The sequence below is a fragment of the Saccostrea cucullata genome, unplaced genomic scaffold (assembly GCF_032062105.1).
Source record: "Saccostrea cucullata isolate Sc308-1 unplaced genomic scaffold, CSIRO_AGI_Scuc_v1 ctg1783, whole genome shotgun sequence".
NCBI lineage: Eukaryota > Metazoa > Mollusca > Bivalvia > Ostreida > Ostreidae > Saccostrea > Saccostrea cuccullata.
Window position 1 is genome coordinate 286,276 of NW_026928505.1, and position 62,791 is coordinate 349,066.

The following is a 62,791-nucleotide window of genomic DNA, read 5'->3' on the forward strand; positions in this document are numbered from 1 at the left end:
AATTTTGTACTTACGTACATACATGTACATTTGTAATGTGAAATATCAGTACTATTGCTGAACATTTAAAGTAATTAATGATATTTAATTAATTCGCCATATAAAGTTAATCAAATTCAAGAGTACAAATCAAAAGCATCAAGAGTACACATAACTGTACTATCTGGGTGTTTATATATGTGAACTGTTGTCAATAATCAAATTGAAAATGTGAAACTGAAAATAATATGGTGTTGGTGTTTGGTTATGCTAGATAGGTCGTTCTTAATTTCCTTTGTTTATTTATCCTTTTGAAACATGTGTTTTTATTATTGAGGAAAATCATAAGTTCATTAAAAAAATTAAGAATCATGTTGAATATCGTTGATTATTTCTTTGCATAAATTAAGCATCTAAAGTTTTATATTTTGGGGGCGGTGCGGTGTGGTGTCGGGGCGCTCGTTCGCATATTTTAATTTTTAAAATTAGGAATCACCTTGTTTGCATTCCAGGTTAGTTGAGGTCCAACCAGCTGCACCATTATATAGAATAATGTTTTCTCCCATGTCTGCATAAAATCCTGTTCGACATGCATACTGAGCAATGTTACCACTCACCAGAATATCTGCATTAGCAATTGTCGGAGGGTCTGGTACTGCAGCTGGAAAAGATGATGTTGTTAAACCAGTGTGGTTGTAGATATTGGGATATTTTTTTTATCAAAACTGTAAAACAAAATCGGAATAATCATTTCTCCACTTCATAAACATTGCTTCAAATGTAGCTGCAGAACTGTATCATAATATTCATAAAAATACGAAACAGAAGAAAAAATATTGTTTAAAACATCAAAGAACCATATTTTTTTGAAAATTGAAACGGATTTACGGTAACTTTGAAAAAAATGATTGACATACTGTTAAAGGTTTTCAAATCTCTTCCTCTGAATGAAAATTGTATTTTCTAATTTATATTAGTGCTGAATAAATGTTTTTATTTTTTATTTCAGATGAAGTTTTATGGAATTAACTTACTGGAAATAGAACATGTCATATTAGTTTCCAGCCAGTGTGTTCCGTTACATGACGTGACGCTAAGTCCACCATTACTCACGAATCCCTCCAAACAAGAGTATGACGTCAGACTTCCTCTGCGTAACCCATTATACACCTTTACAGTGTTAGTAATGTCTGATGGCGGTGCACATTCTAGAATATTTCAAAAGTATGTTCATCTAGATCTGACACTGATCATTTCAATTATTGCAGCAATTAAAGTACTAGTGATAGTTAAAGAATTAGAATTAAGTGCATAATAGTTAAGTTGATAAATATCTAATTTCATGTTTCTTTGTTTTCAATTTGAAAGAGTCTAAATGTATCCGATTTGTGTTTTTATGTACTCAATACATGTACGTGTATGTGGTTTATCATGAAACAAAATTTATCACTTAAAATAGATTGAAAGACATCAGTTATGGACAACTAAGAACCAAACTGTACGACAAACCAAAAAACCTCAGCTCTTTCCTTGTCAACACCAGGGTTTCTTATATTGTGTTATTTCATTAGCATCATATGTCTTCCACCTGATTCGAAACGCGTAACTTTGTTCTGAATAAGATGAATTCTTAAACTCAGGCAAGCTTCTGACAAATAATATGATATTACAAGGCTTTCCAAAACCTTCTTTAAGGTCACATTTCTGCAAATTCTATGGTCTATTTGATGACCTTGTTCGCAATAAACATATAGCTTGCTCGTATTACGTCTGATAATCCATACCAAGTGGATCACAGAGAAGGGCACAATTTCAGAAGGGTGTTAATTGTGTGGGTGTGGACGCAGTACCCCTCCATTTGAGCGATACCTGAAATATCAGCATTGATGATCTTAATTGTTATTTGCACGCTGTCTTCCTGTAGATTATCACTTCCATCTCCCCAAACGCCATCAATGTAGATTAAGTGACTATTTGTACTAGTTGGTGTCCATAATAGTATTTCAGACTCTGTGTATCCGTATACAATTCCCCCGAGGCTTTCTGAAGAATTGCCAACACTTGCAGACCCAGCTCCGTAAAACATCCTACCATTAGTGACAGACAAACTTTTAACCTGTTATGGAAATTTCAATATCAATTAAAGTAACTTAGTTTTTTTGATTAAATAATATTTCAAGTATTTCGATTTACTTTGCATACATGTATTTATCTCTTAAATACCTTTTGAGGATATCGATGGTGGAAAGAAGTATCAAGTTTCAAACAAGGTTTGTAACAATTATCAACCCCTAATTTGTGGTCCAAAGCATACATAATAAATCGCATTTTAATAAATATGATATTTTCACTTCAGTCCATTTTTAAAAAAATTGTATGCCCTCACAGGACTTACAATGCAAATTTGGGTTGGTATGTCGGAGACATTTTTCTTAAGAAAAAGAGGTCGGGATGCTCATGGTGCACTTAATCTTTGACCAGGTGGATCTTGATTGGAAGTTTTCTCAAAAAAGTTTTTACACCAATATCCTACCACTCAGAAATATTTTCCTCCGCTTTCACTGAAGGTTACTGCTATTTTTGGGTCTGCATGTCCGTCCGCCCTCCAGTCTGTCTTTCTGTATGTTTGTAACACTTTCCCTTACACTTGATATCTCAAGAGGCCTTTGAGCTTTTACAATTAAATACATATCAACTTCCTATGGCCTATGGAAGGCACCTTTTTTTATTTTGAGGTCATTAAGTCAAAGCCCGTGGGCTTGCTCGATGAAATTTTATATTACAATTTTCTATGACCAAAAAAGGCTTCGGGTCAAAATGTCAAAGGTCAAAGTATAAGTTTTAAATAAAATAATTTTGTTTGCGAGTAAAAGTTTTTGTTTTCTAGCGAATCCTTCGAGCGAAGCTTTTAAGCCTTTGCAATGAACTTTTATACCATGACGTTCGATGACGTCAGTTCCCTTTCAAGTGTCACCCTCTTCCTTCATACGTGCGCATGCTCTTTTTTCATTAAGCTTGGGACACAGATTATCTTAGTTAGCTTGTTATTCTTATTGTGGCCATTATAATTCCAGAAGGTAATTATTTGAAATCTAAATTAAATTGGTAATCCACAATCAAAATGTTCCTCCCCTATCCCTAGCATATTCAAATTACAGTTTGAATTTTTAAAATACAATTGAACTAAGTCAGAATTGTTCAGTCACTCGATTTTCAAAATTTTTCATATATACCTCGACACTGACAAAATGATAATCCAAATCAATTGGATATGGTGCTGGGAAAATTCCAGAGAGATATTCTGCCCAATTATAAGGAAACGAATCTACTTCGTAAACTTCTGAAAAACTCCATGCGCGGACGATTATGGCGGCTGATGAATAACGTAAATTTTCACTGCCCCATCCATCATAGTAACAGGCTACCCAGTCATCTGAAAAGTAAGATGTAAATGTTTTACTTCAAACAGGAAATATACGAATATATTTGCATATCCACTGCTCTCTCCCACTATGAACATGTAGTCAGCAATTGCGTCCCTAGGACTACAGATGCAATTGCTTCTACTATGAATGCAATTGCTCTTTCACACTCGTGTAGTGTAAGCTCTCCTACATTTATGTAGTGTGTTGAAAAGTATATATATGAAATGTTTAATGAAAGGTATAAATATCAGTTTTTAATAATATTTTTGGGAAAAAAGAAATTCAGAACAATTTTAAATTCCTGATTTATATCTTTAAACATTTAATATTGGTCAATGTAATAAATTGTTTAATAAAACTTTTTAAAAATTGAAGAGAACTGTCATATTTTTATTTTTTCTTATCGTATTTTTGCATATTTGTACAAAGAACGATAACTCTTCACACTTGGGTGATTAAACATTCTTAAAAAGCAAAATTCAAGAACGATTTCAACTTTTAAATATAAATACTGTATACAGGGAAATTTTCGCCCCCGTTTTATTTTCGCCCCTTTCGCCCTCTTCTTGATTGGGCGAATTTAAAACTGTGCGAATTCAAATTACATAGCATAATTTCTTAAACAGAACTATGAATGGGCGAATTTAAAACGGGCAAAAATGTTTGCAAGTGCAAAAGGGCGAAAATAACACGGGGGCGAAAATAACCCTGCATACAGTAGAAAAAATTAAAAAATCATATAGAAAAGCATTCTGGGGTCATAATGATTAACAAAGCATTCTCTTTTTCATCATAAGGTTAAATTATTGATTTTTGTCAGAGGGTTTCAATAACGTCGATCGATGACGTCACATCTGCATCAAAACAAAAATTAAGAGAATGTGACGAAGGCCCAGCTTGTATCTGATAACTGTGTTTTAAAAGAGGCTAATACTTTATATTTACATTTGCAAATGTTTTCCCTTATATAACACTACTAAAAGGAATGCGTATCTACAACTGTATAAATACAGGTATGGGGTCAAGAGGTCATAGATGTGCGTATGGATAATCGTTTGACGTAATTTCTCAGTGACGTCATAAAGGGCTGACGCGCGTTCAGTGAATTACATACATGCCGTTGGGTTTGAAAACTAATGCATTTCACATGTTAAAAGTCACAATCAGGCAAATGTAAAGTATGAATTAGTCACAAATGTAAATATAAGTAATAAGGTATCATTTTAAAACATCTATCGGGCTATAAATACGGGTCGGTACGAGATTAAATTCAACATAAAGCCCTTCGGGCTTTATGGAATTTAATCTCGTGACCGACCCGTATTTATACCCCGATAGATGTTTAAAAATGATACCTTATTTCTTAAATAAATTGTTTGTGATTTATTAGGGAAAAGGTGCAATGATCAGGTATATTAATTTTAAAGCCGTGTGTTTTTCTTTACTGAAGACAACAAGCCACATCCTTATGTAAGCCAGGATTTCCTCTGATATTCTTGACACCATCAAGGAATGCAAATATAAGTAATAAACAACTATTATTTAATGAATATGGCATTATGAATAGCAATAGCTCTGCTGGCATATTTTCTATGATGCGCTAGCGCGCATCATGGAATATGCCAGCAGAGCAATTGCTATTCATAACGCCATGTTCACTAAATAACGTTGTTTATTTCTTAAATAAAGTTTCCGCGTGCAAAGTTTTATTGACATTCAAGCCTTTTGTTCAATAACGTACAACAAAATATCGAGGTAAAATCTCCGCAGAAGCCCTCTGGTAATACCTCATCTGGAGTGCCAGGAGCTCCGTGGATAGGTTTCATTTTTTACCATCATTTGATCACAGATATATCCAATACAAAAAGAAGGGGGGATATTTTGTATCATTATTGACGTTTCATTTTCAGACATATACATCAATATATCATTTAAAAACATTTTTGCACCATTTTTATACATATCAAAGTACTAGTTTTACACAAATATAAGCATGATCCCTGTTGCAGTGGGAATTATGTATAAAAAAAAAAGTCAATCCCACTATAACTAGAATTGAGAGCCAGGTCATCCTCCAATGCCCGTCTTTTTATGTTTTAGGGCTTTAAACAAGATCAATATTTAGAGTATTTTGATAATACAAGAAGAAATCAATATAATCACAGAACAGAATGAATGAATTTCCTAAATACATGAATAAGATCTTCTCACATAAATACTTTGTATCTAGTATTACATTTCCATTCGATAATCTTTTTACTTCAACATTCATCTTAAACTAGAGAAATACTAACCAGTGTTGTTAGTGTGTCTCTTAAAAATTATAAATATACAGTTTATCAAAACAGAATATATTGACAATAACAATAAAACGAGTATTCAAATCACAAGTGATTTTGAAACAGATTTATTTTCTCCATAAAATTTGTCAAATCATGTGACTGTAATAGTAAATTAGATTTCGTTTCATTTTTGAATACATTTTTAATAATAATTATTTTCCATTTTTAATACTGGAGTCAGTTATTTTTTAGAAATTCTCATATCTAATTTTATTTCTTGTTTTCCATATGACCCATTTATAAATATATATCATAGTGTAAACAAAAGTTATTTTGTTTGCAAGTTTTAAGCACAGGTATTCTTTGGCTACCATTACATATCTTTAATGCAACATTGTCAGTAAATAAATTTTGAGGACCAAAATTCCTTCTTACATATTTCAAGTGACTAACAATCGCTTCTTCTCTTACAAAAAAAAAAAATAAATAAAGTGCCTTTGCTAAAAAAAAAAAAAGGCATTTTTAATCAATGTTAAAAAATTAATATAATATGAAGTTTGAGAATTGTTTGATGATGTAGTCTAAACAGACTATGGCAGACATTTCCTTTGATGTCATTTAATATTATAAATTTTAAAGTGTATTTAAATGTATTTTGAAGAAGATCACTATAGTGTTGTCAGAGGTTAATATTGTATGCTGAAAAAAGTGCCATTGCTCTCCAATAAACAATCTTTCAAACATAATTATATAATGGATGTAGGAATAAAATTTCAATTTGATATCATTAAGTACATAAGAAATATCTCATTCATTAGCAACATTTTAAAGCAAGTATTTATCGTAGAAAAGCAAAGAGATATCGACAATAGTTTAAATTAGATTCATAAAATGTACACACACCATTTTTACTTGGAGCCCAGAGCGTGATGGAGTCTTGATTGACACCAAAGATGACTCCACAGATATGATTTGTGTGAGTATCATCGGCTGTCACAGGAGTCACACCTACAATGACAGTGAAAGAAATTAGTATTTATCTCCAAACTTTGAAACAAATTTTAAGACCTTTGTCCATTTTTAAAATTTCAAATATGTTTTTTTTTTAATGCAACACTGTTTAAATTCTTTGAACAGGTCAATTACAACATGTATGCAGAGTTATACTATTGTTCAAAAAGTGGAATCAACAAACTAAAATATTGACCAGATTTTTTTTTTCAATTTTTGGACTAAAAAAGAAGATTTGGAAATTTTGTTTGAAAAGAGAAGGGAATTTTCAAAGACGTTTACTATGGGTGTCTCATAGGGTTATCTAAAGCGACTTTATATCGATTAAAAATAGATATATATTTGTTCGATTATGTTAATAGCACCATGTACTATCTTATTTTAACGTACCTGTTCCCTCTGTAACGTATCCGTCATTAAACACTAACTGGACTATAACTAAATCAGGGTTAGCTCCAAAACAAGCTGTCACTTGTTGATAAGGAGAACCTGTGAGAGAGATAAAATTAATATATGTATACATATTTTTATTAAAGTAAATAATATTCCCGCCAAGGAAGCATCGTATTCAGTTAAATTTACTTATTTTTTTTTTTATAATTGACATACCTGTGGATATTGATAATCCTGATGTAATTGAAAAAATGGGAGTGGGCAATTCAGATAATTTCCAAACCCTGATTCTGACTTTACCAGTAACAAACGTGCCATGAAATGGACCACTGTATGACCCACCACCTATTAAAACGGTAAAAGCTGCTAAACATATTTTATATATCAAACTTATTGTCAGGTAATAATAGTATAATGATAAAGATTTTTTCTGGGGTTAAGGGGCCTTTAATTCCTGTGTATTTTGCCTATTATTTATTTTCTTTCGGGTTCTCTGTAATTTACTCAGTGATTAATCCTCAACAACCAATTTAAACTTTATACAAGGTACAAAAACAGAGGGAATACAAGGAGAGCAATGTGACCGTTTAATAAATAAAAACATGGGCTGTGAACTGGTCGAACTAGTCGGTTAAATCCAACTTTAAAAGCATAGAATCTCTTCATGATATTTTGCAATTGAGACAAAATGAGTCAACTCGAAAAAAAATCCTAAGAAACAGGAGGACAATCTTTAAAAACTTATTTCTTATTTCTGTATGAACAAAATATCTGAAAAGTCGAAATATTATCTGATCATGACAAATCGACATATTTATCTGAAAGATTGACATAATGTTCTGACAATTCGACTTGTCAGATAATAGTGTCAATTTGTCTGATCAATATCTTAAAGAGTCTGGGTGGTCGTGGCCATTTTTAGATATTATGATCTTCTTTAGAAGGAGAGCTCCATATAAAGATATAATAAAATGATCAAATTTTAAATCTAAAATTTATGAAATTTTTCTTTGCCAAATGATAGTTGACAGCTTAAGATATCATATCCCAAAATTTAAGTTATATCTGGTGGTTAATAAAAAAAATAAATTTGTTGACCCCCTAGCCTCCTTAACTTGTATATTTATTCGACTTCTCGATCAGATCCTATTCTCAACTTATCAGAAAAAATATAGGTCACAATAGTACTAACTTACTGAGAGTCCAAAAAAGAAAAGTAATATCCTAATCATTTAGGCTAAAAATGTAATCTTTCCTTGATTCATAGAAATCAATTGTCTATAAGTCTTAAACTCCCTCTAGAAATATTATTTAATTGATTCCAACTATAGTTATTTTTTCCAAATCTTTAAGCACTATAGAATCAATGTTAATATCCCCATTCAATAAATTTACTAATTTATTGATTTTTTTTAAATTAAAAGAGACATGAACTATAAACCAAAAGCCTTTCCTTACCTGTCGTAATGATTCGTCCAAAACCATTGGTGAACTTTTTTGCAACCGGAACAAACAGCTTGACATGCTGTGAATCATATAAGGAAGCCACGCCCCCATATTCCGATGCTATGTCATCATCCCGCTGTGTTGACCCAATACCAGGAAATATATATGATTGACCTCCATGTACAACCTTAACCTGTACGTCAACCTTTGCTGGCATTTCGTTTAAATAGTGATTTATCTGAAAAGGGCTTGTTCCATTTACAGTAACATCAAACCAGTCGCTTATATAAAGTGTTTCAATTCTCCACGCTACAACCATCAAATAAACATAAGAAAATAACAATGAAATTTCTCAAACAATTTTAAATTTTCGGAACTGGAATCCTTTTTTGAAATGCAAGTGATAAAAATTTCGATGCAATTCTTTTTTTTTATTAAACTCATAAAGAAATGTTCCTTTATATTTTAATATGATTATTTACCCTTCCGTACAGATATATAGCCAATCAAGTATTGATACATTTCCCAGTTCTCACCATGCAAAATTTATATCGTTGCTATCTGACATTAAATGCATGTCAGTAGCGGGGATTTTGAAATCAAATCAAAAGAACGTGAGTGAAAATCGGTATTAATTTTCTCCAAATGCTTCACGATATCTGTTTAACAATGTATAAGACAATGTTCCTATTACAGATAGCATAAGTATGTAAAATGTGAGATGAACAAACAGTGATTTTTTTCAAAAGTATAGTAAAGAAAACTAATTGAAAACAGAGCAAGATACGGACAACTGAGAACCCGAGAAATAAAAACACGTGTGTAGGAAAAGATTCAAAAGAAGCGTCCTTCGTCGACCAAAACACATCCGCCATGAACCTCTGTTTTGATAAGGTGCACAGAGGAGTTATCCGCAGTCAAAATGGTATAAAAACAATGTTTAATTAAATATTTCAAGTTTTACAATAATTTTAACAAGAATTACAATGTAGTGTATGGAGTTAGAGGACGTCACGGAGCAGCGCGTAGCGATAAAATTTTGCATTGCATTTGGGAAATGGCACATTTTAAAATTTGCAAGGGAACTTTGAAAAATGATCGTTATTTAATTGTTAATTGTTGGTCCATCCAAGATTTTATTTGAACTAAATTTTGATAAATGACTTTAAAAATGAAAAAAAACATGATTAACAAAGCATCAATAAAAAAATTATAAAAATGAAAAATTATCACATTAGGACCTATACCTATATTTTTGAAAAAGGGGAGGGGGTTATACCGACCGTACTCAGGTAAAAACTAGAGATATCAACAAGTTTTCTAATATTCATTCGAATTAATATTGAAATATTAGTTAATGATTTGGATATTGTTGTTGTTTTTTTTAGTTCAGTGTTTTAATGCATGCATTTTAGAAAGAAGAATATCTTGCAAGGTATATTAAAACTTTTATCAATTGTAATTATTTACATTTGATTAGAATTATATGTTTCAGAAGAAAAGTAATTTACTCAAAATCAAAGGTTTGGTAATATTTGAAATTAAATCGTAACACGAATTCAGTAACGTACAATTGGTATTAAGTTCACGGTCGTCTTGGGATCAGATGGGGGCAGTATACCTCTTATTGAACAAAACCATAATAAACTTGACCTATCTGCACTGAAATTGTATTTCTTGGGTATTCATTTTAATCTTAATTATATTTAGAGGATGAAATCAAAGCAATAGATACATGTATGTTTTATATTTCGTAATGTAGTGAATCCATGAACAAATCATACAAATTAATGCTCATAAATTATTTTGTGACCTTGCATAATCTTTGGTGTAAAAAATCCAAGCGATTATTTTTTTTTCAATGGGTATTAATTTTTTTTATGTTTCAAACCTTTTCTGACCTTTGCGCTGATTGGTTGGACGTATCATATAGATTGAAGTAATCAGAAAAGAATTTTGCAATATTCGTCAAAATGTGAGATTTTCAGGCATAAAACAATGTAACTTTTACCTCTGTACCTCTTTAGTAAATCTTCATTTCTTCTTAAAGTATTTTATTTTAATGTGTCGAAATTGTTTTGAAATATCATTGAAAACTTTTTCATATACTTGTAGCATATAAAGACAGAGGATACTCTAAAATATGAGAGGCTAGTTTTTTTTTCCACTGCATGTATATTAGTCTCCCTTAAAGCTTGTTTCTCTATTAATTTGTGATTTTAAATCGAGTGTTATATACGTCGGAATGTTAAATGAAGCATTCAAATAATTTTTCGGAAAATTAAGACTTTGTAAAGAAAATTAAGTCTGATAATTTATCAACGCCGCTGATGAAACGTTAACAATTCGTATTATTAAATATTGCATAAAGACAAAATAATGTATGAGGCAAAAAAAAACACACCATGCCATCACTTGACTTGTAATAATAGCGAATTGAAATTTAATTTTAAAACAGCTAACAAAAGGACAGTAACCTGGAGTTTAATGATTTTTTAGTAAATAATATTGTTAAGAAAACATCTATTATATCTTTTAAAATTACTGCTAGAATCCCAATGTCCTATCGGTAAAATAATTATTTGTCACATTACCTTAAAGCTTGAAATTGATTGTTATACAGATAATCCGAAATATTTCTTCAAACTGTGCTTACTTCGGGATTCTAGCACCACTTTCCAAGTGTTTAGAAGACAAGCTTTTGATCGGTACAAATTGTATGTTTTAAAGTTGTTCTTTTGTATTATTGTTGGCACGAATGACAGACAAAAGGCCTGTATCGGGAAACGTAAACAGTCGACTGTCTTCAATAGAGAATACAATCAATGAAAAAAAATATACCGGTTTAATTTACTTTCACTTCATTTGAAACATAAAATTCGCTATATTTGTACATGTTGTCTAAGCCTAATTCTCTTTACACATCATGATCAATTTCCAAGTTTCTTGTTATACATTTTTGACATCGTCGGTCGGAGATTTTACTTCCTGTGGCAGATGAAGCAACTAAAAGTATTTATTTTTTGTTAATACTTTCGTTTTTCTATTCATTTTCCGGAGTTAAATAACATCTATAAATACCAGTATTATGAAAACTTTTTTTTCGAAAATTGAAGTTATCTCTCCTACTGCAACGTCATAATGTATCACTGATTTAGTCAAGTTAGAATATTCTGAACGTTTCTTTAACACACCTGCGTAATTTGTAATGATTAATTTAAAATTGTTAAAAAAAGATGAACTGTAAAAATGGTGTTAAGTTTGCGGTTTTAACTGATCTTTATTAAAAGTTCAGACTGAGTAATAATATCCTAACAAATATGTATTACATGTATGTAAATTAAGTAAAGAGTGAATAGGCCATATACTGTTAATAACTTTTAATTTGCGCCAACTCTTTCTCGCGTAATTACCTGGGACAGTATTCTCGTGAAAATTTCATTTTCGTTTATAATAGTATTCTCTATGATTATATAGAACAATAATAACAATATTTTGTCTTGTTATTAAAGAGTCAATGACTATGTTGCGAAAACAAGGTGTTGCAAAAATTTAGTAATCTACAGTAATAGCATATTTGATGGTATTGATAATTTTTATATATGTCTGATGTCATATTTCAATTTTTCCCTGAAAGAGAAAAGACGATTTTGCCGTAGGTTATAAACTATATTTAACAGTATACTGCCTCTCTCCATAGAAACTGTTTCATGTTTGGATTTTGTACTAGGAAATACGTTAATCGTATCATAACAAATTGATATCAGACAAAAATGATTATTTAACCTTTAATTTCTATCAGCAACTTCTCCTCTTCATGTAGCAATATATATTTTAAACCTGAATCTGGGATTTTAGTCTCCTAGATGATTTGATAATTATACTTACATGTAAGACTATGTTTTCAATACAATTTTAAAAAAAAAACAATTTGATTTTGAGGTCAAACGGTCGGATGCCAATCTCTTCAATGATTCATTCTGTGCGTATGGTGTAAAACATACATTTCCGGTCGCTATCTCACGAAGCTTTTGATCAGAAGCTGATTAAGATGTTTGCTAATTTTTTAATTATAAAAAGCTTAACACTATTTCTAAAGTATTTTAAAAAAAAATTATTCATATCAAATTTTAGATGTGTCTTAGTATATTTCACAGGATTTTTCTGTTTCTTTCTTTATATAATGGTAATTTAATGTATGCTTTTTATTCGAGAATTGATCATGAGTTTTCCGATTTTATTCTGGAATTCCAAGCAAGATGAACGTATATACTAATAAATTCTTATGCTAATTATTTAAGTAAAATTAACTTACCTTTCCAAAAATACATCATGCAGAATAGCCAAATAAAACCATACTTATTGTTTCTCATTTTGACAGAAATTTAAAAGCACCACTTTGGACCAGACCACAAGATCACCAGTAGCGGATATATGAAATTATTGACAAAGTCATATTTTATATCTGTTTTAAAAATATCTTGACCCCCCCAAAATAAAGGATTGGCTTGATTGTTTGATTGGATTGTTTGGCAACAGGGAAATTATCAATATTTTTTTTCTCTTTCGAATGCTTAAATCGGCAAACTTTTTCTTCTGTTTCAATATGGAAGCAGCAGGTGCTCTCAGTTGATAAAGTTGTTTTGTATATTCTTTAAATTATTAACTAGTCCGTAACAAACTAATTATAGAAGTTACTTTATGAAGTCAGTTTTCCTGTCATTCATACATTGCGGGTAAAAACAATTAGGGTTATTTATTTATCATTATCAAATGCAAGTGTAAAAAATATATAGAAAGCATGTTTACTTTTAACTATAACCATAACGCAAATAAAAATAAAGGCTTATTTTCGGGTTATCCTAAAATCTCAGTAATGAAAAAAATAATTATTTTATCAATTAAAAGAAACAAGTTATTTTATCTAACCATTTAATGGCATTTATTAAATAAACACCGGCGATAACTCGAACTCAGAGCATTAACTAAAGAGTTCCAAATATCACCATGGCGTGTAAATTCTAGGTGAGAAAAAAACGTTGAGAAAATTTGTTGAATCTTCGATTTCATTTGGATTATATTTTTAGGCTATAAGGCATACACAACCTCGAAACGGTTTGTTATGATTAATTTGGAAGTTATTTTCAGTGCAAATCCTTTTAAATTTTCGAAATTGTTTTGGAGCAGATGTGCAATTTTTTCCAAGGTTGAGGGTAAATTGGTGGTATATTCTAACTGTGCCAATGGATGTAAAACACAAACTGATACAAAAATCTTACGTGCTTTTTATTTTTAAAGCCAATGACAGTTCGCAAAAGATTTATCAACAGGTTTTTGACCTAAATTCGCAAAAAAAAAAATCGACTTAAACATTTCCAGATTTACGGTAGAGAAACAGTCTTTCTGCTTTTTATTTTATTTATCTTCGTGGTTGGTATTTAACAAATGATTGGAAAAAATAATCAACTGGTAATTTTTCTGAAAATGCGTTAAATTATTGTGTTACTCAAACTTGGTGTTTCGAACATTCTTAAAATTAAAGCATTAAGAACAAATTTAGACGAGAAAAGGTACATGTAATATCAAAAAACCAAATAAACAACTTCATATGGACAGTATTGTACAAATATTAGTGTTTGCAAGAGTAATCTCGCTATGAATACCCACACTTTACTGGAATATTTTCATAACATCGGTCTTCTCTTTTAGGCCGACATACGTTTAATTGATATTTATTTCACTTTTAAGTCACTAATTCTTTTTATTCAAATATGACCCAATATATAGTACACAATTGTAACTCCTATTTAACCTACAGGTTTAGATATCTGACCCATATTGGCCATATAAAGGGTGTTAAAAAACTTCGTTCCACATTTATTCTTTTATTTTCAAAAAGAAATCCGATGAGAAGATATTTACAATTTGTGATATTTCATGTTAACAGAGTGCATTCTTGCTACTGAAAAGATTTTATTTGTCTTTTGTTGAATCAATAAGGAGAGGGCAGGTATTAAAACAGATGATGTTTGTTCAGAAAATTAGGGATGACGCATATTTATGACATAAATTAAGCAGACAGGTCAAAACTTCTTTATAAATATTATGCAAAAATTATCAAATCTGTGGAGAATTTCAAAATAACAAACCTATTCTATTGAAAAGTGATCTATCGTTCTTATACCTACATCCGTCAGCTTTTTTGATGCAAGATAAGCTATGAAGAAACAACAGTAAATTATCCTTTATTTTCACTCAAAATGACCAGCATTTCTATCATGCGGGTGCTTTAAAGATGTTATATGTATTTTTATATGGAATTAAGAAAAATCCTAAAAGTTCCCGATAGAAATGAATTGCTATAAATCTAAAGCACACTCTTGTGATTTTTTTCAGACTTAAAAATTCATCTCTTTAGTTAAGCCTGTCTTTGAAATTTTTGAAAATATTTCTTCCTGGAACGAATTTTCTTAACACCACCTTAGATTCAATGAAAATGAACGCATAACAGAAATGGTTCAATACTTACTACGTATACATGTATTTAAGGAATAACTGTCTTATTTTTTTCGATTTCATGATGTGATCGTTTATGCAAACAATCACGCAACCCAATCGATTGATCATCGTCAGGAAATTGAAAAATCTGACAGTTATTCCTTATATTTACATGCTTTGATTCCGCCAATCCACGTGCCCCAAGCCCTGCTTCTGTCTAGCTGTTTGTTTTGCCCTGCACGTGTTTTTTTTTTTTTTGTTTTTTTTTTTTTTTTTTTGTTTTGTTTTTTTTTAACCTCGCCAATACATTGCATTGATGGGGAAATTTAAAATTTGTCATTTTATCTCGGACACAGATATTGGATTGTAAATTCTAAGAAATAAATCCTCATTTTTTATTATCATCATATAAGAGTGGGACATGTTCTTTTATTACCTTTTCCTGTTTATGAAGAATTATTCCTCTGTGATTTTACTCAATAAAATTGAATTCTCATAAAATCTGATAGAAAATAGTCATCTCAGGTAAATTTTCTAATGATTAAATGCATCTTTCTACCACTTCATTGATATTCGGTTTTTTTTTTCAAAATCTTATTTCTTTCCGTGGACTTCAAAAGGTCGGAGAGAATACTCGAAATCATGTATTATCCGTGAAATCGCGTATAATACCCGATATTAGGGTATCGTTGAATCCGCAAAATCGGGTATTCCGTGCAACTTTTTTATAAAAACTAAAGAATAAAGCAACGGCGCATTATGCCAGTAACTGTTACTTGTACATCAGTATCTTGTGGATTTATTTTTATTAAACCCAATTCATACCGTTGTCAAATAAGTTTAAAATCACACGACAAACACTGCTGGGGTAACAAAGAGGACACAATGGCGTTATTATTTTTCAATATAATTTCTAAAAACAAATAACTACACTTCGTTTGTCTTTATTTCCCATAAAAGTATTCTATATACTTAATTTTCTAATTTGTGCACTGTTCACAAAACGGAAAATGTATGGCGTCCCTTTCACGTGAAATATAAATTATTCCTAACAATTAGAGAGTACAGTTTAAGCGAGTCATAATTGTATATCTCTGCCATAATTAATAGAATACCAACCTTATTATAAAGAAGAAAAGAAAATAAGATTAAACAAATACCCATGGGAAAACAGTTTGAAAAAAGCTAATTGAAGGTGAGTATCTTTTTTATATGTCAATTTAGCATGAAATTTTTATTCAAAGACACCGGAATTTTTTTTGTTGCATTTTTATCGATACAAGTTATGCTATTTTACCTTTATTTTATGCATTTATGTGAAAATTGAGAGCGAGAAGTCATATGAACAGGATTTTTTGGGGGGTTTTTTTATTTATTTTTTTTTGGGGGGGGGGGTGCTATAAATAAAAGACATATGTGTACATCTTTTCATGAGCTTATGATACATTGAATTTCTCAATATAGATCGAGGTACAGTCAAATTGAAATATGAATTACATAATCAAGTTTTCACATTTCTTAAAGTTATTACGTTTAAGAACATGTTAATGAACAAACTGAAATAATGGAGTGTTCAACTGCCTTGGAAACTCTTGTCTTACTTTTTGGAAAATAATTCCTCATCGGACATTAAAATTTCATAAAAGATTGTAGCCACTTACTTTCTTTATTATACTATTTGATAGACAGGGTACATTTTCCCTCTTTACTTTCTATATATTTTTTTATATCGCTATCTTATACCTCATTAAATTATGCTTATACAACGCACTATCTGATTGGTTCTAGACAATATGTCACAGTTTTCTTTTAGTTATTTTATGTATAATACGTATTACTCATGGCAATAATTTTTCCTAATACTCATCTGTAATGAAAAAATGTGTTTAAAAAATAAACATGAATTCTAGTTACTTGTAGTCTCATATTGTGTTAGAAAATAACACGTTGCTTTTTGATTACCTACAATGTAAATGATTTTTATTTGATGAATAAATCTTCCCTACAATTAAAAATATATGACCGAGTTTAACCGATCGTGACATTCAAAGAGAGGTCTCTTGGACACATGTAGAACACAGTCGAGGTTGTTTTGTCAGAGGTGGTCAAGAAGCCTTTAGCCCCCCTCCCCCCTTGAAGACGCCAAGAAATGGTAAAATATTGATGACTTAGCGAAATTAAACGATCAACAGTTATGTCCTCTCATAAGCTGTATTCCTGAAACTATCACTGTCTCTGCTAAAATATTGAAGACATATTCTGCAAATATGTATGATTGATAAATAAAAAAAAAATTCAAAGAAAAAAAGAAAGAGGGTTCTTTTAGCCGAAATTTTAGACATTTTTATCATTACATTATTTATACTTTCATCAATAAATTTGATTTTATGCACAAGATGAATGTGAAAGTAATTAATGACGCATAATTAGATACGATAGACAATCCCTTGCTTATACATGGCATCATATCTTGTGTGTGAAATGTGTTTCTGTATAATATGATTTATTTACAAATTGTTCATGTTTGTCGTGTTGATGTGGAATTATTATAAATTCCCGAATTCTGATACTTTAAAATTCTGTTGTGTTGAGAATAAACATTAGGAAGATGCATATACTTTTAACATAAGGAAAAATATAAAGCAAATCGAACGCCTTTTTGTGTGCAGATCATGAAATGTTCTGAGCTCCACGGGTATTTGTTGTCTCGAGCGCATTAATCTTGACGCCCAAATTCTTACTTGGCTTCTGATACCTTTAGAAAACATATGTATCTAGATGAAAGTTCACTCGGCAACATGCGCCATGCCATTGTTTAAGTTTTATAAGGTGATTACACCTCCTATACCCGATTTCGCGGATTCAACGATACCCTAATATCGAGTATTAAACGCGATTTCACGGATAATACCCGATCTCGAGTATTCTCTCCGACCTGTTCAATGCAATTTTAATGACTAATAACTGCCTAGGTTAAAATTTTTTTTGAAATTTTCTCTTGTTAAATCCTTTTCTATTCTAAATTGCTCTAAATTAATATCAGGATATGGAGATAATACAAAATAGGAGCAGAGCAAACACTGACCTCCAAAACATCAGAGGTGGGATCAGGTGCCATGGAGCATCCCCTGCTGACCGGTCACACCCGCCTTGTGTGTTTTATAAAGAAATGATATTTAAGGTTAGAAAATTTAGATTTAGTTCTTATATGGGCCGGATACCTGAAGACCTCATAGACATTATATATATACATGTATAATGTAATGTAATATATATATATATATATATATATATATATATATATATATATATATATATATATATATATATATATATATATATATATATATATATATATATATATATATATATATATATATATATATATATATATATTCAACCGTTTCTTTAACTAAGTTTTTATATGCAGAGTCACTTTTCCATCAGCAAAAGTCTTGTGAGTAAATTGACAATCTTTTATCATTCTTATCATACCTTTGCCAGATTAAGCTTCTTTTTTCATGATGGGTATTGAAAAAAATCTCGCCAGTCAATGATCTGGAACTTTACATAAATGTACTCTTTAAAAAACTTAATATTTGTTTAATACTAGGTCTGTCGCTGTTATGCAGTAGGATAAATTGCTGACAGAAAGGAGCCATGGGATTAGAACTTATGAGAATTGGGCCTGTTTTCTACTTTAAATTGTAATTTACTCTGCTTCTTGCCTAGTTAAAATTGTCGGGTGTCACTAATATTCACTTTGTACTTGAAAAGAAAAAAAATAAAATTCATGAATAATCGTTTTAAAAGGAGATCTTTAAAATTGAAATAAAATTCGAATGTATGATCTCAAATCAATCTGATTAAACCATTTTAATAGGTATATTAAAATAATTAAATTTCATGAAATGACATCCTTATTTAATTTGCTCTCTATGGAAGTAGAATTTATTGATTGATGACCTCATATCAAAGAAAAAAATTGGGTTAAAATATATTATTTTTTTTTATCTCAAACATTTTGTAGTTGAAATAATTAGTGAGAGAGACACAGTATCTATTGTTGACAAAGGAAAGTAATTAAGATGTAATTTGTTTCATTTCAAATTACTGAATTATTAATAAAAATCCATTTAGGATAGCGAATCTTCTGAAAAATATTCCATATGCTTACAAAAGTGGAACAATTATTAAACGACAGGGAAAACCGAGCTTGAAATATTATTTTAAATAAATTAATAAATTTTACATTTATGTGTTTGGGGTAGATGAAAATGCTTGAAAATGCATGCATTTCAATTACACAAAAGCACTTATTTACAAAAAAGGTAGATTAAAGAAGAATATTTCCACATTTAGATAATCAAAACAATGTGTTTAAAGTTATGTCTATCCCATTCTTTTATCTTGCTGCGACAAAACAATCCATGAAGGAGATTTTCTAGCATTATGGAAATTGAAAAAAAAAGGATGTTAAAAACCGTTAAAAGGTTCTGCAGTCACTATGGCGCCTCTTTCTTTGAAATTATAAAAATACACAGAATTATGTTGATTATTCTAAGGTTAGACGATACAAACAAAAATGAATGTCTGGATTGGTATATATTTTATGGTTTAATTTCTTTGAAAATGATGCAAATAATAAATTTCTAGAATGTAAAGAAATCGTAATATAAACCCTCTACGATTTTCATCTCTGAATCCATCCTTTTTAATCTGTACAAATATTTTTCACTTCAAATCCCATTTTTGTGAAATTTTTTAAGAATTCTAAATTACGCGGTGAAACCCAATTATTTTACTTATTAAAGCGGCAAGGACACAGTTTCAACTGATTTTTTTATTTTTACCAATTTTGATGTTAATAATTTCTAACTAAGGCAATTCTATTGATCAGCAACAATTTGAACACCATTTGTTGATTTACAAAGGAAATACAGGACTTGGAATTTTTCATAATGTAAACAAGGCCCGTGCCTTGTTTTTGTTTATATTTAGAAAATGTCAAGTTTATAACAAAACAAGATTCACCAAATCATTAGAAAATATCTAATTGTATTTAAAATTAACTTCTTTATTGAAAAAAATTGCTTTGAACAAACACATATCAGCATGTTTAACCTATGTAATCAAAAACATGGCACAGCCTTCTTCTCATAGCAAAGGTTGGGAGCTCTAAATCTGTCTTAATTCTATCTCGACAAATGAAATTCATTATATTTATGATCATTAGAAATACCTTAGTTAAGAATTTGTAAACATAAAGAAATGAAATGAAAAATTTTGGTTAAAACTGTGTCCAGGCCCCTTTAAACCATGACGCAATTCAGTTAACTGAATTGTGACTGAATTTCTACTGAAAAATAAAACAACAGATTTCTGCTATTCAGTCCCACTTCTAAAACATTCAACCACCAACTAGTGAATGGTGTATATTTTTACTATAAATGGACTTTTGAGCTGGACTGTTGCTCGCTATCGGCAAAGTCGACATAGGACTCGAAACAACAATTGTTCGATTCAATTCACTGTGTAAAATATATCTTAAAACTAAATAAACAACAAATTGTCATTATGAATAATAATGTTGAGCTGAAGTCAACAATAAAGGTTTTAATCCTAGATAAATGTTTTTAAATAGTTATTCTGCTTCATAAGAATATGAAATTAATTTTAAGGGGTCAAAATAATTTCTTATTCCTTTTTGTGTTTTGAAAGAATTCCCATTAAAATTGTGCTCCTAAGTACTTCCATAAAAAAATAAAGGACTTCTAAGCAATTCCATGATTTTGGGAAATAAATTCTAATAAATAAATTGTTCTGTTGGTGGTTAAGGGTTTTTAAAATTGAAATTGTTTCTTTCTTCAATTTATGTCAATAAAGCTTTTAATTATCTTAATTTTGGTTGTTAATTACAATCCATCAACGACGAAGAATAGTCAAAACGTTCAAAGACGTCTTACAATGAATTATTTTATTTTTCACGATATATTAACAAACGTTTGACAAGCAAGCAATGTTACATAAAAAAACTATTGAAAAAAATCAACTAAGTACACAAAATCAAAGGCATTAACCTGGAAACGATTGACATTTTATTAATACACAAATAATAATGCTTTATTTCAAAATGATTCTAGGACAGACATACATATATATACTTATGATTTCTCTGAAGATTTTGAAGAATTGAAATTTTTCATTGTTCAATCAATCCGAATGACGTCTCTATCAATTACTTTGCCAATACAATGTAGTTCAATTTCATTGTCAATATTTGCGTTTCGGAGAAAGACCAACATAAAATGGTTTGTGAGTGTGATTAAATTTCTATTTGTTTATTTACTATTCATTATTTACTATTTTTTGTCATTTACATCTGTGCATGTCATTTCCCTTTTTTTTTACAATCAGACCACGAAACGTGACTAGGAATTCTTGACAAAGGATAGCATAAGTTTATTTTATGTCTAAAGACGCAGAAATGAAAAGTTGTCAGATAAAAAAAAAATTGAGATATCTATATGATTGAAAGTGAAAATAATATTTAAATACGATTATAAGATTAATAATATCTGATCAAAAAGTAGACTATTGCGGTCATGGAGCGCCAAAACCGTCATTCTTTACAACATCCAAAATTGTATCTAATACTGTTTTTCAACAGATGATTACAAATAAATTTGAAAAGTAATAGGGGAAAATATTACAGAGTCTTAATTTAAAAAAAATGACTATTGGACGATTTATAATAATATATCATTAAACTTTTAATATCCTTGCAGCCATTTTTTGCAAGTAGCATTTGACAATATTGTTAGGACTTTCGTTTCAATACTTTTGTTTTTTATTAGATAACGTTTCGATTTCAATTTATTGTGATACCTTAATCAATTTCATTTAAATTTACTTGCTAAATATGTTATGAGTCATAGGTACCTTTTTACTTATCTTTAATTATTTTTTTTTCGCCGAAAAGCAAACTTTTTCATATAAATATTGTTTTTATCATGTTTTTCATAAAACTGCTGACGAAAAACACAATCTGTTTTTTTTTACAGAATCATAAAGAATTCTAGATTATAGAACCAAGAAGAATTATCCTAACAATATCTTCATCTTTTGGATTTTATAAATATTTATTTCAATTTCTGTCGTTTTTCAAACAAAACTTTCGAACTAAAAGATCACAGTCTGCTAAAATAATTAATCCGAGTACAAGACACAGCACAGTTATACCAACTGCTCCCATTGCCTTAGCGCTGGGGCGCGGATCATAGGCACTGGTGAGGCTTCGTACATGTGTACTTGTTGTTTTCTTAGAAACGGTTAGGTCTTGCACCAAATCGTCAATGTTGATTGCAGTGAAATTGTTCACTTTAAAATGGTATGCATGAAATGAAAAATATTAACATAAGAACGCATGTTATCAAAAATTCATTTTGCATTGATTGTTTTGACGTTGGAATTTAATAGTTACAAGTATTGATTTTTTTCTTGTATGTCATTTAGAACCAATTTAAATTCGGAGATGACAGACATTTTTGTATTTCATTAAACTTTATTGACGTGTTTTTAAATTAACGAACAGAAAGTTTTTTTTTCTTTTATCGTATTTACCATTAAAAGTTATTGTTTTGGCTTCATACTTTACTACAAGGGATCATTATTTTACATAATAAACTTCAAGAATATTCTTTGTCACAAAATGTGTAGATTTCTACATATTAAGGATTTACCTGAATTGCTAGTAGACACAATAGTCACAGATATTTGGACAGTATTAATTTCCATTGTTTCAGTACCATCTCCCCAAATTCCATCCACGTAGATAAGATGACCATTTGTAACAGATGGCGTCCACAATAGCACGTCGGTCTGGTTATAACCAAAGACAACGCCTCCAAATGGGTCATTTATATTTCCTAAACTTGCTGTACCGGCGGCATAAAACACTTTCCCATCACTTATCGTAGCATCTTTAATCTAAAGATATAACATAGAAACATAGAAATTGGAGGCAAAAGTTAAATTATGAGTATATGGCATACAAATATATATCCATGGACAGCAAAATTGTTATGTCACCAACGGATCTCTACACTGAAGGCAGTTGTCGGTCAAAGATATATGATATCCTCAAAAGGACAAGATAGGGTACTGATCAAATAAAATCTGGTCCCTCATTTGATGTAAAAATCAGAACAATGGTAAAATTGTGATAGTTTGTACATTGTACATGTAGTTAAGAACTTAAAATAATGCTAGCTTTAAAACCAGCACTAATTTGGATTCAAAACTTACATGAAAACCACTAGAGGGTTCACAAGTAGAACATTTTTCCAAATTTCTTCAATTTGAGAATGGTAGAATTTCAATACAATTAATTGAGATACTTTTCTCTTCGGAAAACATAGAGCACACGCTTGCCTATCTGAGTTTTTACACATGAGCTGCATCCGACATTAGTTTATAAAATATATATGTAGATAGGCAAGCTTGTCTTCTATGTTTTCCGAAACAAAATGTCTGTAAAATCGATGAAAATTTGCATAAAACTGAGAAAATTCGAAAAATGACTTATTTTCTGACCACGCCGTGACCTCTGTGCATTTCAAAACTTAGAACCAATACTCATTTTGTGGGGGTGACAACAGGTTTACTTTTATTTACTGTTGCCATTCTGAAAGACATTCAAACTCAGGGGCCAAAAAGGGGTCTTACCCTATCTAGCTTGTCCTTCGTCATTATATGTATTTTCAGGTTTTTGAGAGTAAATATTGAACATACAACAATGTAACTATACCTCAACAATGACCATGTGGCTATCGGGATCGAGGTTACACATTAATGGGATTGTTCCTTTAAAAACATCCCCACGTGAGTAAGGAAATGTTTCCCGTTGGACAACGTCAGCAGAAGATAGTACCCATGCTCTGATGACGACCAGTGCAGAATCATACATCCTTGCTATATCCCCCCATCCATCATTGTAGCATATTACATAGTCCCCTATTAAATTGAGTGAACTACTGATTATAATGCATAATATATATATATTGTGAATTCATCATTCAATCAAATGCTGACTGATTTTTAATGCTATATGTAAGGCTATTATTTATACACTGAATTTTTTTACGGATTATTTCGTTATTTCCCGACCATGACAAGGAGCACACTGTGGGTGTGACATGTCGGCACGTGGATGTTCAATCCTCCATGTCACCTGATCCAACCACTGGTGTTTTAGAGGTCCGTGTTTGCTCTTTATCCTGATTTGTTAAAATGGAATGGACTTTTTAGCTGGAATTCTGTTCGATTTTGCCATATGTATTATTCAATTGACGGAAAGAGCTTATCCTCAGGTCTCAGGTTCGAATCCACTTCGGGACGTGGAAACGGGTTATTCGGATAAAACCATATAAACAATGTAAACTAAGCTTTAGGTCCTGTGTCGCATATTAAGATGTTGGCTCGAAAATGATCTCTTAATGCTTAATGGACGTAAGTGCCGAGTATAGGTATAAATTTGCCAGTCTCCATCGGCAAGTGGTGGCGCTACCATGTGAGTGAAATATTTTCCATAGAGACGTAAAATAACAGACAAGACTAAATGACAGTCGTGTTAACTCAATCGAAGTCAATGAATAAGATGGCAATATATCTTTATCCAAGCACTCTGCATTTCGAAGTAAGCATTGTAGATTTTTAAAACTTTCATGCTTCGTTAGGCTTTGGGTAAATATCCAACAGTGCTTAATAGCCCTAAATACCGAGAAAAGTTGAAAATTCGAAGCCATTTATCAGTTTACGGTGAAGTTATATATCTGAGTAAAAAATTCTCAAATAGGCGATATAACAAAATATCTGTACACTATACAATTATGTTAATTAATAAGCAATTAATTAATTTAACAGATGTAGTACAATAATTTAATTTTAATAGTTACACCTCATTCGATTGCATAAAAGATTGTATCCATTTTATTTAACATAACTTGCCTACGTCACAATGAATTACGTCAGAAAACGTATTAATCCGCTTGGCGTTACTTTTAAAATTTAATCAATGCGAAGCCTTATTCTGGGTGGAAAATTGTCTAATTGTCTACACAGAAATTAAATTATAATGAACGAAGCGCGGTTTATAAAGCGTAAACTGCTCCAAGTTATCTTATATCATATAATATAAGTTGAAATAAGCTTCATTCCTTTAATAGCATGCACAACTTGTTTATAGCTATTATATGTTATCTGTACCATGTGTATTTGAAATTTTTTTCCAATGAAATGTTCACGTTTTCAACAACAAACCATATTTACTATTTTTACTCGGAACCCATAATGTAATTGAGGTTGTTGATATTCCAAACAAAACACCACAGACATGGTTAGTTCCAGAGTCATCCTCCGTGACGGTTGTGACACCTGTTGTACAAGGGAGTAAAATGTAAAAAAATATATATATATATATATTCCCTCATATGATTTTTAATTTATTTATCAAAAGAAGCAAGGATAGATGTTAAGAAGGTTTTTTGGTTGTGGCCATTTTTAGACTAAATTGATCTGCCTTGTGAGCAAATACAATTTATCATTGAGTCAAATGCTGACTGACGTTTTTCATAAACTGTCCTAATTGTTAGTCTATTTTTAATACACTGATTTGACGGCGGAATTTTCAGTTACTTTAATGTCATGACAAGGAGCACATGGTGGGTGTGACCGGTTGGCAGGGGCTGCTCACTACTCCATGGCACCTGATCCCGCCTCTGGAGGTCCATGTTTGCTCTGCTCCTAATTTGTAATTTTTATGGACTTTTGATCTTGAATACTGTTCGTTATCTCTATATGTTTCACTTTAGAAGAAGAGCTTTATATAAAGATAGACAAAAGTGATCAAATTTTAAAACTAAAATGTATGAATTTTTTCATAGCAAAATGTTAGTTGCAGCTTGAGATATCATATCTAAAAAAGAAATAAGTAATATCTGTCAAATAGTTTGTTGCCCCCAGCCTCCCTAACAAAGTAAGTGAAAATGTGTCATTGTCAAGAAAATGCTACAATGGCTAATTTGAATTGCAAATAATTCAGAAAGAGAGGGAGAGAGAGACAAAAAGACAGACAGACGGATTTCTACTTTCGAAATGTCTATAATGTATTCTCAAAGCAACATATACCTTGTCCTTCAGAAACAAAGCCATCATTCAACATCACCTGTACTGTTACAAAATCAGGCTGTCTTCTCAAAGAATGCGTCACCAGTTTATATGGTTCAGCTAAATGTATACAAAACAGATAGTTTATAGAATTATCATAGAGATTAAATTATGGTAGCTATTGAAAAGACAAGGCTTGACTCATTTTCTCTCTAAATTTCATTTCCTAAAGTTAATTCTTTTTAAAAATTAAATTTCCTCCAAATAAAACTTTTTTAAATACTTTTTTTCTTTATTTTAAAATATGTTTCCTGACAAAATTAGTAATTGATATATGCGAAGTATGTGTACTCATGCATACTCATGCATGCTTGTAGAATAAGATTTACCCATTTGACTTTGAAAGTTTATGCAAGTTTGTTATAAAAGATCATTAGTTCTTCAATTAAAGCAATTGCCAAGTCTTAAGAAATAAAACTGCACTAATTCAAGTTATTCTAAGATATCAACTTTTTCATAACGGGTTTTCAGTTAATAATGTATCAATTAACTAATTACCTGTCGATATGCTAAGGTTACAGTTATGTACAAAGTCTGGTTTTGGCCAGTCAAATAATCGCCAAACTCTGACACGAACTTTGGCCGAAATGAAAGACCCATCGAACACTCCGTTATAAGACAAACCACCTGTGGATGAAATTTGATCCCTGTCAAATAATATCTCGATATGGACATATATCTTGCGTTACAATCCTGTATTTTCCTAATGTATTCATGCAGCAATAAAAAATGTAAATTATTGGCGTTTTTTAAACTTATGAGAAAGAAGGTGTAAGATTTCTTAGTCTTATTCTCAAGAGCATTGCCAAAATATTACTACTCACACTTATATGGAAAGTTTTAAGCGAGATGAGTAGGCATGGAAAGTCATTTGAATTTTCAAACTTATTTATATATCTAAAATTTCAACACAGTCTAATTTTATGATGGAAAATTGTCCTTATATTGTACACGTAATCTATGATATAAGAAGTTAACATAGAAGCAAATTGAAAGGGGATTGGGGCTAATCCAACAAAAATTTAAACCACAATTTTCAATGCCTATATTATGTACATATTTGCCAAAAATGGAGGGGATGGTAAGCCCCCCCCCCCTCACCACCTAACCAAAAAACCCACAGTTCCGACGCCTATGAATAACATTCGTACAATCAAGAAAATCAAAACTGTTATTTTAAACATGTTACATGTATATGATTGTAACCCAATAATACATCCTCAAATTCAACTAAAATACGTCAATTGCATGTTTTAGAGAAATGACAGAACATTTTTATTTATGTATTATATTTATATATTTAGATTTTAAAAAAAATTCATTCAGTTTATCTTATGACCCAGTTGATAACATGGGAAGCAACTGTTCCTTCGCCATGCACTCGGCACTTTTAAGTGAAAGTTGCGGGTCCTTCGGATGAGACCATAAAAACCGAGGCCCCCTGTCAGCGGCAGGCGTTGGCACGATAAAGATCCCTCACTGCTCAATGGCCCTGAGTGCCGAGTAAAGGTCAAAATTTGAAGCCCTTCACCGGCATACGTTAACGTCTCCATATGAGTGAAAAATTCTCGAGAGGGATGTTAAACAATAAACAATCAATCAATCAATCGAAAATTCATTACCGCAACATATACTAACCACCGCTAGAAAAAAGATTTCATTACCATGACATTAAAAGTATACATTACCGCTACATTGACTGGTTTGTTAACCCGTGGTGTATACCGATTGATTAATAGTACATAATATATGTTAATTGTAAAAAGGCATAACTACTGGAAGGTGTGAAGATTACGCCCGCCCATGTATGTGACCCGTACCTGTATAAATTACTCTGCCGATATTTTTTCCTTTGGGAACAATTAAGAGAACACTGGTCTCGTTATACGTGTAAGCCACGCCCCCATACGGTGTGTTGATGTCGTTGTCTCTTTGTATTGAACCCAATCCCGGAAAAATATATTCCTTTCCATTTTCGGTGACCTTGACCTGAACATCCACTTTGGCGGGAATTTCGTTGAATGGATGTGACACTGTTATTGGACTTGTGCCAGAAATGGCTTTCATGTCTATCCATTCACTTATAAACGGCAGACGTATGCAATTCACTGAAATAAAATATACATTATTTACATGTAGAAAAAACAGCCTGTGCTTTTAAGACGATTTATTAGATCTGTTTCGAATGAATAAATCGTGCTTCTTTTGAAACTTTTCCGAAACTAAAGTTACATATTTCAGGTTGAACACTTACCTCATTGTAAAAAAAAATTACGCCAAATTAATCAAGTCTTAATCGTACAAACTTATCATTACAACGTATATAGAAATATGAGATAAGCTAGTCATAGGAAAAAGATTGTACAGTATAATGTGTTATTTCGCCCCATGTTCTTTCCACCCTTATATATACAAAATTTTCTCAAATTTCAAATACGCCCACCTGTGAGTAGGGCGGAAGTGTCTTTATTTAGCCAAAGTAGACAAAAGTCTACAAGTGAAATTGTGGGATAAGAATCTGCACCATAAGGATCAATTATTTATTCTGTTATATTAGTGCAAACCCACTAACCACTGCGCCATGCAGGCGATCATGATATTTGATTGTTGGTCTACTAATTCCCCCAACAATTCAAAATTCATTTGTCCGGCGAAAAAATAATGATTTCCGTTCGCTGAACTCGTGAATTTATTTAGAATATTTCAGTGACTATCCTAACAGCTTGTTTTATTCATTGACTGTATTAAAGTGCACTGTTAAAACTGAAGGTAATAATAAAGATGTAAGCTGTGCTATTGAATTGAATGAAAAAAAATCCATTTGCTTATTTAAAAAACAAGATATTTCATAGATCGATATTAACCCAGTATCTTATTTTGAATTAAAACCTGTCAGTTTTGATACTATACAGAATCCAAATAATGGCATCAAATTATAAGTGACATATTATTATCATTACTTATTCGAAATAAATATATCCTACCCCTATGCATATATGTTTTGCAATATTCCCAAAATTAACAATATTTTGATAAATCTGGCATTTTACCAATATCAAAATGAAACTCTGTTTTAATTAAAATCTTTTAACAAAATTTTAATTAATATTCAAAAATAGGTTAACGATTTTTATTTGTATATTAAACCGATTGCAATATTTATTTATTCAATTTAACTGAAAGCAATTATATTGATTTTATTCCACTCTAACCAATAACTGCTGTATATAATTAGGTCGCAATAATTTAGTTGTGAAAATAAGATAAAGGAAATAATAACATAAATGAGAGCTTGTTTTAAGGTGCCTATTTTAAAAATCTCAGATGTTCTTCTCCATATTTAAAAATCTAATATTTAAATTCGCTGTGTTTTTCTACTAAGCCAACTGTGAAATTGATTTGAATATCATTTTCGTGTATACTCACGCGTAGAAACTTGTGCTTACGTGACGTTACAATGAGGCTACAGCGACTTTAGTAAAAATGCAACGATATATATATATATATATATATATATATATATATATATATATATATATATATATATATATATATATATATATATATATATATATATATATATATATATATATATATATATATATATATATATATATATATATATATATATATATATATATATATATATCAGGCTTGGGGCGAATTACATTGAAAGTAATGCATTACCATTACCATTACTTCAACAATTTGGGCATTAAATTACCATTACCATTACTCTATTTTCTTAAAGTAATGCATTACATTACCATTACCTTAGTAAAGTAATGCATTACCATTACCATTACTTTTGGGGGGTATTAAAAAGAATTTTCAGAATACTTTGCAAGGTTTTTTTTTTTGTCATAAGTATGTATCCACCCCCTTCAAAACTAAACATGATAAATGATAACTCAAATTTGATTTCAAGTTTTTGTATATAAATACAATGTCACTAACTTACAATCAACGAAAGGTCAAAGTTCTGAATTGTCGGTTTTATAACACATGTTCAATATCCATTTTTTGTGTTATTATTGAAGTCATGAAGTAATATAACTTTTTGGGAACTTTAACCACTGTTAACCCCTGCCTTAAACATCTAATTTATAATAAAGCATATAGGCTATTTTGATTAGTACCTTATAAAAAAAATGCATTGACAAACTTTTTGAAAAGTAGACAGGGTGTACATTTTGATCTGTGAATCACAGTGAAGCAGGGAATACCTGCATGGCTTCTATTTTCTTTGGTACAATGAATTTTTCATGGCCAGTACAAGGTAAATCGATCAGCACAATTAATGCTTTTATAAACACAGTCAGGAGAAAAGGACTGGTAATTTGGAGCACTTCTCCAAACAATGCATTTTTTTAATTGTTACATAAACCAGAGTCCTAGTGTGTTTTGATGACACTCTAGCTTTTCAAAAGCCTTAAAGGAACCAATAATCAGTTTACGGTGTACATTAATTGGTGTATCTCATATGTGATCTTGTTAAAAAAAATCTTTTAAAACTATTCTATATAATTCTTATCTGAAATAAATTTAAAAACTTAATTGTAAGGTAGGTGTACTTTCAAAAGAATAAAAGGTGTATTTAAATAGATATACAAATGTTATCTAAATAGGTAACTTAACATTTTTATTCAATAGCATCATTTGCCAAAAAAAGAATAAAAAAATAAATAAATAACCTCAACAATAATTTCCATCATCCAATTCCATTTCAATTTCTTAAAAAGGGTACTTATTTTACAAAATAATGCTGTGTAATGCTATGTAATGCCAGGATTACACTGGATTTTATGAAGTAATGCATTACATTACCATTACATGTAATGCAAATTTTTGGGCATTACACATTACTAGCATTACTTTGAGATCATGTAATGCATTGCAATGCATTACCATTACAATTAGCATTACCCCAAGCCTGATATATATATATATATATATATATATATATATATATATATATATATATATATATATATATATATATATATATATATATATATATATATATATATATATATATATATATATATATATATATATATATATATATATATATATATATATATATATATATATATATATATATATATATATATATATATATATATCTTTCATGCATGAATAATGTAATTATAAGGAAAGTTTTGTGTGAGATATTGATGTGTAAATCACTCAGTCTAAAACATATACAAATTTTCATGAACTATGCCCTCGCGACAGCAAGCGCTTCATGAAGTACATTTAAGCCTACGCAACAAATCTGTATGATTTACACATCGATATTTACATTTCCAATAAATGTTTTTCCCTATAATTCTTTACAAAATAAACTGCAGTTCATTTTCTCATGAACTACCATGATTAAGCATAAATATCTCCATTGTTACGTCATAATACCGCACTTGACATCAAAAAATAAAGTGCAAACTGTTATGCATTGTAAATGACCGTTAAATGTTGTAAATTTATGACAACTTATCAAAAATACTGATAATTTAAGAACTTAATTTAATTTTTGAAGATTTATGAGGTATATGAACTACAACACTTCACGCCGGCATATTCATCATGAAGCGCTAAAGCGCTTCATTAAATCTGCCGGCGTGAAACGTCGTAGTTCATCTTCAAAAATGAAATTCATTTCTTAGATAACTCATTCAAAACTTTAAAATATTCTTCAGATAAATCGTTTCAACATCATGAAATATACTGACAGGTTTATAAATTCTTAAGCAAAGAACTTAACTCAGGTATGAAAATATGTTTACATCACGTTCTCTTGATTTAATGTACTTTGATTTTAAAAAAAAAATCCTTTGTAATTGAACATTCTTTATTTTTAAAATAAAACTTCTGCGGTGAAGCCAGTGGCGTTTCAGACCATTTTTCTGTTAACTCTGAGTGGTATTTACTGAAAATGTGGACTATCTCCCTTTACAAAATCGATTTCTTTTGAACTCATCTTTATATTTTGTGTCTGCTAAAAAATATATGTCATTGTAAATAATACTTTTGAGAATTTCAAACAAATTATAAAATGTCAGAAAGGTGGAAACACGCGACAATCAGTTTTATAAACTTTTTACTCAACGAAGGAGGAGGAAATAAGCTAGTTAATGGGTAACCAGGCGATAAAAATACTTATTGCATGAAAATAAAAATAATTATTGTATTTTTTTCGTGTTAGGTAAGACAGTTAATAGGCAACAAACTATTTAAGGGATGTTTGATAAAGTTGTGAAAGCGAAGACACATCTGATTGAATAGAAAAATATGGTATATACCCGGTAAAACAAATTTTAATAATGTTCTTTTTGATTTTACTAGAACAAAACTTATTTTTTAACCTAATAAATCATTATTTTTGGCATGCTTTTATGAATTTAAAAAGTAAGCTGATTAATAAGGAAGGAAAATGAATGGTTTTAATTCATTTTTTGGTATATTATTATTATAAAATAAACTTCAAATATCATTTTTTTATTGATGCAGTAATCTAGAAAAAGAACATTCAGAAAAACTGAAATAACAAAGAACATACCATATTTAAGAATAGCTCTATTGAAAATACAAAAAGAAAAAAATAACTTTTTAATTTTTTATTGCGTATTTAATTTTTTGTAAAATGTTTTATGTTAAGGAAGCTGGGGGTCAGAAAATCAATCACAAATTAACTAAAAGATTTAATTTTTTTTTAAATATGATATCTCAAGCTATCAATTATCATTTGGCAAAGAAAAAAATTCATACCTTGTAGTTTTAAAATTTGCATATCTTTATATAGAGCTCTTCTTCTAAACGGGGTAAAATAGTCAGAAAATCGCCACAACCCACAGTCCCTTTAATGGGGTATTTTGATTAAAATTTATTACCATTTTCATCCTAGAGTTTATAAAAAAAATTTAATAAGACTAAGAAATCTAAAACAAAAATTAAAATCCTCTTCAAAACTTAAATCAGTGATGGCTTGATTGTAGGACTGTGATTCCGTCAAAAATCAATGAAAGAAAAAAAAGCGAAGTTTAACTAGAGCTTATCATTGATAGATAGGCAGATCAAATAGCAGGCTAGACTTTTAATCGTCATATGGAGGAAAAATTATATTATATTATTCTCTCTCTCTCCTCTCCTCTCTCCTCTCTCTCTCTCTCTCTCTCTCTCTCTCACTCTCTCTCTCTAACCTTTTACACTAGTTTTGTTATTACCGATCTTTTATTGCTTTATTTTAAACTGTCTTCTACATTTACATATAGGTTTGTTTGTATTTGAGTTATTTGAGAGAAAGTACAAATAAGCTCCTTTTTTTAAATTATGTACTAGTTTCAAAATTTTTGTGGTGTTATCTTTATTTGTATTTTACTGTATGCAAAACCGTATCTTAATTTATCGCCAACATTTTTTCTCATTTTTTTAAATTAAATATTGCGGATGAAAATTAAACGAAAAGCATTTTTAAAACTTACCTGGTAAGTGAAAAATCATCAGTATAGCAAGGTACTTTTGCTTAGAAATAAACATGGTTATGAAATCCAGTGTTTTCCCAACCCGTGTCATGAATCTTCTGTTTATTTCAGTTAAACGGGTTCTAATTTCTGCTCATTGTTAATGTATAATTATTATTGATCTCTACCTTTTTCATCTGTGAGGATCTTTCTGAATCAATTACTACGATAAATTGAAAATCATTGCACTTTTTTGAATTTCTTTGGTTTTGTTTAATTTTTAAGCAGTTTTTTCATGCGTTTCTTATTAGAAATTGTCCACATTTTCATCCTGGAAAAAATACATGACCCCAAATATACATGTATTAGTTTCTTTGAATCTTTACTTTACTTCTGGGGGATTTCATATTTCATATTTATGTTATGAACATCAGTAAAGATATAGTAGTAAAGATTTGGTGAAATTGAACATAAATCCTTTTATCCGGATTAAGTTTTTTTAGCATTTTAAAGGACTTTGCGAGAGGAATCGGTTTTTTTTTTCATTTCTTTTGCCCAACATGATCATTTCATAATTGTGTGGAAAATAGTTTGAATTTTATTTTCGGGTGTGTAATTCATCAAGAGTGTTCAAATAAGTACATTAATATAAATCATCTAGAGATCATTAAGCATATGTAATTACGATCGTGATTGGAAGGCCTAGGTCCGATTCTCGTACTCTCCACAGTGTAAACGTAGGAAGATACTGTTCCTTGTCGAGCAACAGACATTATAGAAGTGAAAGCCACGGGTCCTTTTGGATGAAACCCTAACCACTAGTAGGCTTTGGCAAGAAAAGGATCCCTCACTGCTCAATGATTGATTGATTGATTGTATGTTATTTTACTTCCTATTCGAGAAATTTTCCAAAATAGAGACGTCCTCATATACGGGTGAGGGGCTTCGAATTATTCGTCACTTGGCGCTTACTCGGCACTTTGGGTCATCGAGCAGTGAGTGATCTTTACTGTGCCAACAACTGACGGAACCTTATAATTATTTTTAAGGTCTCATTCCAAGGACCCCCAACTTTCACTTCAAGTGCTGAGCGAATTTCAAAGGAGCAGTTCCTACCCATTTTTTATCGACTTACGTCAGTCGCGGCCAAGATTCGAGCTTACGAACTCCTGATCTAGGAGTCGTCCTTATACCAGCTGTGAACTGTCAAATTCGATCACCTTGCGTGTCGAGTAGGTTTAAATGTATCTCTTCATGAGTGAAAAATTCTCGAATAAGTCGTAAAACAATTAAGAATAATAATTACAGCAAGTTGATTTTCTAATTACTTACAATAAAATTTATACCCATATAATCTAAAGATAAAAAACAACTGAATAAAAAAAATCATTATCAAATCCTCATTTAGATATTCGAGACAATAAAAATTCCATTAATTTTTTATTTACACTAAGCCCCGTCAATGTCAATAAATCTAAAGCACAAATTTCCATTTCTGTCTATTCTGGCTTTGAAATAATGATGACACAAAACTCTTTTAGATTTCCAATTCTTTTTTTTTCAGTAGTATATAATATTTATGCGAATTACATTGAAAAAGTTTTACTCGTCGACCCTTGATTGTCTTCTTAATTAAGTATTGTAATCAATATGCCCTATGAAATAAGCAATAACTTATGCTTCGTCCTCAATAGCACCTGATCCTACCTCTGTTTTAAGTGGTCCGTGTATGTTCTGTCCCCATTGGGTTTTTTTTTTTGTCTTTTTTTTTGTTTTTTTTTTGTTTGTTTGTTTGTTTGTTTGTTTGTTGTTTTTTTTTTTTTTTTGGGGGGGGGGGGTAGGTTTTGTTTTGAGGGACTTTAGATCATGAATACGTTTTGTTGCCTACTCATTCAATTCACTACACTTTAAAGAAGTCACTGTAATCTTTGCCATTGAATAGACCCTGGATCTTAAAAGTGCAATTTATTCCCTTCCCCACAGTCACGCATTTTTACGCATATACCATTTCCTATTTATAACACAACATCACGCATATACCTTTCCCCCGCAATCACGCATATTTCACGAACTTTAAAAGCACATTTTGGAGACGGTACAAAGAAAAATCTGTTGAATTTAAACGGCACTATTCCATTACAGTACAGAGGTATCGATCAAAGATATTTCAACATTTTATTTTAATAAATCGAAATAGAACTACCAATATTTTTAGTAATATCTTTTAGTCTTGTCAATGTAATTTTGGAAAATATATTTTTCAAATTATGTGGATTTTCGCATTTCAATCGACTTCTTTTTATTAAGGATCCGTCTACGACATTCCTATTATCGTGTGGTTACTGGACACACATCCCTATAACCCACCAATGGTTTTTGTTAAGACAACCAGTGATATGTCTGTAAAGGTCAATAAAAATGTGAACTCAAACGGATAGGCTGATCTACTATGTCTAAGGGACTGGAGATACGTAAGTAATTATTACAGCTACATGGAGTTGGCTTCCCACATTAGATTGGGAAATCTACCCACGTTATGAGTTTAAAGGTTCATTGATACTCTAATAATAGATAATTTTTAATGACATTATGATTAATATTTCTTTATAGATTTGCCAAGCTCAAGTGTCTTTTTTGTCTAATTTGGTCCCGCAAGCTCTGCTATAATTCTTTTCATAATTTACTTATAAAATACATTTCCTTTGGAAAATCATCAGCGACATTTTATATGAGTGAGCAGAGGGTCTATAAACCTTTAATTGGAAATTTTATATTCAATACAACTTGCTCCTTCCAGTTAAAAATAAATATAAACGGATTCGTGTAAATTTTATCTACTTTTCAGGCCCAGTCGGACCTTCTTTTTTTTCTTTTTTTTATTTCAAAAAATGACATGTCAAGTTACATAATAAGATTTTTAATCACATTCACACACACATTCACACTTCCCCTCTGATTTTAAACAAAAATGGAATATTTAATAAACAGTACTCTTTTCAAAATATATTTTAAGTTGGTGCTTTTTAATAAATTTTTATAACTCGAAAATATTAATCCATGGTAACCATAGATTTTCAAAATTGTTCATTGTAAATTTTTGAATTGATATGCATTTTTCTACTTTGTACTTAAGAGTTAAATATTGTAGCAGCCCAGTAATCATAGGCATTTTGATCTACTTTAAACAAGAGAAAATATTTTGTTTTGTATATAAAATAATGAAATTTGTCACCTATTTTGATAGGAAAAAAGCGTTTCACCTAAGATAATATTGCATATGTTAAATCCAACTCTTTTAGAAGTTTTTGTAAATATGTGCATGCTAAGATTACTCCATAGTGAAGAAATTTTTGTATAATTTAGAAATATATGTTGTATTGTTTCTATGTCCTGTTTGCAAAAGGTACAATGATCATCAGATAAACTACTTATTTTCTTCAAATAATATTTCACTGGAAGGATTCTATGAAGGATTCTATACTGTAACCATTGAGCAGAAGTATCCATAGTTGTTCTAAAACAAACCTTTAAAACATCTTGAACACAAATATCAGATTCTAAAAACATTGATAGTTCCTGGTTCCATCTAAGTATTGATGTAGGAATGACATTGTTATTATTCAAATATCTATAAATTGTTTTAGTGCAGTTTTCATGTACAATTATATTTTCAAAATAAAAAGGAAGAAAAGGGGTACATTCCCTCTTAACAGATGATTTATCTATAGACATTGTTTTTAAAAACCTGGCTATAGCACAGATAATGCTGTTGTATTGCATATGGCAAACATTAGGCAAATGAAATCTATTTACAAAATCAGTGACATTTAAAAAATTTACTTTATTGTCTACGAAATCAAAAACATTTTTAACTCCATTTATATACCAAGTCTTTACAAAAATTGTCTTGTTTCCCATTTTATATTTTAGAATTGTACCACACAGGTAAGTTCAGATATTTGGTTTTCATATATGAATTGTTGTCAAGTGTTTTCATGAAATATAACCATGAATTAAACACATCTTTCCAAAAATTGTTGTTATTTTTTACAATATGGCAAGAAACAAACTCTTCACCAGAATCAAAAGCTTTATGCAATATGTCTTTACCATTAATTGCCAAAAAAACCTAACCATGGTTAATTGCTTTTTGTTAATCTTTTAATCCAGGAGCATTTAAGAGATGTAATAATATACAATTATTGCTGCTTTTTGAGGTCAATACAATGATTTAGCCATCTGAGGAGTACAATATTCACCGAGCCCGAAGGGCGAGGTGAATATTGTACTTCGAAGATGGCTAAATCATTGTATTGACCGAAAAAACAGCAATAATTGTTTTATTATATGATTCAATGATAAAATGATGCAGCTCATTACTTGTTAACTTGCAATTAATAAAGTCCTAGCCAAGTACAAGAGAGAAACAGACTTAAAATGTGAATAAACCTTACCAGTCGTATCAATTTGAATTTTTTTTTAAAAAATCAATTAAAGTTTCCATGAAAAAAATAATATAATGTCAGTGTTTTTATAGGATAGATTTTGAAAGGAAGGAGTATTTATTATCAGGGAAAACTGACTGCCAAAAAGTAAAAAAAAAAAAAAAAAAAAAAAACATGTTCAGTAAAAGTGTTGGACGGGGGTTCCTGCATCCCCTCTTACCATCTTCACCCTAAAATATATATTCGCTTTTGGTTTTTTTTTCACATAAAAAAATCAGAGTCGTTTAAATAGCTTTCCAAAACAATTTGTATCAATTTGGAATTTCCCAATCCATTTTTAGATCAATGTAGAGGAAATAAATCATTGTATTGACCTGGAACGTCACGTGCAGGTCAATACAACGTAGTATTCTTCTAACATAGTTGGATATCAGCCAATCAGAGAGATGGAAATTATTCAATCATATAATAAAGTTAATTATATCTAACATTTTTAATCCTCCTTGTAAAAAATCCTGAGTAACAATTTTCCTTTTCATTTATCACATTTTGATTTCCATATAAACTCAAAGATTTCTCTATTCAATAGTGATGAAGTTTCTTTACTTGGATTTGGTAAAGATATAAGAAGATGGTTAAGTTTTGGTAAAATTAATGTTTTCAGAACTGTAACTCTGCCGATAGGAGTAAGAACCCTTCTTTTCCATTGCTGAATTAATGCTTTGATCTTTGGTATTTGAACATTGTAGTTTATTTCAATAATTTTATCTAGTTCTACTGAAAAATTAATTCCAAGCAAATTGAAAGTTGTACAACCCCATTCAAGTTTCCAACGAGAATGATGGAAAACTTGATTAGAGAATTGTTTTGAACCTATCCAGACAATTTTAGTTTTTTAGCTGTTAATCTTAAATCCTGTAAACTTTGTGAAAAAATCAATAGTATCTAATGCTGCAAAAAAGTTATTTAGGTGAACCTTCAAGAGCAAGCCAGGTATCATCTGCATCTTGGGATATTTTATGTTCTGTTTTGTTAATAACAATTCCTTTAATGCTTTATTTTTGTTTGATCATAATTCCAAGAATTTCTGCACAAAGAAAAAACAGATATGGTGCTACGGAATCTCTCTGACGACATCCTCTATGGATATAAAACTGTTCTGATAAAAATCCACATTGAAGTACAGATGCACAAAATTTTGTATTTAGAATTTTTACCCATTCAATAATGTTTTTACCAAACCCAAAAAATTCTAATACTTTATACACAAAGGTCCAGGATATTGAATCAAAAGCCTTTTCAAATTTATAAGTACAAGCAAACCCGGTATATTTCTAGATTCAGTGTAATCCTTGTAATCCCAGTATATTTCTAGATTCAGTGTAATTCATAAGATCATAAAGGAATCTGGAATTTTCACCTATATATCTTCCTTTTAGAAATCCAAGTTGAGTATTTGATATGATATTGTCCAGGGTGGATCTTATTCTATAACTAATACAACCTGATAACAATTTATAAAACACATTTAAAAGTGTAATAAGCCGCCAATTTTTCAAAACTTCCCTCGGCTTATCACCTTTTGGTAAGCAGGTATTTAATCCTAATCTTTGAGAAATGGGAAGCTCTTTCCTCTGAAAAATATCATTTATGGCAAGTACGAGGGTTGATCCAAAAGTAATGTCACAACTTCGATAAATTTACTACTTGTCAACGTAAATTAACAAAATTATACATGTTGGTAGCTAAATATATTTCAAATCAGTCCTGAAAAATTCAAATTGAAATGATTTATACTTTTCAAAATATTGAATTATATACAAAGTGCAATTATGGTAGTCGCCGCACCTCAATAACGTCATATGACGATATGCGCCGTCACACAGTTTTAAAAACTCTTCCCCATCGTTTCATTAAAATAATTGATATTCAAAAACACATTCACATATTTTACTTTCTTTAAGAATTATTGTCACCAATTGTACACTCTATCAGTAATATAGTCCTTCATCAAAATTCTTTGAACAGTACAATAAGACAAACTTAAAAGTTTCTCATACAATGTATCACTCAAACCGCGTGACACGAATCTTTTTTTTTGACAACTTCGACGCCATTGAACCTTTCCACCCGACCTCGTATCTTTCGGTCTTTCTGACCTCAGCTGATCAGTAAATTACCCACAACCCGCCCAAACTGTATGAAACCATCTATGAACAAGTTTCGTTTTTACATTATTTCCACTGCGAGTCTGATTTACCATCGTAACTGATTCTACTGGCGATTTCCCGATTTTGTAGGGAAAACGCATTATACATAACTCAGTTCGGCGGTATATTCCATTTTGACATTTCCTTTCTTTAATACATCAGATATAAACAACAATGTTTATGATAAAAAAAAAACAAAACAATGTCGCCATTTTATCTTTAAATAAAGACTAAAAATTGTCGTCAATTTTGTCATTTTTAAAATATTGGGCGATTAGACGCTTTTTAAATGCTTTTTAAATGTGTTTTGTCTTTTTTATTTTAACAATTTACACTTTAAAACGTGACGTTTAGTTTTGACGCGGCGACACCCCCTATGTTTTATGTTTTAAACGTCTATAAAATGAGTTCAATTATATATTGTTAAATGAAATTTTCAATTTTGATTAAATTTCTTTTTCTGCATCTTTTGGTGCATTATATTTGATAAGGCGACGCCAAATATTAAAGATATGGACACAGTGACATTACTTTTGGATCAACCCTCGTATAATAAAATGTTTTAAATCTGACCGAAAAAATTTTAAAAATTCAGCTGTAAAGCCATCACTCCCTGGTGACTTATTAGATTTCATGTATTTTAACACCTCTAAGACTTCATTTTCCAAAATTTTTCCCTCAAGTGTTTTAGCAACATGATTTTCAGGTTTTGGAACCTCAGTAACTGTTATAATTTCTGCAAGATCTATGTCGAGAAGTTCTTGAGCCACAGAAGTGTAAAGAGATTTGTAAAACATCCTGATTTTATTTAAAATTTCTGACTGATTGTAAATAGTTTCATTTTCCTCTGTTTTAATCTTTTTGATAGTCTTATTCAAATAATTACGGGATTCTAATTTACAAAAATATTGAGATTGCTTTTTTCCATCTTCAACCCATCTGGATCGGGATCTTATAATATGACCTTGTAACTTTTCTTTCCTTAAATTCTCAAGATCTGTTTTTTCCTCCTCTATTAAATGTATATTTAATGTATTCTCTGCCTCTAATTTCTCTATTTGTACAATTAACAAGGCTTACTCTTTATTTTTTTCTTTCCTTCCATATGATGAATATGAGATAGTAATGCCTCTAATCTCCATAAGAAGGACTTCAAAAAATGTACTGTTATCCATATTTTCTATAAGCACATTATTCTTTTCGTATTTGTTTCTAAAAGATTTTATTGTTTCTTTCACTTTGATAACATATGTTTTGTCTGTAAGTAAAGAGTTATTGAATTTCCAGACACATTTTCCTTTCTTAAAGGTATTGAATTTTATATCAAGAACCACTGATGAATGATCCGATCTGTATCCTGGTTTAATTGCTAAGTTTTCAACTAAGTTACACATATTTTCAGAAATTAAAATAAAATCTAATCGTCCTTGTTTTGTTTGATTTTTCTTTCGCCATGTAAACCTTTGAAATTTGGATTCAAAACCCTAAAGTAATCTATTATTTGTTAATCATTCATAATTTCTAAAAGTTTTTCTCTTGCCTTTGGATTGTTAATGTTACAGTAATTTTCGGTATCTATTGAAGGGTCAAGCGCCAGATTAAAATCACCACATAAAATAAAATAATCATTATCAATTCTTAAAAAGGCCTCTCTTACTAATTCATAAAACTCTGGACTGTCAGAATTTGGTCCATGGATATTAATTAAAGTAACTTTATTATCCTCGATTGTCATATCGAGAGCTAATAAATTACCATTATCGTCCTGTTTCTCCCTGTGAGGAGAGATGAGGAGAGACAGTCGGACCTTCTTGGTTTGATACAAATCCCGGTAATAATGTTCGGGGAGGAACCACCGGTTTATTCTAGACCTTCAGCATCACTGCAGACACATCAAGTCCAGACAGAGCAAGATGACCGCCACGTTACTTAAGCTCTACACCATGGCCAAGTCACCAGAGGGAACAGTTGTCTGTGTGTAGAGACGGTATAGAAAAAGAAAAATTAGTTCTCATCTCCCGTTTTGCAATATTCTCACTTGAAATCTAGAGATGATTCAAGCCATTTCATTTTTTTTTTTTTTTACATAATACTAGAATCATAAATTACGATTACCCACTCTAATAAAATAGATAAAGTCGACAAAAAATACATTACTTATTTTCATATACATGTAAAAATATTGCTTTTCTTTCAGAAAATGAAAAACGTTTGGTGCGCTTCCTTAAGCTAGTGCGACTTTCCCGAGATGCCCTTCAAATATTTTTCTATGATGTTGGCTGACAAACAACACCTCATTGTGAATGGAGTAAAAAGAATACAAAAATACCATATACCTGTTCTTTATCAAGGTCAGGGTTAGGGTAATTAAAATAAGAGGCCCATAGGCCACAACGCTGACCTGAGTCATTTATAGCCCTTTTGTTTTTCACCACCTATTTTTAACCCAACATCCCCTTAACCCTCCACCATCATAAATTAAAAAAATCTAAATCTATGCCACCTGGGGATGTGCATTTATTGTTCCCAACCTATGCCTTCCCCCCTTCCCGCTGAAAATCATTATTTTAAAAAATGATATTGTTGATTTCCTTGATAGATAAATGCCTCATTTCTTGAGACATGCACATGTAATCCAAAATTTAACTGAACTGCACTACCATTCTCGTTGTAGAAGGAACAGAGCTGATTCTTGTGAGTTCGTAATCTCAACAATGTACACCTTGTTGAGAAATTATGCCGAAAATGTCGAACCTACAAGCAATGGATGGGGTAAAGAACCTAACATTGGCCAAAACGAAATGGAGACGATGTCGAAGGAATCAGATTTCACAGAAATTATCTGAGTCAGATGAAAGAGTTTAAACATGAGATGGATGATTTCAATTTAAAGTGGGAGGATCTTAAATAGGTGCAAATATATTTGGTTTTCTTCAAAATTTAAGGTTATATAAATTATATGTAATATAAATTAAACTTGAAGCAACCGTTAAGACAAGTCAAATGCTAGTATGAACCCTGGTGTATTCTTGAAAAAAATGTCAAAGAAGAAATTTAAGTGAAAATCGCCTTTAAAGGACGAGTGCACTTAAACAATGCTTAATTGGCCTTTTTATTGTGACATTTTACTTTAGAATATATTACAAAATGGCTTCTTTTTTTTTAAATAGGTAGATACTAGTGGATATTTCTAATTTAAAAGCACGACAAGCATCACCTAAATCAGCATGGATTTGAAACAATTGAATATTTTTAAATGCCTATGGACACCCTAAAAATCCTGGAAAGTCGTATCGAACCTTCTTTTTGTTTCGTTTATGTAACCTTGAACAATCTGATGGTGGATCATAGTCAGGCACGTTTGTTGAATGTAACTTTTTGTGCTATATCTGTTTTTAAAAAATTGAGAGAAGTTGTGTCGTGCCTGTAGCCATAATAATCAAACTAAGAAATTGGTACTCTTGCATTTGAAAAAATATACACAATAAAAGTTTCATTGAATTTGAAATCTAAAAGGAGTGTTTAATTGGCTTTTAATACATGTTTCATTGTCTTGCATAAATGTTAAAAATGTCTGACACTTTTATGAATGGCGCTAAACTCTCTTTACCCTACCGTTATCTTAGAAATAAATACATCGAAATGTTTCTAAGCGGCGCGACTTCGATTAAATGATAAAAAACCTGCACAGTTTTTTTTACAGTGAGCACCTTTGAGGAATGTTAACCTGGGTAGAACTCACGTGACTATAAGTATTTTAAATAATTTATTCCACAAGTGGGTTCAACATGGGTCATACAGTTAAATACCTCTCACTTACCATAGGAAAAGCATTGTACTTTTTGTACATTTTTAATATTTTAACTACCAGCCTAATCGTATACAAATTTGCTACTTTCACACAAGTTTTATAAATGTATTATGCGTCTTTTGTCATTCGCACAAGTTTGTACAAAGTTAGGCTCATAGTAAACAAAAGCTTTGAAATAAATACCCGTTCTCGATTAACTATAGAAAATCACATACGTCGGCTGACCCCTGTCGCTTTCTATGGTTTTGTTCTTTGTATATTCGTGAATTTCAGCGGTAAAATTTGTTGAATCTTACGGTTTAGATATCAATAAATTAATGATTTGGGATGAAAAATGTTGCTTAATTTGAATGTTTATTTTTTTCACATTTTACAGGGGCCCATAAGTGCACTCGTTCTTTATACTTTTAAAAGATATTTGAAATGAAAAAGATTTTTGTTGAGTATAAATAATCATTGGTGTCAAGTAATTTTGTACACATAATGATTAATACTGTTTAGTAATCAGACTTGGTATATTCTTTCAGGCCAGCATAAGTATGAGCAAAGGCTCACTCAGAGGGGAAGTAGCAGCACTGTCACCTTAACCCCACAAACAGAAATTGACATAATGACAAGTGACCAAAGACAAATCCTTCCTGCATAGCTGATTATGAGAAAACTTGCGTCTATAGATTTATTATGTTCCTTTCTTTAATCATTTTCAGATTTATTGAGGGGAAAAGCAAGACTTTTTAGATACTGTAATGATAAAGGGAAAATAAATTAAACAAGCATGTATCTGTAAATATATTCACATTCAACACTGATAATAGGAGTATATTGCGTATACACATAATACATGTAGATGCAAGTAGTTTGCGAGTTTATAACTTGAAATTTCTGCCAAGGCATTATTCTCTGCAAAATAAATGGAAAACTTTCTAGTGTTTCCTGAATAAACTACACATTTATGATTGAACTCTTGATAGAATAATGCAAATAAAATATCCCAATATAGATATATGAAATCAAAGACATTTAATGAAACACTCGACAAAACAGACGTTTGAAATAAATGGATGGTATGCACAGCAAATAAAATATGTCTGATATGTAAAATTGTACTTAGTGTAGGGAATGTGGCGGTATAATAACAATACTGTGTATTCAACATAATGAAGAAATAACACCTATTTATTGGCAATAGCGCCTTATCTCTGGGAATCTATTACAGATTCAGCACAATGTATATGTAAGAATGTGTTTAATACATATGTTATGATTTATTTTTAAGTACGCATTGAGGTTGCTAGCTTTATTAGGTAGTTGACAATGAAGTATATTCTCTTTTCTGCTACCATGGTTGAAATACTTACAGCTAAGTTGTTGTTTAGTTTTTAGTTTTGACTTAAAAATTGATAAAGAGGTGACAATTTGAGTTTTACATTGTACGAAACAATCCTTAATTATTTTTTTCAAGAACTCTTTTGATCGAAAAATTTTAGATTATAATATTCTCGGTAATATAGAAAGTTATTTAAAACGATAATATTCTTCAGGATCGAGGGCACAATTATGTAAAAGATATACATATGTATTATTTAAAAATTTATCCTCAAGGGAAAAGCAAAATCACCATTGGTCATATTAATTTCGAAGCAATTCCACGCTTTCAACTCAGTTCCTTACCTAAATGAACCACTTTTAAATAAATGTTTTAGTACTCATTTGATTTCTGCATTATTCTTGGGAAAGTGGCCATGTGAGAGTTCTGTACTACATGAACATTTGACCACGGAGTATTCAAAGTGCATTAAGCCCCTCCGTGGTGATAAAAAAAAATTAAAGTACACCGATACCCCTTAACTTTGGATTGTTTTTTGTCACATGGACTTTATTTATCTAATCAGAGGATATGTACCCCTAAAACAGATTAAGTCTATATAAATTTCAACTATTTCTTTTAAAGAAATATTTTTCTTTATGAATAAAAATGTTACGAAAACAGGAAAAATGAAATCATTATATCAAATATATTATTTATCACGAGACATATTTTTCCCATGACGCCTTTTCAAGAAACACGCTGTAACTTGTGAAATTTTACTATTTCTTTCACGCCATTATTAAACTCAGATATATCACTAGTGACGTACAGTATAGCATTAAGTCTAACATTTCATATCTTGGACTGCATGACAATCCTTTCAATGAAATTGTTTCACATGCAAAAACATTTACAAGTACTTTGCTATTTTTTCATATTGTAATAAGTCTATAGAAAGATAGTTATTAAGGTACAGTCTAAGAAAACACATTTTATCCCCTGGATCGAAAGATTCCGGGGATATATTGTTTTGCCCGTTTGTCTGAAATCTCTCAAATGCATGTCAAACTCCAAAGGTCAAAGTCAAAAGTGTTAGTATGCAAAGGAAGGTCTTGTTACAATGAATACACCTGTGAAATATAAAAAGCACTTGTTTAAACTGATCAAAAGTTATAACCAAGGTAAAAAAAAATTTTTTTTAATGATATATAACAGCCATGGCCCCAAACAATTAATAGTTATGGATAAGGTTAAAGTTGACAACCGACAAACAGAAAAACAGATAACAAACAGACTGACAGACATACAGGACAGAAAAAATATACTTCCGGGATCTATCTTTCGATCCGGGAGTATAATAACTCTAACTCCGAACGAAACATCAATTTGATTTGATAAAGATGTAGGATGGATGATACGATTGTGATTATTGTCAGAGTAAGCATCACTAGACATGCTTGTACACTGTCAGTGTCCCAGAAAGAGATTGTTCTCATCATACACACACACTGCGGGGATGGCGTATCCCTTGTTGTTTTGTCAGTAATAGAGACAAGAACTGACCGCCCCGATCAAGGAGGTGAACAGCGTTGTCGATACTATCACACACCAGGATGCGACCGAAGGCATCAGTACAAATTCCATAGGGAGCGAACTCTGACTTCTGACCTGTGTAGGAAAACCTGTATTGGCCTGATTTATTTACCACTACTACTGCCTTTTTTCCATAGTCTCATGTACAGATATCACCATTGATGTTTTCTATGATGTAGTGAGGCAATTTAAACAGTTCTTGCCCTTTGATATCCCTCTGTATGTCCTGTAGTTCTTTTCCTGTCTTGTTGTACCTGGTAACTTTACCCTCTTTATCCTTCACTTTTCCTACCAGTAAGTCCCCGTTGATGTTGGAGGAGTGTATGCTGAGTGGTTTCCATTCTCTAGTTTTAATGAATTCAGTTATATCATTATCCTGTGTTATCCTATTGATAACTTTTTTGTCTTTGTCTGTGAAGATGAGATCCCCATCTTGTGTAACTGTGTGGTAACCTTGATCCCTACCATTGGTTTTTATATTCTGTATCTCATTCCCCTGTAGATCTGTTTGCACAAGGATACACTCACTGTCACTGATCCAGAGTCTGCTTGACGGATCTTGTGCTACGTGGTGTACATTCCAAACACCTGGTAAATTGAACTCCCTGACCTTGGTGACAGAGGCAGATGAAGGCATTTCTAGTTTTTTGTCAGATTTCTTTCCATCTTCTTTCATTTGTGTATATGTATGTTTCATAGCTATATTGTAGACACTTTCAAAGGGCCTTATTTCTCTCTTCTCTGCTTTAGTTTTCGGGGCATGTATTTTAACAAGTAATTTGGTGACATCACTTTTAATATATTGCCCAGCAGTAAATCCTGGAGTGACTGCTTTTGTTGTCGCTGGTATGGATCGGATCTGTAATTTCTTCTCCGACATTAATTTCTGTGGTTCTGTAGAGGTCAGACATTTTTGGAGCTCTTTGATAAGGTTATTAAGATAAGTGATGTAATCATCCATTGTCTTGTCTTGGGTATTTAGATCTTCTAACAGTGAATTCTCTATCTGGTCTACCTGCTTCATCTTCTCATATATGACTGTGTCCACCAGACTTTTCAGGGCCTCACCTTCAGTCTTCATGGATGATCTTATATTGTCCATAATTTTCTTAATTTAAGTGGTATCTTGTTTTATGTCTTTCTTTAAATCCTGCGATATTGGAAGAAAATATCCTTGAATTTGGGAGAGTTCTTCCTTGTAAAACACCAACTTTTCAGCAAAGATTGTTTCTAGATCAACAAAGGTATGTCTTTGATGGTTCCCTGTTGTGGCACACTTGGAACACAATGGGGTTCGGCATTCTTTACAGAACATGTCCATATCTTTCATAGAGTGGATCTGGCATTTTTTACATGATGTTGTTTGATACGTTGCTGATAAAGGACTACTTCATGGTTCTTGCTTAATGGGCTTTTGAGATGCTCGTCTCTGCATTTTTTACACAACTTTATGTGACAAATGTTGCAACAGAACTCACAATTTCTTTCACAATCTTCAATGCCACACTCTAGAAAGTGCTGGGCTGTGCGTGGAATACCCAATTTAGATGAAGCCATCTGAAAACATATGAAGATTGCAAACATTTATCCGAGATCAAAAGTCCATAAAACAATGAAAAACAGGAGCATGCAAATGAAGTTTTTTGTATTGAAAATTTAAAGACTACAGGTACTGACGATAAAGTGAAAAAAACACATGGACGAACTTAAATATTACAAAACTTTCTATTGGTTTAAAGATGTATTCGAAATCAACAAATTATCTCGTATTTGTAAAGTATGAAAAACATACATGTACATATTAATAGTATAATGCTAAAAAAAATTAATATGGTGCCCTCTCCAGAATGTTGAAATGGAATGATTTCTAGGTTTTCATTATTTGATTCAGAACATATTTATTTCATTATTATGGAAAAAAGTCGCCCGCGTGGCGCAGTGGTCGGAGCATCTGCTCTAGAGTCGCGAAGTAGGGTGTCAATCCTAACGTCGCCAGTTAGAATCAAACTGTGGGACGTGGAGACCGATCCTTTGGATGAGACATATAAACCGAAGTTCCGTGACGCAGTAGGTGCTAGCACGAAAAAGATCCCTTACTGCTCAATGGCCATTTCGTGCTGAATATAGGAAAAAATTTGCAGCTCTCTATTTATTTATATAATAGTGTTGCATTATGCATGTACTATGCCTAAATAGTAGGCAGGGTTTGACACATGGTGCACGAGCCGGTGTAACGTTGAATATTGACCCGAGTTGAAAATTGACCCGGGGGTCATTTTTCAACGTTGAATATTGAACCGGGGTCATTTTTCAACGTTGAATATTGAGACTAAAAGTCGTTGAATTTATACCCGGGGTCATTTTTCAACAGCTTGATAATTTTTTTTCTTACACCTGATGACGTCAACAAGTTGAAAATTGACCCTGTTGAATATTGACCCCACCTCAAAGTTTGAACATTTTTTTTAGCTGGGAAGTTGTTTAACGGGATTTATTAGTATCACTTTATTAATACATTGTAATTCGTTTTCAATTTTTTCCCTTTTTAAGAATAATAGAAATAAACCTACAGTATCACCCCGTGTATATATGTACATTTTGATCAGTGTACGGTTTCAGTTATCTTTGCAGGGGCGTAGCAACGGGGGGGGGGGGGGGGGCAGGGGGGCTCCCCCCTTTTTTTCTCAACCTCACCTTTACTATAGCAAATGTTAACTGTAAACCTGGTTGGACCCCCAGTTCAAGTGATGTGTCGATAATGAAGTATTAAAATTGGTACTGAAAGTAGTTGACACTGAAAAAAGTTAGCCTCTACCCCCCCACCCACCCACCCACCCCCCTTCACCCACGAAATATAGGATTTTCGACTTTGGGCAACTTTCAATTCCCTTCCCCCTTTTTTTGCTTGTCAACTTTTCAGGTAAGTTAAAAAAAAATTTTCTCCGGCTGCCCCCCCCCCCACTTTCAAAGATGATGCTACGCCACTGCTTCAAGAATGACATCTTTATTTTTGAAAATACTTTCCAAAATCCATGGCATCTATAAAAAAACACTAAAAAACAACGAATAGGTACGAAGGCGTCTGCATGCCATTTTAACAATGTAGAATTTTTTTTAAAAATCGTTTGAACTATATAAGAAAACGTTTGTGCAATTTAATAAATCGTTTGTACAATTTGTTTGTTAAATCATACGATTTATCAAAATAGTTTGTACGTTTTTTTTATAAATCGTTTGAACAATTTAAAAAACCGTTTTTACGATTTAAGAAAACGTTTGTACGATTTATCAAAATAGTTTGTACGATTTAATAAATTGTACAAACTATTTAATAAATTGTACAAAGATTTAATAAACAAATTGTACAAAGATTTAAAAAACAAATTGTACAAACGATTTATTAAATTGTACAAACAATTTGTTAAATCGTACATTTTTTTAAAATCGTTCAAACGATTTTTTAAAAACTTTCTACATTGTTAAAATGGCACGAATACGCCGTCGAACGTTTCCTATTCGATGTCATTAATATTTAAAACAATCGGTTGCTAGTCGCTAATTTTGTCATTCCTATTCGATAATTTTTAGGTTTTTTTAATCGATGATTAATTGGTTTATATGCAATAAAGTTGTTGTTCGAAAACATACTACCATCATTTCTATTCGAAAAAAATACAATTCGTTAAACTTCTCACCTTATAACATAAATTTATCTCTATGATCTCCTATGCGATGTTTTTTAATTCTTTTTCAATAATTGCCATGATTGCATTCTGGGAAATATGACAAATTAAACTAGAATTAGTTGTAAACTCAATTAATTAGGAATGTAAAGTTTAACATTATTATCGAATATAAATCATATTATCACATAGATTGACAAAACAAAATTTTAAAATATTGGAAATAAGGCAGAAGTTTTCTCTCTTCAAGACTTAGAGACTAGAGATCAGCATAAATTAAGCTGTTGCTATTTAATATTAAATAAATGTGTTTCGTTTTATACATTGATGGAGTAAATATAGAGGATTTGGTTATTCAGAATACAAATTTATTTAAATGATTATGTCTTGTATCAATTTTTGACAAAGATATCAAATATGTCTTAATATAAAGTACATGTTGATCCTAATTCAGACTTAAAGTCATTGATACATCTCACCAATTACGGAACATTAAAAGATATTAATACAAAATGTAGTAATTTTTTTCAGAAATCAAGTCATTCTCTGTATTATCTTAATAATGTGATCAAGTTTGAGCCAATCAGAGAGCTTAGAATTAAAGGTGATATCACCTTTCCGTGCTAAATAGATGCTATCACCTATTTGTATAAGTGGTATCACCTATTCGAAAAGGTGATATTACCTATTTGAATTTCTTACAACAGTCATTAATGAATGCTCCCTATAATATATATTATACTACACTGGAACCAAGAAAATTCGGACTACCCAGTTTTCATACATTTTCTACGATTTTTTTTGTTGTATACATGATATATAAGTGAAATAAATTAATTTGTAAGCAAAAAAAAAAAAAAACTACAGCTGTTCGACGGGAAAAGGTGATATCACCCAATTGAATAAGTGATATCACCTTTTCGAATATTCAAATCAAATAAGTGATATCATCTATAGGAAGAGGTGGTATCACTTATTCAAATAGGGGATACTACTTTTGCAGTAAATACCAAAACGGGGCCTCATACCTATGAATTAAATCACAGTAGTGAAAACCCAATCATAAATATGTGTTTTTATGCTGTTGAATTTTGAACCGGTTTCATGATCAAAATTCAACGACCCGGTTCAGTTTTCAACGGATTAGGGTCTAAATTCAACACCTTCGGTATCAATATTCAACGTTGAAAAATGACCCCCGGGTCAATTTTCAACCCGGGTCAAAATTCAACGTTACACCGGAGGCGAGTGCACTATGTGTCAAACCCTGCCTACTATTTAGGCATAGTACATGCATAATGCAACACTATTGTTATTATTATGCTGACTGTTTTAATTATTTATGCGGCAATCCATTTGATTTTTTCCTGAAAATAATGGTGGTAACACAGCGCACTTGCAAAAACTCATTCAAAATCTTCCTGCTAAAATTAGTTGCATGCTTAGTTATTTTGGTTACTAGTATTTTCTCTAAATAAGTCAGAATTTTCTGTCCCAAAGATACTCATCTTTATTTTCTGTTTTGTTAGTAAGACCGATTTGTTTACAGACGTGGATTCTCATTGATAATTTTCTTTTACATCCTTCAATCAAGCGCTATATAAAAAAGCGTTTTAATGACCCCATGATATCAATTCATCTAACGATCTGTATGTAATTAGTTTGAAACTTTGTTGTACACATTTATCTAAGATTCCTTAGAATAAATATAACTGTTTTCAAATAATATTGGTTTATTTTCTCCTTCTTATGTCAATTGTATAAATTAAGTTTATGCATTTAATAAAATTCACCCAGACAGTGATCGTCTCTGTGGCGTAATCGATAAGGCATCGGACTGGCGACCTCGCGGTCGTGAGTTCGATTCCAGGCGTGTGCAGGGAAGAATTCTATTCAGAAAATAAGGCCGTGCACTATTTCGGCATAGTATGCTTACGCTATATAAATCCTTAGACCACTATGCGAGAATAGTAGGGTATGGGTTATAATTAGAGACAAACTGACAGGAAGCATAATAATATGCAATAAGTGATGGCGTCTCCATATGAGTGAGTAATTCTCGAGAGGGACGCTAAACAACATACAATCATATTTTTATGAAAAAGATTGAAATACAGTCGTTTGGCCAGTTCCAAATTTTGACCAGTCCGAATAATAAGTAATTTAAGAGCTCATTATTAATAAGTTCAAGGTACAAAAATAAAATGATACCTTTCAGTAAAAAGGCTTGTTTATAAGTGTTTGAATAATGAGAAGTTTTGATTTTCTGCCATCAGTTTGAGTTCGTTATCGTACTTGAAACAGTCGACATACTTTAGATTGCAACAAATCTGAATCACTTTGACGTATATATCTTCAGAAAACCCTCTGTATGGACGTCAATTGTTCAATTAAAACAAACATTCAGGTATCAAAAGTTCGTTTGATATGTACTCAATCAAATACCTATGCAAAGCTTATATAAAATGAATCATTAGAACACTGGAAGATATCGGAGTATTTTTGTGTTGTCATTATACTTGTTCCGAATACTTATTATAAATATTCGTTTTCCGTTCTTTTTCTCATTGTAGACGTGACTGAAAAGTAAAAAGGGGGTTTATAGTGATGGGTGTTTGTCAATCCATCCATCTGTACGTCCGTTCATCTGTCTGTACATCCGTTTGTCTGATACGCTTTGTGGTACCATTTTTATACGTAACTCCTCTTATAGCATGGAATGAAATTCAATTAGGCTATCACAAAATCTTTATTAATTAGTGCCATAGTGCACCGTATATTTTATTTTTTGATCTGAAACATAATTTGGGCTCCCCGAGAAAAACAAGGACACTGCCGTTCCTTCCAATTGTAAAGGATACCCATCTCTAATTCCCAACTTCTCCTATAATGTACCACTGAAGAAAATCTAATGATACTTTCGCAGATTTTTTTTATTACACATTGCCTTTGTTGACTTTTGTCTTACTTTTTTATCTAACACTTAGTGCGTGTCTCCCAGAGCAAAAAATCATGGACTTGTCAGAATAACATATATACTAGTTAAAATTTCTAAGTCCCAAGGCAAGTTTTTGTTTTACACGACTCTTTTATTGAATTATTTCAACAGTATAATTTAATAAGTATATAGGATAAAAAAGTAGCAATTCATTTTTTTCTTACTTATTTTATTTTATAAAGGTTTTAAGTAAAATAAAGTTATACAGTGAAGGGAAACAAAACTCTCGTAACTACGACCAGCTTGGGCCATTTCAACTTCATTTTTACATTTTTGTTTGGATATACAGCGCATTTTAATCAAACTTTTTTCTGTTTTTCGCTATCAATTAAAGATGGAGACCACATGGAAAACTTGAACTTCATGCTTTTTAACAAAAACGGTCAAGGTTAAGTAATTACACATTCGATTATAATTTTTTTTTGCTTTGGCAGTTAAGTATTGCATATGAAAGGCAAAATTGTAAGCAGCAAGTACATTGATGTTAAGGTTTTAAACTTTTTGAAAAAAATAAAAGTGGGAATTTAGAAATTTTGACAAGTATATAAGGATGGGTATCAGTGCTCACAGTACCTCTAATTTCTCTATATCCTTTGGAAATATCACTTACTTACTGGTAAGCAATTATTATAACTTTTCCAATCCATACCAATATATAATGCGTGGGACGTATATTTTTAATATAGGGTCGAATTGAATTAGAACAGCTAAGGTATTCGGTTTATTCGTGACTTGTTAAATGAGTACCTATCCTAACTTGCTCATTTTTTTAACAACTGTACAATAAAATAACAGCCTACAAATGTTAATTCCTCGAGAAATTACAAAAACCTTTTTAAGTATTATATAGAGCCTGTATCAAAAAATTTTTAATATGTAAAGTAAAATGATATAGATATGTAAGATATATTATTTCTGTATAATTGGATATTTTAATTAGATGCAAATTTAGCAATTAGCCTTGAAAATTAGTATATTTTAAGCAAGATATAATTTAAATTTTTTTCAATTCTTATTAAAGAATCGGAAACAATTTTAGCCTTATTGAATTTTAGCAATCTCCGTACCTCGCTAAAAATGCCAAATTTGATCCTCACTAAAATTCTCCTTATTCAATACAGTATTTTTTAACAAATAAAATAATGACTACCTGTAAGGGTCTCTATCCAACAGACTTTAATTAGAGTGTGGCTGTGAGATGTCAGAACATATGTAAATATTCTGTATGCTTATTCTGGCAAAAGGGACAATAATTTATATCCATCCGGGAACAAAATTCAGGTCTGACGATATGTGTCTTCTGAATGTTGGAAAACACATAACGAGATCTGAATTTTCTTCCCAGATGGTGATAAATTATTACCGTTTGTGCCAGAATAAGCAAACAGAATATTTACATATGTTTTCTACCCCCACTTCAACCCTTTTCCGTGTATGAGGCCACTCAAGCTGATATATGACATTTCAAATCAAACGGAATTAGGTATTTTAAAGCTTATCAATGCTACGTCAAGGTTAGGCCGTTTAATGTACTAAATTCTGATTAAGCTTATAGCTAATTTCGTGTATAAGCAAGATCATGATTAGAATGTTTTTATTAGCTAAACTGAGCTGAAAGCTCGTGTGATTTTTTGGTCCGTCAGTCTGTCTTTTCTCATTTTTGACTTTCTAGAAATACTGATAAACTTATTACAAAGTCTGTTCGGGTAAAGGAAGTTTAAATTTGTTTAAAGTATGGGTCATGCCATCTTCCGAATGGAGATAATTATAAAAATATGGATAGAATGTTCTATTGTTAAAATGATATTGTCCTTCGGACCCGGTTTAAAGATAGAATTCGTTCCGTGTATTCGTAATGTAGCAAAAGAAAGACGGGCGATAACTCGCATAGTGCATTTACTAGGAACAATCTAGAGAGTTCCGAATGTAAACATGGAGGTAATTTGAATCGAGAGAAAAACGTTGAGAAAATTAATTGGATTTTCGTATTTATATGGATTATTTTTTGGGATAAAAGGCATAAGCAATCTCAAAAAGGTTTGTTTTAATTATTTTGGTTGTTATTCCCAGTGCAAATCATTTTATATTCTTCAAATTCGTTTCGGAGCGGATCCGCTCCGGTTTGCTACATTGCAAGTATATGGGACGTATTCTAACTGTGGTGAGGGCTTGTACCGAGACACAGTTAGATTATTCTAACTAATAAAAATAGTGTAAAAATTATTATGTCATCTTTTAACATGTTTAACCCCTGGTTTTCTCTTTATTTTCTGAGATGTATTGATCACTTCTTTTATTTTCATAAAATATCAGAACCAATTGTAAGATATAATATCTTGTTAAAAAGTTTAAATAAACTCAAACTAATAACTGAATGCACTGGTAATCATAGCAATATGGCCCTAAATAAGGCCAAAAACTCAGTCTTGTTACCTGCTACGCGACCGACCCGACTGTTCTTTTTTTTTATCCAAACCTTTTTTTTATTTTAGTTTTTAAAACAAATGGGAATTTTCAGGTTCTCATGTTCCAATACTGACAAATATATATACGAGTATATAATTAAATTGTATTTATGAAAGTCTATATTTAAATAATACAATTTCATATATGTTAGTATTGGAATATGAGAATCTGAAATTCCCATTTGTTTTTAAAAACTAAAATAAAAAAGGGTTTGGATAAAAAACAGTCGGGTCAATCGGGTAGCAGGGAAAAAGACTATGATTTTTGGCCTTATTTGGGGTTATATTGCTATGATTACCCGTGCATTCACTTACTAGTTTGAGTTTATCTTAACTTTTTAAAAAGATATTATACCTTTGAATTGGTTGATATTTTATGAAAATAAAAGAAATGATTAATACATAATCAGAAAATCAGTGGTGCTTGAGGGGAAGAATTTGAAAAGATGACATAATGATTTCAACACTAGTTTCAAAATTATCTCCCCTCGGCAGATGACATGACATATACCTTTGAATAAATTTAAACCCCCTTCACCCAAGCATACTCTGTGATAAGTTTGGTTGATATTGGCCCAGTATTTCTAGAAAGTCAAAAATAACCTTAGACGAATTGTGAGAAAAACCCAGACCTAAAAATAGCATCGAAAATCTTCTAATGAAAACAACCGGTATTATAAAATGTCTTATTTCTTCAGAAGAGATTTTCTGATCCAATTCATCGATAACATGCTCCATTTTTTAATTGGTTTTTCCTTTACGACTGTATAAAATCTCCTTCTTGACATTTATAAGCTCTTTTAAGTTTTCTTTCGAATGTTTCAAAAATTGATAAAATCCATTTATTTTCATAAATTGATAAAATCAAATTATAAATTAATTATGTTTGTCTATTATCCGTTGATTCATATACATTAAAATATCTCAAGTCTTCTCATAGTCCAAATATCATGTATCTTTTTATAGAGATGGAATTGTTCAGTTAAATGAACGGAAACACGTACAGCTTGCCAACCAGTATGGGGAAAATTACGCTAAAAATAATTATTAAAAGAGCTATTGGCATGACGATCGATCTTCTGATTTTTTCATGCATATTAAAAGTTTAAAGTCATTTATAAAACATATATATGAATCGAAAATAGGAGATAGGTTAAACAATGCACTTATATATAGTTGCAAGAATAATTGGAAGATATAAATATATGTAGGTAAAGTACACGTTTTAGGTACGAGTCAGATGATAAAAATAAAACTTCATACACTGTCAAATTTCTATTTATGTATACTTTGTTAACGTAAATCGAAAATAAAAATTCCTGCTCGTACATAGTAGAGTCTTGACCAAAATCTAATGATCAGCACTGTCTTTTCCGACACATTTCATTTTATAAATTAAAACCGGTTAAGAACAGCAGGTAGAAAATGACTGAAACCTCTGTAGCTGGTGTAATAAAACTGGCCCTAAGTCAGGTAAAATATCAAACTTATTTCATATAAATTTCCGCCTTTAAAGTTAACTTTGTGTAAAATATAAAGCACGGGGGGGGGGGGGGTGAATTGATATTCGGCAGGAATATGTCCACACATACAACTATAGTGATGATGGTCTTATTGATTTGTTGCATGAAATATTAACATTCTTTTGATAAGCCAGTATCGAATTCCTGTGACATAGGACATTTTCCAGATACAGTGTATTGTTTTTACATTTGCTTTAAAACATGTTTTATGCGTAAATTTGTTTTGGACAAAAGGAAAATTAAAAAAAAAAAATTATCAAATAAAAAAAGTCTACGTAACAATTGTGGCCTGAAGAAAAAAACTTGCCAAATGTAAAATATTATGATTTTAATGGCTCAAAGTAGATTTATAAAAAACATTTCCTCTCGCTGAATAAAGTTTATTTTAACTCATAAATGCAAAAATATATATATACTATTAGATTTCCATATTAGTTTTAACGATGTTAGTGTCAAATAAACAGAAGATCTAAATATATGTTCTCAACCAATTATTATTTGCGACAGCATTTATTTGCGATTTTTCAGTTCGAAATCAATCCGCAACTATGATTTTTTTTTTTTGCAAAGCAGATTGCGAACTCGTGGAAACCGTATAGCGGGTTATTTTGGCAGGGTGCTAATTTTGGCTTATTTTTTGGCGTTTTGATGATAGCCCGCTTAAATTGTAATTGCTAAAATATTTAAGTACTCTTCTTTGTGTCCATCTGCAAAGAGCTGATACCCTGTTTCCGCTAAAAAAAAAAAATACGCCATAATTATTGGCATACCTTTGAGCAAGCAAAACGCCAAATTTTTACACCCGTTAAGAAAACCCGCTATATGGTATTTCTCATGAACAGAAGTTGATTCACAACATTAAATGAAAAACTAATAATTAAAAAGTTATATAATTTGTGTTACTTGATACATTGAACTATCCTTTACTAATTCTTTAGTACAAGTATGCAGATATCGCAAAGAGGGACGTCATGAACGCAATAAGTGTATATAAAGACCTAAGGCCTGAGCAAGAAAGATTCTGTAAGTTGCACACACCCTCATACACCCACACACACCCTCACTCATACAGAGAGAGAGAGAGAGAGAGAGAGAGAGAGAGAGAGAGAAACTAATCAAAAGTAGTATTTTATCAATTTGTTTTCTTATACATGACACTTGTCTTCTTCTGAAATGATTGCTAGACATGTATATTGAAATGGAAGCGTTTTTACTAATTCCAGATTTTGGAGACGGTACAAAGAAAAATCTGTTGAATTTAAACGGCACTATTCCAGTACAGTACAAAGGTATCTAACTACGACATTTCAAAATTTTATTTGAATTGAAATAGAACACGCGACTTTTTTGCTAAATTTGCAGTACTATCTTTTAATCTTGTCCATGTAATATCAAATATATCTATTTGTCGCATGTTCTGTGAGTTTTAGGTTTTTTTTTAAATCGATTTCTTTTTTAAGGATCCGTCTACAACATCCCTATCATCGTGTGGTTACTGGACACACATCCCTATAACCCACCAATGGTATTTGTTAAACCAACCAGTGATATGTCCTTAAAGGTCAATAAAAATGTGGATTCAAACGGACATGTTGATCTACCATGTCTGAGGGACTGGAGATACGTAAGCAATTATTACAACTACAGGGGTTCACTTCCCACAAAAGATTTGGAAACCTATCGATATTATGAGTTAAGGTTCATTGATACCTTGATAAGAGAAATAACTCTGAATGACATAAATATCTAAGATTCTTTTATAGATTTGCCAAGTTCAAGTGTCTTTTTGTCTTTTTGGCCCCGCAAGCTATGCTATAATTGTTTTGATTAACTTATAAAATACATTTCTTTTGAAAATTCATCATGGTTTAAGTAACATTTCATATGAGTGAGCAGAGGGTCTATGAACCTTAAATTAGAAATTTTTTTATTGAATACAACTTTGACCCTCCTATAAAAAATAAATATAAACGTGTAAATTTTATTTACCTTTCAGCCCTAGTCGGACCTTCTTGGTTTGATACAAATTCTGGTCATAGTGTTTGGGGAGGAACCACCGGTTTATTCCAGGTCTACAGCATCACAACAGACACATCAGGTTCAGACAGAGCAAAATGAACCGCCACGTTATTTAAGCTCTACACCATGGCCAAGTCTCCAGAGGGAACACTTGTCTGCGTGTAGGGAAGGTATAGAAAAGGAAACCCCATACAATCAGGGAGAAAATCAGTTGTCTTCCCTTTTCCAATATTCTCACTTGAAATCTAAATATGATTCAAAACATTTTATATTTTTTTTTACATAACACTACACTCATATATTACGGTTACCTACTCTGGACTAAATGAAATAGATAAAGTCAACAAAAGTACATTACATTTTATATACATATAAAATATTGCTTTTCTTTCAGAAAATGAAAAGCGTTTGATGCGCTTCCTTAAGCTAGTGCGACTTTCCCGAGATGCCCTTCAAAAATTTTTCGATGACGTCTATTCTGAACATGAACTGCAAAACATATTGGCCGACAAAAAACACCTCATTGTGAATGGAGAAAAAAGAATACACAAAGACCAGATACCTGTTCTTTATCCAGGTCAGGGTTAGGGTAATTAAAATACATGTAAGAGGAACTTAGGCCACGACGCTGACCTGAGTCATTTTTATTGCCCTTTTTTTCGACACCTAATTTGAACCAAATTTTCCAATAACCCTCTCCCATCATAAATTGAAAAAAAAATCTAAATGTACACTACCAGGGGATGTGCATTTATTGTCCCCCACCTACGTCCCCCCCTTCCCCCTAAAAATTATTGTTTCAAAATGAATAGATTCTGTTGATTAGCTACTGATATTTCCCTTGTTAATGAGATATAAATGCCTTATTTTTTGGCCATACACATGTAAACCAAAACCTTAACTGAACTGGACTATCACTCTCGTTGTAGAAGGAGGGGAACCTGCTGGTTCTTGTGAGTTCGGTATTTCAACAATGTACATCTTGTTGAGAAATTATGCCGAAAATGTCGAACCTCCAAGCAATGGATGGGGTAAAGAACCTAACATTGGCCAAAATCGAAATGGGGACGATGTAGAGAGAATCCGAATTCATAGAAATTACATGAGTCAGATGATAGAGTTTGAACATGAGATGGATGACTTTAACTTAAAGTGGGAGGACCTTAAACAGGTACAAATACATCTGTTTTCTTCAAATTTTAATGTTAAATAAATAATATCCAATGTCAATCAAACTTGAAGCAACTGCTAAAACAAGTCAAATGCTAGTATACTGGTAAACCCTGGTGTATTCTTGAAAAAAATGTCAAAGAGTAAATTTAAGTGAAAATTGCCTTTCAATTTATACTTTTAAAAGATATTTGAATTGAAAAAGATTTTTGTTGAGTATAAATTATCATTGGTGCCAAGTAATTTTTGTTAACATTGAGATCAATACTGTTTATTAATTAAGCTTCATATGTTCTTCAGGCCATCATAAGATTGAGCAAAGGCACCCTTAGAGGGGAAGTAGCAGCACTTTCAACTTAAACTCCACAAACAGAAAATAGCTACATACTGACATAGACTACTGACCAAAGACCAATCATTCAGCTGATTATGAGAAAGCTTGCCTCAATATATTCCTTATGTTCCATTCTGAGATACTGTAATGGTGAAGGGAAAATAATGAAACATGCATCTGTAAATATATTCATATTTAAAAGGGTTGTGTGGTTGTGACCATTTCTAGGTTATATTGATGTCTTTTAGAAAAAGAGCTTCTTACAAAGATACAGAGAAAGTGATGGTATTTTAAAACTAAACTGTAATGATTTTTTTCTTTGTCAAATGATGGTTGACACTTAAAAATTTCATATCTACAGAATTAAGTTAAATCTGACGGTGTCTCCTTAACACTGGTACTAAGAGACTATTGTATATATATATATATATATATATATATATATATATATATATATATATATATATATATATATATATATATATATATATATATTAGGGATGTCAACGAGTACCCGGTTAACCGGGTACTCGATCGAACGTCCGAGTATCGAATACTAAAATCGGTACTCGGTTACTCGGATGTATATTTTTTAATATTTATAAGCTTATTTATTAATGCATTAAAACATCGGTTTTAAAACGTAAAATTTTCAGTGCACTTGTACATACAGTAATTAGGGTTTCCTACTCCTCTAAATGACCGTTATCGCCTGTGGCAGTGTTTATACAGTAATTACCGAGACCAAGCACCTGCTACCTACCTGGCTTTTCTCACCTTCGACTGTCTTCTACCCTAATGTTTAGTTTGCTCTAATTATTTGTTTTCATTTAACATCGTTTAAGGTCTGTTATGTTTAAATAAATTAGATAATTTTGTCCTCCAGAAGCCGTAAATTCTTGAAGAAAAAGACAGACAATATTGCACGTGCGATTGTTGTTATGGATGCGTTTGGTTACGTGCCAATTAATGCAAATTGTTGAATGCAAAGATTTTAAAAATCTTATGTCCACCGTTGCACCAAACTACAACATACCGTCTCGTCTAGGATCGAAAAGTGTACGAAGATCGTAAATCCGCTCTGTTACAGGAGAACTTGATAATTAAAAGTTGATACTATACATTATCGTAGCTCTGACGACTTGTCACTTGGACGTTAAACGCACCAAAGAGTTACATTACAATAAGGTTTTTTTTTTTTAAACAAAACCACTGTGAACCATTTATGATTTTATTTCTCGTATTTATCTGGTGAATAAATTGAACTTAAAATTTTTTTTAGATTAAATTTCGTCGGGCACAAAGTGGTCATAATTGTTACAACACATTAGTAAACCTCCCATCAGACCATGTGGTTTTATTTCTACAAGAGTTTACAATGTTTTACAGTTATCGATTAACTTGTTCATTTTAATTTAGACTTTTACCGAGTACCCGGGTACTCGATCGGAAAAACGTCTGAGTAACCGAGTATTAAAAATTGACCGATTTGACATCCCTAATATATATAT

At 31.2% G+C, this 62,791-nt stretch overlaps 3 protein-coding genes and 1 pseudogene across 3 annotated transcripts; 1 reads left to right on the forward strand and 3 right to left on the reverse strand.

Moving 5' to 3' along the window:
- Positions 1–464: 464 nt before the first annotated feature.
- LOC134277801 (uncharacterized) lies at positions 465–8,855 on the reverse strand. Its single transcript, XM_062760107.1, has 8 exons — positions 8,549–8,855; positions 7,307–7,435; positions 7,088–7,186; positions 6,590–6,694; positions 3,213–3,412; positions 1,849–2,095; positions 1,014–1,187; positions 465–640 (listed from the first exon to the last, which is right to left on the reverse strand). Exons 1-8 carry the CDS (start codon positions 8,853–8,855, stop codon positions 465–467), a joined length of 1,437 nt encoding a protein of 478 aa, XP_062616091.1.
- A 13,271-nt stretch (positions 8,856–22,126) lies between these two features.
- LOC134277792 (uncharacterized) lies at positions 22,127–28,382 on the reverse strand. Its single transcript, XM_062760100.1, has 7 exons — positions 28,081–28,382; positions 26,759–26,887; positions 26,222–26,320; positions 25,364–25,468; positions 23,844–24,049; positions 22,777–23,023; positions 22,127–22,414 (listed from the first exon to the last, which is right to left on the reverse strand). Exons 1-7 carry the CDS (start codon positions 28,325–28,327, stop codon positions 22,182–22,184), a joined length of 1,266 nt encoding a protein of 421 aa, XP_062616084.1. The 5' UTR covers positions 28,328–28,382; the 3' UTR covers positions 22,127–22,181.
- Positions 28,383–47,227: 18,845 nt separating this feature from the next.
- Positions 47,228–48,190, reverse strand: LOC134277802 (uncharacterized). Its single transcript, XM_062760109.1, has one exon. It carries the CDS (start codon positions 48,188–48,190, stop codon positions 47,228–47,230), a length of 963 nt encoding a protein of 320 aa, XP_062616093.1.
- Positions 48,191–57,580: 9,390 nt separating this feature from the next.
- LOC134277793 (uncharacterized) lies at positions 57,581–61,652 on the forward strand (annotated as a pseudogene).
- The last annotated feature ends 1,139 nt before the right edge of the window (positions 61,653–62,791 follow it).

Bases quoted from the DNA above. Each gene is read 5' to 3' on its own strand.
- LOC134277801 (XM_062760107.1), bottom strand. From the start codon at position 8,855: ATGGTTGTAGCGTGGAGAATTGAAACACTTTATATAAGCGACTGGTTT. The intron at 6,695-7,087 runs GTACGTTAAAAT...CTGTCATTGTAG, and splicing joins ATACGTTACAGAGGGAACAG to GTGTGACTCCTGTGACAGCC. The intron at 2,096-3,212 runs GTATATATGAAA...TTTCCATAACAG, and splicing joins ATCATTTTGTCAGTGTCGAG to GTTAAAAGTTTGTCTGTCAC.
- LOC134277792 (XM_062760100.1), bottom strand. From the start codon at position 28,327: ATGAAAGCCATTTCTGGCACAAGTCCAATAACAGTGTCACATCCATTC. The intron at 26,888-28,080 runs GTACGGGTCACA...TTTCATCCACAG, and splicing joins CGGCAGAGTAATTTATACAG to GTGGTTTGTCTTATAACGGA. The intron at 25,469-26,221 runs GTATATGTTGCT...CTTGTACAACAG, and splicing joins CTTTGTTTCTGAAGGACAAG to GTGTCACAACCGTCACGGAG.
- LOC134277802 (XM_062760109.1), bottom strand. From the start codon at position 48,190: ATGGACAATATAAGATCATCCATGAAGACTGAAGGTGAGGCCCTGAAA.